The sequence below is a fragment of the Pyrus communis genome, chromosome 16 (genome assembly GCF_041283825.1).
Source record: "Pyrus communis isolate YQ-2024b chromosome 16, ASM4128382v1, whole genome shotgun sequence".
Lineage (NCBI taxonomy): Eukaryota > Viridiplantae > Streptophyta > Magnoliopsida > Rosales > Rosaceae > Pyrus > Pyrus communis.
In genome coordinates, this window is record NC_142580.1 from 18,321,361 (window position 1) to 18,393,449 (window position 72,089).

At 36.3% G+C, this 72,089-nt stretch overlaps 1 protein-coding gene across 6 annotated transcripts; it reads left to right on the forward strand.

Moving 5' to 3' along the window:
- The first annotated feature begins 31,011 nt into the window (after window positions 1-31,011).
- On the forward strand, window positions 31,012-45,605 carry LOC137731039 (protein TRANSPARENT TESTA 9-like). 6 transcript variants are annotated; one of them, XM_068470093.2, is made up of 22 exons: window positions 31,012-31,286; window positions 32,886-32,937; window positions 33,025-33,101; window positions 33,182-33,315; window positions 33,427-33,523; window positions 33,662-33,719; window positions 34,245-34,353; window positions 34,486-34,609; window positions 34,694-34,889; window positions 34,976-35,295; window positions 36,062-36,150; window positions 36,329-36,399; window positions 37,498-37,614; window positions 38,616-38,681; window positions 39,743-39,880; window positions 43,316-43,421; window positions 43,500-43,571; window positions 43,676-43,734; window positions 43,894-44,053; window positions 44,184-44,350; window positions 44,529-44,567; window positions 44,665-45,605. In XM_068470093.2, exons 1-22 carry the CDS (start codon window positions 31,234-31,236, stop codon window positions 44,989-44,991), a joined length of 2,631 nt encoding a protein of 876 aa, XP_068326194.2. In that variant the 5' UTR covers window positions 31,012-31,233; the 3' UTR covers window positions 44,992-45,605. The 6 variants fall into 6 exon arrangements, with proteins under 6 accessions (XP_068326194.2, XP_068326195.2, XP_068326196.2 ...); XM_068470094.2 differs by lacking the exon at window positions 44,529-44,567; XM_068470095.2 differs by lacking the exon at window positions 39,743-39,880.
- Window positions 45,606-72,089: the final 26,484 nt, after the last annotated feature.

Here is a 72,089-nt window from a genome sequence, read left to right on the forward strand (position 1 = left end):
CATTAATTACGATTTTCTTGTGTCAGTTTTTCCTGCTTCTTCCCAACACAGAAGACTAATTGATTGTCTATTTTTTCATTTTTCGTGTCTTTCTGTTTATTTCTGTAATCATGATTAATTTACGTTAATATTTTATATTACTATTTATTTTTATTTTAATATTTTTATAAAAAATAATATAAGATGTTAATGTGGCTTAATCGTGATCATACAAAATAAGAAAGTACGGGAAGGCAGACAATCCTTTTCCAATGTAATTACCATACTATAGCCTCTGGAAGGGTGGTCGCGGGTCCCCATTTTAAAAAAGAATGTAATTAGCATACTATAAATCTTAGCAAATTTTCTCTCAAAAAAAAAAAAAAAAATCTTAGCAAATTATGAAGTTGTCTCTTTTTGAATATGCGACTCAAACAGCACAACATATGTAGTTCATTCGTAATCTACTAAAAACGTGTTTATATGTGTTTTTAAAATAACTGAAAACATTTTTAATGAAAATATTTATTGAGACAATCTTTAGATAAAATGGTAACAAATCCTGGAAAAGTAATTAAAGTGTTTCTTGGAAGAAACACATATATGATGCTTCTCGTAAAAAGCACTTGAAGTGCTTTTGGAACTCAAAAAGGTTTTATCAAAAAGCACTTTTAATTATTTTAAAAGCATATCCAAACAAGCTCTAAGTATTATCGTATAAAAGAAGTTCCAATCATTTCTTATTTTGAGCTTTAAATTTTCTATACGTAGAAAGAAAAATATACTCGTGAGAAGTATAAAAAAAAATTTCCAAAAATAATACTTTGCTGTAAAAGTTAAACAATAGTCCTCATTTTTTTTTTTTTCAAAAAAGGGACAACTAATAGTAAGTCATGTTATTCACCTTTTTCTGAGCTTGGGAAGGCTATGAAGAATTTCATCCTGCTTGTGACCACACTCAAGATTGAGTATTTTTAACATTTTATAATAATAGTATAAATCTAATATGAAGAAAAGTAGGAGAATTTTAAACTGAAACCACGTGAGTTAATAGAAATGTCATAATCAAAACGACAATTCACCACTTGGGAGTATTTCTCAACTTTAATGAGATCTGAGTTGTTAATTACTTCAACCTTATATATGCATAGCATTTCCAATGGTTTGTAGTTGTCAAAAGTTGAAACTAATACATCCAAAAGAAAAAGAAAGCTGAAAATCACAAGAGTGTTAAACCAAGCAAGTGAGCTCATAGGGGTGGGCATAAAAACTGTCAAATTGCAAAACCACATAGAACCGTATAAAAAAAAATCGAAAAGAACCATGTTTATTGGAAAAGTCAACTTTAAGTAAAAAAACCGAACCGGAGTTTAATCAAAAGTTAAAGCACCTAAATCTAAAGTTGAAAAGGAATGAATGTTTAATCTAAAAATGTTTCAAATGAGGCATCTAATATCCAAATAGATAATAACCAAATTAATTGATGACTGAGAGACTTAATTATTAAGAATTTTCAATAGGATAATGTAAGGGTTAAATTCTTTCTCATTCTCTATTTTCTTCGTTAGAATTCAACTATGATTCAGGTGAAATTAATGTACCATATTTTTTAACAAAAACATTAAAATGTACCAACACTGACACACCCTGATCCGGAATGTCCATTAGGACTCCGAATCGAGTTGTGTTGGCCGATACCTAGAAGGTGATGAAGCCATAAAGTATGGTGATGTGGAAAATGTGATTAAATTTAAACCTAAAAGTGTCTAAGGACCAGAGTGTGCTGTGAGCGGGAATGAACCCCTTTCACACGCCACATCAAAGCAAAAGCAAAGTACAGTATTGTGGGTAAGGATCATACTCTCAGAGGTAGCCACCCATTTTGAGATTCACCAAGAATCCTTGTCGATACTAACTTTCAGTAACTAAAGCCTAGACGGGCGAAAAACAGAAAATGTGAGTGGGTAAAAACAAAGCTTTTTAGAACCATTTCTCTTTCCAAAAATAACCCCTCACTGTAAAACTCGTATAATTTCCCAGAAAATATAATACATACGTATATAAAAATCAGGCTTAAGAGTAATGAAAACCAAAGTGAGTGCCATATCAACTATCTTAGTAATAAATATGTAAGCCAGGTGATGCAAATCAATATAAAAAGATATATTTGCTAGAGTCACCTAACGTGACCTATACGGCTGAATCTATAGCTCATAAACAATTCCTACACAAGAGTCGGAACCATATAATGTGGTCTGTATGACAGGCTATGTGTAAATAAATACGCTCAAGTGCTACGATCACGTGAAGGTTGTGCGAAGTATCGCAAGTCACCTACGAGTCGGAACCACCTAATGTGGTCTGTAAGACAGACTAGCACCTGCCTTAGATCCAAAGTGAGCGTATGATGTGGGAGGTGAACGATCACATGAAGGCTAGGTCCTGACCTCGAGTGGAGCACTAACACCGGGATGCAGGATAATGTGCACTAAATGCATCCAGGCATAACCATATACATCACAACCACTAACATCATAATGTACTCACCTGTAGCTTACCTAGGCTCCGCAGCATCATGTAACAATATGCATGACTACACTAATGCATATACTAAAATAAACGCAAGTATGACATGGCCTTTCAATCACATTTCATTTAAAACAATTTCTGGGAAAAACGTAAAGTATACATATGTATATATAGAAAACCAAAAACCCATTCACCTGGAGTCCGCCCTACAACTCCCTAGCAAGAATATCGAGATGTCATGAACACTCGTTGCCTAGAACAATTATCAAATCACGTCTCATAATACTTATCAATAAAACACGTAACTACATATCCTATTTGGGAAGAACTGTACATCAGATTCCCGATCTGTAAGTTTGTAATATCGTCAAATATTACGTACGATAACATATCAAAGTTTGATGATGATCCAACGGTTAAATCGTCGATTGCTATAATAATCAAGTGGCAAACCTTAATGGAGTTAGGTTCAAACGATGGAAATTCATCAATCAGACCTCACAAATGGAATCAAGGTATTCAAATTTAACCTAGGAAGGTTAAGGGACGTCTCGGCACACGCGTCGCTGCCCCGACTTGCCGGAAAATTCAACTATTTCTAAAAATTCTCAAAGTTCACAAGAATGAACATCTCAGTGAGTAGAGCAACTTTCATACCTGTGACTAAGGCCAATTTGGCCAGGATAAGCCCTAATTTCACGAAAACCCATCGGCACCCTAGAAATGGGTGGTTCTTGATTCAACTCCAAACAAGCTCCGACATCTCAACCAATGATTGGGCATTATTCCTGAGCTCAAGGGAAGTATATTGGTGGTGGAGATGGATATGGTTAGTTTCAGATTTAGGTGATTCAAACCCAAAACCGCCGCACCCCACCGTGTAGGTTCTCCCATTTTCAAGGCCAAATCTTACCAAATTTGGGGTAGAATGGATAGAGGGAAGGTCGTGGAGTTGGTTCTAGGTGGTTAGGTGGTGTAGTTCACCAAAAGAATGGGTGAAAAGCCGTAAGAAACCATGGAAATTGCGGGTCGGGTTGCGGGTCTTCAAAAGGACCCGATTCCCTCATTTTCTCCTTCCTTCTTTCCCCTCTTTACTCTCATCTCCCATTGGCCGGTTCCATCCCTTTTTATCTCTCGCATTCTCCTTTTCTTTTCATCTCAGCTACACACGTGACTCCTTATCAAAGCTCCAACAAATCTGGAGCCTTCCAGAATAACAACCAATTTACCATTTTGTCCCTAACTTTAAACGTTAATAACTTTTTCATTATAACTCCAAATTGCGATCTGTTTACGCCCACACATCTGTAGCGATGAGTATTATGATGATACGCCAAGAAAATGAATCTTACATAACTCGACAAAGCGGTCAACAAAAGTGAACACTTTACCTTGAAGGCCATTTTCGTAAATTCACTTATTAAAATTATTAAGACTGTAACTTTTGGGGACGGGTCGTTACAATCTACCCCCTTAAGGAAATTTCATCCTCGAAATTTAAAATAACTTGTTGTATGTAAAATGCTTGAAATAGGGATATGGATATAAATGCATATACAAAGAAGAAATCGAGTTAGAGCAGCTGCATAGAAAAGAATGCCATTCCATCGTGATCGGATTGCAATTATTCCTCTTTCATGCCTCCAAGCTCATACCTTCTTCCTTCCTCAATAACATAGTAGTATAATACTTGTATAACCCATAAGGTTGAAAACAACATTTATTATGTAACAACATAAGAAAATACTTGTATTGAGTTTAAAAACAAGAGTGCAAATAGCTCATCCAAAATTTGTAATTGCAGAAATACCCATATAAATAGAATAACTAAGTAAGAAAATATTTGTACGAGAAAAATCAAAACCCAAAATGAAAATGGACCTCACCAAACATTCTTCGTGTCACGAACTTCGAGAATGAGTTCGAAACCATAGCTAACTAATAAGTGTTGCTGTAGATGAGCCGTCTTGCCCACTTGCTTAGTGAACCCAACAATTAAGCCATTGATATTACACCCCATTCTTGGTTCGCCCATTTCACACAGCCGACTGGTGACCACCCACTCACGACCTCTCATCCAAAATATCAGCGATTTAGCCCACAACCTCAACTGCGATGACTCTCATCATCCTTCGTCTGCGACAGCTCACGACATTTTGTCCTTCGTTGATCCGTCCTCCCTCCTTGGTATTTTCTCTATTTATTATCATATTTGAGATTAGGAATATGGTTGAGTTCCACTGTGTGACATCCCACATCGCCCAGGGGAGTGATCCTTATATGTATATTCCCATCCCTACCTAGCATGAGGCCTTTTGGGAGCTCACTGGCTTCGGGTTCCATTGGAATTCTGAAGTTAAGCGAGAAGGGGGCTTGAGCAATCCCATGATGGGTGACCCACTGGGAAGTTGCTCGTGAGTTCCCAAAAATAAAATCGTGAGGGAATAGTAAGCCCAAAGCAGACAATATTGTGCTACCGTGGTGGAGCGGGCCCGGGAAATGATCCGCCTCGGGTCGGGATGTGACAATTGGTATCAGAGCCTAACCCTGGTCGCGTATGTGCCGACGAGGACGTCGGGCCCCTAATGGGGGTGGATTGTGACATCCCACATCGCCCAGGGGAGTGATCCTTATATGTATATTCCCATCCCTACCTAGCACGAGGCCTTTTGGGAGCTCACTGCTTCGGGTTCCATTGGAATTCTGAAGTTAAGCGAGAAAGGGGCTAGAGCAATCCCATGATGGGTGACCCACTGGGAAGTTGCTCGTGAGCTCCCAAAAACAAAACCGTGAGGGCGTGGTTGGGGCCCAAAGTGGACAATATCGTGCTACGGTGGTGGAGCGGGCCTGGGAAGTGATCCACCCCGGGCCGGGATGTGACACACTGGTTGTTCATTCTCTTTTACTTGCACTGATTAACACTGTCTAATTGAGTTATTGACTCATGTCCTGCAGATGGGTTCTTTGTCGATGTCTAATTTAGAAACAGAGGAAACATAAGTTGTGCTTAGTTCATCACCCACTTGTATCCTCTGCACTAAATATACAAAATCTCTACACCTTTGGATTCACTCGCATGGTTTACTTGATGGACCACTAGATTGAGGTACCATAACTGTGAAAGTCTTTTTTTTTTTTTTTTTTTTGTTTTAATTCTCCTTGTTTTGTTACCATATGCTTCAATATGATTTCAGAACTAATTCATTTGTTCTTATATATTTGAAGATGTAATCAAATTACAATCTAGTGGAACTGTTTGAAAAAGATAACCATGATGCCGAAGTTAAAATAAATGGATGTCACAAGCATCTCCGGTTACCATTGCAGCAGTTCAAATTGAGCAAGAAAAGATTGCGATGCCTAAAATATTACAGAAAAATCCTTATTGACAGTGTCAATGCATATGCTAAAAATACTTGGTGAAATTGCAAGGATGTGCGTTTCTGGGTCATCTGTGCATATGCACTTTTGCATATATACATGTACATTTTATGTATACTATTCTAAAGCTGATTGCTCTTTTGGGTCATTAACTTCATTGAAACATATGTATTCTGCAATATAGTTACCTACATTAACTATGCAAAATGGTTGTTATCGTATATTATTGGAAAATGTCAAAGGCACATAAACATGTGGGAAGGTAAAACACTTCGCAACAAATGCTAGGTTTGGGACACCGCCAATTTGGTGTGCTCATTTAGACGATGAGACTGTCGCCTCCCGACCCTGGGCGGATCACTTCCCGGGCCCGCTCCACCACCATAGCACGATATTGTCCGCTTTGGGCTTACCATTCCCTCACGGTTTTGTTTTTGGGAACTCACGAGCAACTTCCTGGTGGATCACCCATCATGGGATTGCTCTAGCCCCTTTCTCGCTTAACTTTGGAGTTCCTACGGAACCCGAAGCTAGTGAGCTCCCAAAAGGCCTCGTGCTAAGTAGGGATGAGAATATACATATAAGGATTACTCCCCTGAGCGATATGGGATGTTACAGAGACAATCTTGAAAGATATAAAGTTTTATAAAGCACTTGAAACATGTATGAATATTTATTTTTCATTACTTTGTTTTTATTTTTTCTCTTGTTTTGTTACATGCTTACTTTCTTATTTTCTAATGAGTTCTTGATTTTTATATGTTCTAGAACAATGGAATGGTGGCACATCTAGCATTGGGGATTCATAAAGTATTCAGTCCTAACTTATCACCTTTTACTAGTGATGGTATGTATGTAACTTTAATTTTTTAGCACATTCCTTACTAATTTAAGTTGTAAGATATATAAGTTTGAATTCAACGAATAAGATATATAATTAACTGATACATGAAGGAGATCATATGGGATGGGATAGTTAAATTGTTCGAGTGAGAGGTTTTGGGGCATCCAGCTTGTAGCTTTGGAGAATAGGTTTAGCATTGGAGCTTAGCTGGGTTTTCTCCTTAATCCTTCACTTTTACATGATATGATTATAATGAAAGAGTGAATATATTTGTCAGCAGATTCTGTTTAATTGTTGTGTAATTAAATTTAAACTTGCAGTTTGCTTCTTCAAACTTTTAAAACTGGGGAAGCCCATGCTTCCTCTATGAAATAAGTTGTTTGATTCTGTTTGCTCTCTGAAATAAGTTGTTTGATTGCGTACAGAAGCTGCTGCTTGCTCTCTGAAATAAACCTGCAGTTTGCTTCTTTATTTTTTGTTTGTTGACTGACTGACCAATGCATATTTCTTTTAATTGTCTCTTTACTTGGTGCCACTACCAAAGACATTTGCATTAAAAAAGATGTGTTGTATGCAACTTTATATAATCAGTTTTAGAAGATGTATTTGAATGCATGATGATTTGGTGTTCAAATAATTTAGTATTCGGAACTGTAAACCAACAAAAACCGAATTGGAACCTATGTAGACTGAATAGTACGGTTCTGCTAATAAATTTAAGCGGAACCACATCGAACGAAATCGCTGATATTTTCTAGTTCCGGTTCTGGTTTAGGGGTGGAACCGCACCGAATCGCACCTTGCCCACCCCTAATCATCTCTAGTTTTTATTTGGTCGAACAAGATTACTTTTATTAAAAACTAGTACACGGCTAAAAAAAAGCCAGTTAAACAATGATAGATAAGGTACAAGGTCTAAGTAATAGGAGAGCAACAACCTGAGATATAATGGGAGGCGCACACAAACTTAGGCCTTAAGATAGCAAAAACAAACAACAGAAAAACCCTAATCTTAAGCAGCATAAACCAAACTGCCATCGTCATCACATCCATGGAGGAAGCCAAATTCTGAACCGAGGAAATAGGCATCGGATTCAAGTCCCCTTCACAAATTCTTGCAAATATATACAAACAAAGTACCTTATGGATAGGAAGTGGGCCTAAGGAATTATGTAAAATACCTTTTCTCTGGCGGAGGCCGCATAACACTTTGCCTCGATGGGGATTTGGCAATGCCGGTTGGGGGAAGGAAGTAAGGGAGGGAAGTGGATTCGATATCTAATTTTTAATCGGAGCTCGCAGATCCAAGCACATGATAGGGTGGAAATGGAATGTTATAGCTAAGGATGAGGGACGAATGAAAAGCAAATAACATAAAGCAATAAAAGGAGACCAAAAACACTACATAAGGGGCATGAAGCCCAAATCTGAGACAAGCTCAAGGGGTAATTGAGACCAAACTCAAGGAAAACTTAAATAAAACTGAGAGGAGAATCGAAAAAACAAAAAGACTGGAAAGGGGGAAAGGACAAAGCGATGTAGAGAAGAAAAGAGGGAAAGGGCAAAGGAAAAGGGAAAAAAGAGGAGGAAAAGGGGGAGGGAGTATACAACTACCTTTGACGTTGAGCAAGAGCAAAGGGCGACGACTGAACTTTGATCTAGGTTGGGTTTTTGCAGTAGCACAAAGAGAGTTTAGAGAGAGAGAAGAGTTGGTGGGCTCTTATCATCTCTAGTTATAAGTTACATTGTTTTAAATAATTTTTAAGAGAGTTAACTCTCCATTATATCCATTCCCAGTACAATGAAAATAGAAGATGATTTTTAACAACATTAGGTAAAGACAAAAAACGAATATACTAAAGGCTTGTTTGGGAAATGCTTTTCAATGATTAAAAATCGTTTTTCTAGAAAATGCTTTTGGGTTCCAAAAACATTTGATGTGCTTCCTGCAAAAAGCACAAGTTATGTGCTTATTGCACGAAGCACTTTAAGTGTTTTTCTCTTGTGTAAGTAAAACAAAGGGTTCATCATAAATGAGAATGACTCACATTCTCCACATTCTCATTTTCCTTATATAAGCAATGTTGGCGTTATATTTAATGTATAATTGTATGTTTTTATTATTATTAGGGATTCCCTCCTTGATTAGGGATCTCATGTACCTAGAAAATTGTATTAGGATACATATCAAAGCCTCCTAGAGAGAAGAATATACAACTATTCAAAATTTAATACTCTACAATAATTTTATCTTAGCATAAGAGCATGTTTTGGCCAATCTCTTCCCCGAAAAATAATCCTACCGTTGCCGACTATTCTCCATAGCCAACCTGATCTTTGCATGGTCTTGTTTCCTAACACCTGCATTAGAAAAAAAAACAAAAACTATTGTTCTTTGCTGTGTGGATAGTTCTTGGCAGCCGCCCTATTTTTTTCTTGTGTTTTAGATAACTACTTCTACCCATACACAATTAGATCCTAAGTCCACCACATCCATTCATTCCAATTATGGGAGAAGAACAAAAACCTGGCGCCTTGATTCCAGTCAATAATGTTATAAGCGATATTCAAGTATCAAAGCCGTGTTGTTCGGGTTCAAACTCTCTAGTACCAATTTCTCAATTTGGTCTCGGATGATGAAAGTCCATGCAACGTTTAGGAAAACTTGGCTATTTGAATAGAATATCACCTCAGCCGGATAAAACTGATCCTGAATTCTCAAAGCGGAGCTCGGGATCATGAACTTTATTAGGCCAAAGTAAGGTGGATCCAAAAATAAGTGCCTTATAAGTCTAGTCATGGACTCAATGACTAAGCCGCCTAAACAGACCAACAGTGCAACCACACTCTACTGGGCTCCATAATAGTATGCAAGTCCCACAGGGCCTGCTGAGATCGATCATGCTTGTTCCGCAAGACACGGAAGCCTAATGGGATCATATTGATTTCCTAAAATCATGAAGATTCCTACGGTTTAGGGATAGGCATGCGCCAAGTAATCACAATCCTGAAAGAAAGCAATATCTTATGCAAGATATCTTTTAGGATTCTTTCTATTTAATATGAATCTATATCATAAAAAGACTCTCTTGACTTGTATAAATACTCCTTTTTAGAGCATATCACTAGTAATGCATACTTGCCCTCTTGCCCATTAATTGAGTTTTAAGATTTATACTAACTTGACCCTCGGAGTGACTTTGGTCGATACCACATTGGTACACTAGGTTAATCACAGTTGTTTGTTCTTGTTTGTAGGCGGCCAATCTTGCACAACTTAACCATCTACGGTGGTGCATTATTTTGGTTTCAACAATTGGTGCTTTCTTTAAGAGCCAAATTCTTGTACTCACCATAATCTAGTGCTCACCGTGTTCATGAACGATAGCTTTGTCAATGCCGATACCCAAGGCGGAAGCAACCCAGCTTCAGCCAGAACCACGGGCCCTACTGAGGAAGATCAGTGCGACAATTTATGGTCTCTGACAGACTTCAAAGGCTTTTCAGGCACAGAACCATTAGAACTTTATTGATTTTGAGAGATGGTTGAAGGCCATTGGGAATGTTCGCGGAACCACTATGTAGGCTTAAGTTCTGGTCTTAGGATTTGGAAATCTAAGTACTTCAACTTCAGACGGACAACCAATTGAAACTCTCGTTCTGGTTTCAATGGAGATTCCTGATTCAAACCAGCATGAATAAAGGAACCTCAGCCATTCGAACACTACAATCAACAATATCCAAATCCTAGATAAGCCAGGTACCTCGACTTCGATGATCTAGATAAGCCTTGAACACTTCAATCAACAATATCCTCATAGCATCAAGGATAATCCTTATCTCAAAAGACCGAAGCCTCTTCCGGAACACCTAGCTAAGAAAAAACTGAACGACTATTGCACCTTCCACCAAAACACTAGGCACGCTATGCGGAATTGCCGCATGCTCCGTGAGAACATTGAAAAAACTGATCAGCCAAGGATATTGTTGATGAGTACGTGAAGGATAAAGCCAAGAAAGAAGAACCTGCTGACAACAAAGGTAAAAGCAAGTTCGAAAGAGCTCACTAACTAGGAATGTGGGACTATGATTATTCAGGGTTGGAGTAAGATGAATCAGATACTAATACCTCAGTAGTTTGATTATGAACTCGATACTTGCTATCGTGGGGCTAAACAAACAGATCACCAATGTCACCGTCATCTTGTTTTAGATAAGTGGATAAAGTTCATCAACTTCGCTGAGATAGATCATTCTTCTTCTGCAAGCTTTGAAAACTTGATTTGGTACGGAATTAGCCAGGCTTCCTATATTTTTGAAGATTCCTACAATCTAGGGATTTTGTGAAGACTCATATTTTTTAACTTACATAATTTTGTGCGTTGTGTGTGTGAGAAAATGTGTTGGGATTAATCAGTTAAGTTATTTGGCATATGTTGGTGACAACCAATAGGAATATTGAAATTAATTGTGAGTTGATAGGATTAAAGATGGAACTTGGATGAATATTGTAGGATAAACAAGTGTGGGGTAACTCATGTTTTTAGTATTAGGAGGTGGCATAAAGTGTTGTGGTGGCATGATGACTATGCTGCACTACTAAATTAAACAGTTTGCGCGACGAGGGATATTTTGTTGCGCAAAGCATTCTTAGGTCGCACAAAAATTATGGCGACCAAAAAATTGTCGCGCGTCTGAACAATTGCACGACGTTTTACTACTTGTCGCTCGAAAGTTATGCAGACAAAGGTTTTTTTCGTATGATATAAAAGGGTACAAGTGTTCTTTGGAATAGTTTGTGCAACAAAAAATGTAGGAGACGCACTTAATTTTGCACAATGACTGGTCGGCGTTGCGCAAGTTTAATTTTTAATAAAAAAATAAATAGAATAAAAAAAATTAATAGAATAAAAGGAAAATGAAAAAAAAAAAAGAAAAAGATTTCATACTAATGACAAAAAAAAAAAAAAAAGGCAAATTAATGAATAAAAAAATATTTTTTATTTATAATATAAATAAAAATGTACGTACAAATATAAACTTTTTAAAGAAAGGGGGAACAAAACTATGAAAAAAAGCGGAAAAATTTATAGGCATGCCGTTCGGAGGTGCTTGGTAATCTTGCTGCAGGTTAGGGACATGGTCGGAGGTCGACGAGCCTGATTACTGTGCTTACTCGGTGTGGAAAGGCTCTGAGTGTGATGGTGCAGAAAAACCGGGGAGACGTATTCTGGAGGAACTGAAGGCTTGTACAAGCATTGAGATTTGAGACTTGTACGATGCCAGCTCATTCTTCAAGCCAGCGACTTCCTGCGTCAAAGCCGTAACCTGGCCCTTTAACTGTAAGGATGACGAGGCTCTACTCTCCCGCTACCTGGCATTTCCCATCCCCCGACAATATGTCCCTGGCCTCTAACTGAAAGTCTGGTCTAACGTCTCTGTCAAGATGTGAAACCCTGCATCTTTAGGGGGATCCACAGACTCGATCAGCGTGTTCGAGGGAAGTTAGGAGGCAGACTCCTGGAGCACCGACTGACTTTGCTCCACCATAGTCGCCTGTGAAAAAAAACATGGATTATTAATAGAAAACAATTTGAAATAATTAGTATAAATGTTTAATGCATAAGAAATTACTTACATGAAGGGACTTAGTCAACTCATTCCCAGGTCGAACATAAACGTCAGCGAAGATGTCGAACTCCGAACATTTTGAACCCTCATGAAATTGAAAAAGATAAGGAAAATGATAGTACGAAAAAAAAAATTATTAGCAACATTTTAAAATTGGAAATGAAAGCTGTAATATATACCTTCCGTCACACCTTCATCCTATAGGAGAAAGGCCTCAAACCCGAATGGTGGAGAAGAGTCTTCTTCTCCCGATTGATCTTGTTCGTCTTCGCCTTCTTCTATTATACAAAAAATAAACGTATTAGTTGTAATACTTAAAGAAAATTAAAAATAATAATAATAAACATTAGTAAAAATTAAAAAAAAGAAAAAGTAAAATGAAAGAAGTCAAAATTAAAAACGCACCACATAGCCCGGCTCCTAAAAATGACCGCAAAGCCAAACCTAACTATCTTGTTGGTCCTCCAACTCCTTCAGAAAACCCTCTTCGAGAGCGACCTGCGGATCATTAAACTGCTAGAAACATTGGTGCAAGTCACTTTTCCACTGCTTGTAGCGTTCGGAGAAGAGCCGATTAAGGTACATGAACATGTCCTCATCTATGTCCTCCAAATTGTAGTTTGTCTCCAATTTAATAAATATTATGAAAGTATTAGTAATAAAAGACAGTAATAAATATAAATATATAAATTTTACATGAAAAACATTAAAAAAACGACGTTACTTACGTACAATTGATTGCTCACCATGTTCTTCGTTTCCACCGGCATTGTCTTCCAAGACTTCCACCGCATAGGGCAAAAGGTCTGCACGACTTGCCCAATGTCATGGGCCAATGCACTATGCTGCTCCGCCGTTGGTGCTACCCAATGTTGCTCATCATATCCGATTGGGATGCAACTGTTGGTCACTCGGGTGACCTTCGCCATCTTCAATTGCCCACAAGGTCCCCGGGTATTTTTCTTCTATGCAAAGATATGAAGAAAAAAAAATCATTAACCCAAAACTAATAACAAATCCTACTAAAATTTCGGCATAACCTCCCCTATAATTAAAACATTTCCCAAAACCCTGAAAATAACATAAACAATATATGTATCCAACACAATGGTCACAACAGTTTAATAAAAGGTTCGGAACGATGACTACTTTTTAATCCTTACATGACATAACTTATCAAATTGAACCTAAAATAACAAAACTCAATTAACGTGGGAATGAGGGAGTGAATTAGGATTGTATACCTGGCCCTGTAGCCAAGGCTTCGGTTATGGATCCCGATGGTAACATCTAGTCCGTACTGAGGGGGCGTCGGTGAGTACGTCGGGCGCTAACAAGTAACGCCACCGAAGAAGTCGACGATGCTTGCATATGTGGGATTGGAGGACCAATTGGGTCAACCAGATGAACCAGTCTATGGTCCATCTTTACCAAGCAGTGGCGGTAGTAGTAGGTGTAGTCGTTGGACTAGGTGTAGCTATCGGACTAGGTGTAGAAGCCATCGCCCTCCGAGTTCTAATGAGATGTGTCATCTACAAAATTGGAAATCAGTTTGCTTCATACACAAAGATTTAACTTACCGTACAGATGCTAATACTTTGAACTTAAATTTAAAACGAAATTTAAAACTCTAATTCTAAACCCAATTCAAGTTTGGCAGAAACAAAACTTAAAACTGATATACTATACACAAACTAATCAATTTAGATAGGATATAGACCTAGCAAATATAACTTATAAGAAGAAACTAGCATAAAGGACAACCTTACAAGTTTACTACCCAAAACCAAACAAATGTGAGGTGCCTTGGATAGCCTTACTACCTTATGTTTAAATAAAAACCTCGCAACAAACTAATAATGTGAGAGAAAGCATATCATTATTTACTAGTAAAATCTAGATTTGCTTATATCATGTGGGTTCCCATATCTTTGAATAATAATAATAATGGAGTTCACAAATAGATTTCACTTGATTTAATGTGCTATTGGTCTGTTATACCTAATCACCATGACATTGCCCTATCTGGTTGAAAAGATATTTTACATATAAATTTCCCTTTTTTTGTCCTTCTTGGTGAATTAAGTATAGCCAGACCTAGGAGAGAATCCATTCATGACATTCTAAAAATGTAACTTCAAAATTGGGAGGCCCACTTCAACAAGCAACACAACCGAGTCTATCATATTAATAAGGCAACAACAAAGGCTAATACCCCATTATATATCAAGAAATCGGGGCAGTCAACAATGCAAATCTCTAAAAACTTATTCCACAAATGTATAGTGTAATTCAATTTTTTCTTTCAAACCTACAATAGAGAACACATCCTACAATATCTTAAATTCCAACATAAAAACCACAAACATAAATATGTTTCATCTAATCGTAATAAAAGAGAATTAAAAAGGTGAATTATACGATATAAAGATAAATAAATAAAAGGATTGTTGCATATTGAAAAGTGTAAGTGCAATGTTGTGGATGATAGAACACAGGAAAACATTAACAAATCCCTAATTTAAGAACCTTGTACTTAAATTAAAAAACCCCTAATTCGAACCCTGTCCTTGAAATTAAAAAAAAAAAAAAAAAAAAAAACCCTAATTTAAGAACCCTAATCTAACCCCCAGTGAAGCACCCTAAATCTAACCCCTAATTTAAGCAAACCTAATCTAACCTCACTGCCCAAAATCGTTCCCCTAATTTAAGACCTAAATCTAACCCCAATTAAGAACCCTAAAAACTCTAATTTAAGAACCTAAATGTAACCTCCAATTTACGAACCCTAAATCTAACCCCACCGCCCCCAATTTGAAAAAATAAAAACCCTAATTCTAACCCCTAGTCAGTAAACAAAATTGAAACTAAAAACTGAAGAGGAAATTACCTCTTGGAGAAGAAGCAGTGACGGCCTGAGAAAGGGATGGAGAGACGAGGTGAGTGAAGGAGAGACGGATGGAGATAGAAAGGGAAGAATAAGAGGGTATCGCACGGGGAAAAATGGAAGAAGAGGGAAGTGAGGGAGGAACAAGATGCACGGGGTTAATAATAATCTTGCATGACTAAGGCTTTGTCTCGCAAGGCTAAACAATCGTCGCACAAGTTTTTTACAATTTCCACCGAAAAAAGTGCCTTATTTGAATTTTCAGACACTTGTGCGACGAATACATATATTTCGTCGCACAAATATACTTTGCGCAACGAAACATATGTATTCATCGTGTAAGTGTCTGAAAATTCAATAATCCTGCGTAAAATTAAAACGCTTGCGCGACCAAATTTTTTTTATGCATAGCACAATTATGTTTTAAATTGGTTTTTTTTTTTTTTTTTTTTTATTTTGTTTACAATTTATTATTAAAAAAAAAAATTTATTTGCAAAGTAATTCACATATAAAATGGGAATCATTCATACCATTTTTTTTCATCACTCTATATAATGCATTAACCATTTCATGTGTTTTACAAAAAAAGTTACAAATAAATTGCCTTAATCTTCATCCAAACTATAATAACTTTCACTTTTATTGCTATCATCATTTTTAGTGTCCCATTCTTCATCATCGATAGGTATGTCACCATCGTCGTTTGTGCGCACTGGACCATTGTATCATGGAAGATCACCGAGGTCAATTGTGATTGACTGAATTGGTATTTCGATTGAAGATACTCATTTTATCTGAAATGGTTCTTGGATAGGATTTATATCTCGGAGTGTTTCTGCACCACTTTCCATCGAAGATTTAAGATGTTGGTCATCAACATTATCAATGTCGTCGTCAATACGGTTATGTTCTGGTATAGCATACACGTTCCTATGATCCATCTTCTGAACAACTTTCCAACCTCTCTCGGCTTTAGGGTCATCTAGATACACAATTTGTTTTGCCATGGTTGCTAAGATGTAAGGGTCGTCATTGTACCATGTTTTGGTAGTGTTCACTAATAGTAATCCATGATCTCTTTTCACACTTCCCTGCCTATTAGGGTTTGTATCAAACCATCGACACTTAAATAGGATCACTTGGCACCGGTCTTTGTAAAGCAATTACATGACGCTTGTTAGTTTGCATACACAACTTGTCATCTCGTGCACTCGCTAAGAACTTGGCGCCGTTGACATGGCAACCCGAGTACAATTCAACGCGAATTGGTCTGAATGCCAAGTTATATAACTCTTCACTATATGCTGGGGAATTCGATGCTTTCAGTTGATTGACCTAATATTAGATAGACATTTAAATTTATTAGTTTGAGCAAATTAATTGGTACAATATATATGTCCAATACAAAACACTTTAAACTTACATACTCGAGAAACCACTGGGGAAACGAATCACGGTGTTTCTTGGCAAACAAATGTGAAGGATATGCCTGCTTCATCATATTTTCATGCTCGTCTAGGTATGACAGTGTCTCATCATAATTGTTGAGTATGAACCAATGTGCTACCTCCATGTCCTTCTTGGAAACGCCACAAATCGGATATCTGAATGGTCTAGCGATTTGGGCAAAAACTGAAAGTTTTTCCTTTCTCACACCCCCGTCATTGCGAAAATGACGATTGAAAGTTGTCTCAACATCCTTTAAATACATTTCACAAAATGTAAGCGCCTCATATGCCACCCAAGCTTGTATAATGGATCTTTCTGGCTTCGCTTTGTTTTGTACACTTTTCTTCAAGTCTCCGAGAAGCCTGCCAAATAAAATGATACTATACACATATTATTAATCATAATATATTTAATAGTGATTAATAAAAAAAGATGAATAATATATACCTTTCTATTGGATACATCCATCGAAAGTTGACTGGTCTAACAAGCAATGCCTCACTTGGTAAGTGAACCATCATGTGTATCATACTTATGAAGAAAGCGGGAGGAAATATCATCTCAAACTTGCATAGAACTTGCACAATGTCATGGCGCAACTGATTAACATCCGTTTTTCGCAACGTTCTTGACGATAATTGTGAAAAAAAATTGGACAACAACATGATTGGTTTCACTACATCGGATGGCAAGAGATGTCGAATACCCACAGGAAGTAGGCGTTCCAGAACCACATGGCAGTCATGACTCTTTAGGCCAGCTAATTTACCCCTGTCAACATTCATGCAACGCGCAATATTTAAAGCATCCCCATTAGGAAACTGTACAGACGATAAAAACTTTAAAAATTCTTTCTTGTCATTTGGTTTCATTGAAAGAAACGCAAGATCCCTTCTCGCTTTATCATTGTCCCTATTCATCCATAAACCCCGTCATATTCCCATTCGTTCTAAATCAAGACGAGCTTTAATCGTGTCCTTTGTCTTGCCCTCAATATCTAGAATTGTGTCAACCAATGTATCAAATACATTTATCTCAACATGCATAACATCGAGGTTGTGTCTCAATTTTAGTTTGGACTAATACGGGAGCTCAAAAAATATAGACTTGTGCGTCCAGTTCATATATGTAGAAGGCTGGTCTTACTAACATTGGTCTCGAAATGAGCAAAATTCAAACGGTTAAGTTGTTCCAATATCTGATCACCAGACCATTCTCTGGGTCTGAGGCGACATTTTTTCTCCCCGTCAAACTCTTTATCCTTTTTTCACCACTCGTGGTCCCAAGGCAGCCATCTCCGATGACCAAGGTAACAAACTTTTCCGGTGTGCCAACTAGATATTACATCTTCCTTGCATACAGGGCATGCCATATAACCCCTAGTGCTCTACCTGGAAACCATTACATATGCGGGGAAATCATTCAAAGTCCACACCACTGTAGCTCGCAAAGTGAACATATTGCCAGTACATTTATCATATGTGCGCACACTGTGTGTCCATAAATCTTTTAGCTCATCCACCAACGATTGTAAGTATACATCAATTGACCTACCATAATCCTCAGTTTCAATAGAGTCATCATCATGTATTCTTTTTTCATACATTTCCATGGTGGCAAATTATACAGAAATATGAAAATCGGCCAAGTATTGTGGTGATGGTTTAAAACCCCAAACGGATTAAATCCGTTAGTGGCAAGTCCCAATCTAACATTACGAGAATCAGCAGCAAAATCAGGGAATGTTTGATCGAACTTTTTCCATGCCTCTCCATCTGTAAGATGCCTCAGGACATCGTCATCAACCTGCTTTTCCTTATGTCATCTCATGTTCGTGGCAGTATGTGTTGACATATACAATTGCTGCAACCTAGGTTTCAGGGGTAGGTAACGCATGACTTTTTGTGGGATCTTAGTTGTTCTATTATGAGATGTCATTTTGAATCTCGACTCATTGCATATAAGGCATTTATCCAATGCTTTATTCTCTTTGTAAAATAAAATATAATTGTTTTTGCAAGCGAGAATTTTTTCATAACCCAATCCAAGACCATTCAACACCTTTTGCGCATGTCTATGGTCTTTCGACAAACAATTGTCCTTCGGAAGCATTATCTTGAAACCCCCCAAAAAGTAATCGAAACACTGGTTCGGCATACAATACTTTATTTTTCTGTGCATTAGTTCCACAATGGCCATGAGAACAGAAAAGCTCTCGCATCCCGAGTATAACTCTTGGTTGGCATTTTTTTAATAGTTCTTCATATTAGTCAAACTCTGCACTGTCCATTGGTGTAGGCACGCCATCTTCCCCTTCCTGAATGGTGTTTGCCGATGCAAATGGAAAAGCATCATTTATAATATCCATGACTTTTCATTCGGATCCACAATAGGTTTAACACTGTCCACTCTTATGGCGTTTGAAGACGAAGCATTGTCTAATTATTCGTCATGATGGTTCCAAGTATTATATGTCTCTATCATTCCATTCCTTACTAAATGAAATTGAACATTTTCAATTGTCTCCTTTAATGTGTTGTTACACCTTCTACAAGGACACTGGATTCTAGTTGCATCCGAGTTATGTGTACATGCAAAGTCAATAAAATCCTCGATTTCATCCAAGTATTCGTCCACGCATCTATTCGGGTTTTGTATCCACATCCTATTCATAATTCCTAGAACCACAATAAAAAAATGACAATCACAACAACTTCATTCAAAATGATAATGTCACCTTATGCCTCTGGTAAGGGCCCTATCCCATTCGGCTACATCATATTAGATTTCAATGTGGATGAATTTCGGCAGCATCTCGATACAGTTCTTCAGTTGTACGACCTAAAGAAGGTACAAAGATGACACCGAAATCTCCATTACCGAAACCTAATCGTTTAACCATAAACTACGCGTCATAACTGTGCATTCCCAAACTGTCCAAATAATGGGACAATTCAAGAAATAATTGGACCACAGTCATACTTTAGCATCCATGTACGAAATCCAACTAATCCTCGAACGGGAAACTAAGTTTTACTAAAAATAAAAAACAAGTACAAAGTTAATTTCAATTAACTTCGTACATTACAACACATATTTGTATGTCACATGCAAATTTAACAACATAATATAAATATAATTTCACAACACAATATAAACATACCAAACTAAGTTCAACATAATTTAATTAATTTTATATGTCCAATACAAAATGAAGAAAATACCTTCTCAATCGTTCTCCACCAATTGCTAATCACACACAATATCTCTATAGACAATGAAATTAATGACGTTAGTATGAATTTACATTAATACTTTTACCCTAACGACAAAAAAACGCTTACCAGACACACCGAGATAACTTGATCAACCTAGAGAAGAAGATGGAGGGAGTATTAGATGATGAGATTGAGAGAAAATGGAAATGACGGATTGAGCAAAATCGAAGGGATGAGTGTAGAGGCACAATCTGCAATTTTTTTTGCAGTTTGTCTCTGCACATGGTTGAATCCAGATTAAAAAGGACTACGATTTTGCACGACGAACAAGGTGTTCGTCACGCAAACACACATTGAGCGACTAAGATGATCTTTGTGATTTGCGCGATGAAAAAAGAAATCTCTGTCATGCAATTTTACCATTTTTTTTTAATTTTATTTTCTTTACTTTACAATTTATTCTTTTCAACACATTGCGCGACGAAAGATTGTAACGTCGCGCAATGCATATTTTTTATTATTTTTATGTTTTTCTTTTTTATTTATATGTATTGTAAATTTTTATTTTATTATAAATCAAAAACTCAAACCTAGTTAAACATTAAATTAATTAACAAAACTAATTTACTATCCCAAATAGCAATTATAATTAATAAAAATATTAACCCAAATAGAAATTATAATTAATACAAATATTAATACTCATCCACATAACATATATTTATTCATTAAATTAAATATAAAGTCCACAAAATCTTATTTTAAAAAAAAAAAGAAAAAAAACAAACCCTCATCAACTTTAATCCTCCCTCGCCCACAACATCAAACTTCCATTGCCAGAAACTTTGCTTGAAAAGCCCATCCACATAAATCTGTTGCTTCTCATATGTTTCATCAACATCCCAATGAACCTACATTAATGCCAATAACAATAAATTAGTAATTTAAAAAATATTACATTTAAAAAATAATAATTGTTCATTATTTAGCACAAACTTACCGATAACTCTCCCAGCAGGGACTTCTTTAATTCTTCAGGGACCTTTTTCCAAGACTCAAACTCGGCAGAACAATCCCTCCGCACCAAATTCCCAATGTCATACTTAAATTCGGCGTATGCCTCAGCCATATTTTTGTCTTCAAAGTATGACACTTGCTTTCGTTGATACCTCTCTAATCGCACTACAAGTTTCTTTTTGCCAGAACCTTCTCCAGAATTGGCCATTCTCTTTGAAACAAAATTTTTTTGAAAACTAGGGCTCTAAAACTGTGTTTATATAACGCTAGGACAACTTTGTGCGACAACAAATTCTTCGTGCAAAATGCGCAATAAATAGGAAGGTTTGACTATGCTTTGCACGACAAACAAACAGGTTCGTCGCATAAAGATGTCTTACGTGACGAAGGTTCCGTCGCTCAATATATTGTGCGACGAATAAAATAATTGTAATTATAAAATTTACATAAACATAGATATCTATGTTTATGTAAACTTTATAATTACAAACAAATATTCAGAAAATATTTAATACCTTCAATATTTATTCTAAAAATAATTAATACTTTAAAGATTTATTCTATAAATAATTAATACCTGAAATATTATTCTATAAATAATTAATACCTTAAATAATGATTATATATATAATTAATGCCTTAATCCATACAATTATTTTCAGCATAAGTACGATATTTATTGAAGATTGAAAACACATATAAACAGAGGATAAGGTGCTTACATTAGGTTTCAATAAAAAAAAAACCCAACAGGAATTGAAACCTAATTAAGTCCAAATACATAACTTATAAAAAAAACCTTAAATTTAAATATTGTCATATAAAACATAAATTTAAATCTACTATTTGGATGGTCTTCTACAAGACTTCATAACGCCATCAATTGTAACCTCCATCCAACGCATTATCCATCAACTTCATCAACTGCTTGTTCGTACCATCATCAAGAGTGTACTTACACTGTTGCACAAATATGCAAATAATTAATTCCAACATATAACTAAAAATTTCACAAACTTAATTATTAATCTATCAACAATATACTTACTAATAGTTCATCCATCACAGCTTTCTTCACATTCCCTGACACATGTTCCTAAGAACGCCACTTAGCAGTGGGACAATTATTCCCCATGGTTACAGCGATCGCATGTGCAAACTCAAAAAGTTCCCTTAAATCATGCGGGTTGGCGTCGCGTACATTCTCATCCTTGTTTTTATCCGCCATCCCAGCACAAACAGAATTTTGAAGAATAAGAAAAATAGAATTGTGAAGAATCAAGACAACAGAAGCGTATATTTATAGACAGATTAGGACCTTTGCGCGACGAAGCCTTTGTCGCGCAAACACCAGTATTAAATGCCGTATTAATTCCTCTGATTCACTTGCAATAAATGGTCAAAACTGACAGGAACTTGCGCAACGAACAATTGGTTGTGCAAATGCCACCTTTTCGCACCAAACAAAATTTCCCTGCGTTTTCTTGTGCGACGAATAATTTCGTCGTGCAATATTTTTTTCTTTCTCCTATCTTTTCTATTTTGCACTACAAAGTTTATATTTCGTTGTGCAGGTGCCTCTTGAGCGAGGAAAATCTCTTCGTCGTGCAAGCTGTTTTTTCTACTAGTGCTATATATTTTTAGCTTGGGTTTGGTGATAAGATTGGCGTTGTCAATAAGGTTACATGCAAGAAGGTTATATACGTGAGTCATGGCATCAGTTTTTGACACCAAGCAAACATGTATCCTAATTCATACTATAGATATTCTTGCCACCCAAATGCTCTAATTAGCGGAAAGGTGCTAGCTGTTGTTCTTCCTTTCTAAATAGTAGTTGATGTATTGTATTCATTACAAATTGAGATGGCATGCAAAAGATGCATTGGTCATGTAGAAAAAGGATTAAAAAAAGGGAGAAAGAAAGAAGAATAAGAAGGATTTTGGGTTTGATGTGTTGAGATTGTTAGCAAGCTTGTCTTACCATTGTATTAGCTATCGATTGAGGTGAGTGGTTTATATAATGTTTTCAAAATATTCTTACTTTCTGATAACTAAAAACCATGAGTTATCATGGGATTTTAATCTATTTTCAAATATTTATCTATTTCAAATCAAGGATGTTGGATTTGTTGAAAAGTTTTCGGAGTTATTATATATGGTGATAAGTGGATATTTGTGAAGGAAATATTTGTGAAAACTAGTTCATTTGAGCAACATCTATGCATGCAATTAACAATTAAAGGCGGAAACATGCTTATATGCACTCAAAAACAAAACTTAACCCATGAAATTTCTTTATACCTTTGAAGCACCTCCTTGCTTAGCAAAGGTTAATCACCCATGTGAGGGCTTTCTTCCTTTGTCACCTTGCTCATTGGCTCCAAGGAAGTGGATGGAGGAACTTTGCTTTTTGGTTCATGCCTTCTTGGATATGGATGGAAGAATTGGTTTCCCCAAAAGTCCCCAAAGTTGGAGACCTCTAAGTTTCGACACCAAGGATGGTTGAGGAAAAAGCTGAGTGACCATGGAAGAGTTAGATGCTAGTAAACTCTCCCATGGTGGCCGGATGTCCTAAATAGAAAAGAGAGAGAGAGTTGTTCTCACTTTTCATCCTTGGAAAACCCTAATGAGGATGGAGCAAAGATGGTCATTCTATGCTTTCAACTTTTGTGTGCATATTGGACCAAAAGGCCATTCCTCTCTTTATGGCCGGTTTTCCCAAGCATTTGGGCTGTTTTAGGCTTCTTGAATTTTGGTTGCTAAGTTGTCATACAATTGAAGCTAATGGGCTTGATGATTCAAAGCCCATTTGGGCTTTAAGGCCTAACATTAACTCAATGTTTAAAACGAACTTATTCGTTTGATTAATTAACATATTAATTAATCTTTGCCATATACAATTAAACCATTTAATTGTCCTTACTCATCTCCGTTATATCCTTTAATCCTTACCTTACACAGTATGCGATCAATTAGGTTCCTTTTAGCGAGGCAGTGGGCAATTAGAACTCTTCAAATCAATTGTGAATTGAAACTTACTTTCAATTCTCCCTTTAGCGATTATATACCTGTAGGGCTTCCACAAACCATAAGTGACACCTAGTAGTATATCATGGCTACCCAAGCTAATCAGAAAAGGTTGGAGAACCTATTCAGTTTAGGATTACAATGCAATACGGTCTTTCTCTAATACAATACTCTTGACCACATTATTTGGTTTGATAGTTTATTGATGTCTATTATCCAATTTGATTCTCTTACTTATATGATTACCTTGAATGTGATTTGGAATGACTTCCTAAATCTCATTCATACTCTGGCCAGAGATTCTTAATCATATCATAGAGTATTCACCCTCAAATGGTTTGAAGGTAAGAGATCCCTTGTTGCGCATTCACTTGTCTCCATGGCTAAATGGCTTAACCCCAACTATGCCGTGGACACCCTCTAATGGAGTGACTTTGACATAGTCAAAGATCAAGGACCTAAGCACAAGATAACTATGATGCCTCAGGTCAAAAGACTACTTTGCATTATCCTAACCTCTCATCTGACATAAGTATAAAAACTCCTTATTGATCGCGTTCAGTGGACTCATTCGCTATTGAGCACCTACATGCTTGTCTTGGTGTCAGTCACACCAATGATTTGAGACCAGTCACTCTCCCTAAGAGAAGACATAGCACGTACTGATCTTAATGGACCGTCAATGCCTAATTGGCAATCCTATAATCAGGAACGTTTAAGATATGCATATGAAAGAGAATGGTCTCATGAATCTAACTTATTTAGATCACATTCTTCCAAGTACATATTCCTTAGATTTATCATTTAAGCATATAACATTTATATGAGACGACTTAAAACAATAATCTTTGCCCTATATATTAAACTAGATTAGTTTAACATGTGAAATGTTCGTAAAGTATCATCATATGATTGGTTTTAGAGCACATTTCCAACAATTTGGAAATGTTCATGGAGCATGAGACTTTAGTGTTGCATTATTCCGAGGGATAAATAAACTATATAGCAAAAAGGTCATTAGAGATCACATGATGAGTTACACTTGATGAAGGATATAATGAACACATAAAGGGATAATGTGATTTGGAATTATGTGATAAATGCTTTTATATAAGTACTCTATTTTCTAGAGTGTAAAATGCACTTGACGAATATATTACATGACCGATATATTACATATCCTACTCACTGGGTGACGGTGGTTGTTTCTCACCTGTTATCCTTTCATTTTACAGATGAGTTATTTGGCAAGACAAGGGCTAGATGATCTGAGTTAGATAAGGGACTTTAAGGGTTTTATTTTATTTCCTGTAAATAGACTAGAGAAATTTGTTTTTCTTTTTTATTTTTTTACTCGCACACTAGGCTTGGGGTAAATTTTTTTTCACCGACCCCGAGTCAGGTACGTTATAGATTTGACGTGCATCGTAAGTAATCACTCTTCTAAGAGGATGTGATATTTACTCCTAGATATCCTCTGGGATTCTCATAGTTTAATATAGATTTGATATCTTAAAAGGACTCTTTCTCAACTGGTATAAATATACCATTTTGGGGTTCATCTCTTGTAACGTAATTATCGCATACTCTATTCTCTGGCCTATTACTTGAGTCTATATTGCTTACTAACTTAACCATCTTAGAGTTTTTAGGTATCACTCCACCGGTCCTAAGGTTGCCTACAATTTGTTTACTGTTTTAATGGTACTCAAGTTTTTTCATCTCTAACCCTAGCGGAGGTGCTTGAATTTGGTTCCAACTATTGGTGCTTTCATTAAGAGTGAACTTTTTTTCTTCCTGACCAAATCACTCTACCACATGTATGTCTATAGAAGAAAGCTCGATTAACGTTAAAATTAACACTGTGTAGGGAAACAACCCACTTCTCGATGCTTCTATCACTCAAGCATGAACAATCCACTTCTCGATGTCTTTACTACCTGGAGTGAGTAATCCCATTTTTGACATCATAGCCATTTTTGGAAACAACGATGCTTCAACTACTGGAATGCTGCTTACCATGGATTAAACATGAAAGACCTTACAGGAAATCAACACATCGGTTGGAGAGTTATGGAAGACTTTTATAGCTTTTCGAGCGTAGAACCATGTGAGCTTTGTGGACACCAAGAGGCGAATGAAGGCCTTGGAGAATTCAAGCAAGATTACCTTGCAAACCTAAATTCCTATATCCAATTATGGGAATTTAAGTACCATAACTCTGAAAGGACAACTGATCAAGCCAATCTTCGTTCCAACCCTAACAGAATTTGTTGATCTGAACACGAACGCCTCGCGTGATGGCTAAATCATTAATCATATCCCTGCAGGTGGGATCCGAGTCCAACATGACTGCTCATTTAGACACTAAATGAATGCTTAGCATGGAGCCTTGTCATTTGAACTTTGATGATACGAAGTCCTCAAAAGAACAAGAACGACGCTGACCACTGAATCAGGAATACCTTAGGGATGCGTTGAGAGACATTCAGCCTTGCATCCCTAACAAGATTGTTATTGAAGTCAGAAGTTTTTTTTCTTCCAAATTGAGTCCACATCTCCACTAGAGAAATCCTCTCAACCTAGGTTCAAGTACTTTTGTGACGATTCCGACCTGGATTACAACATCATGAACTACCGGAACGTAATAGGCCTATATAGTAACAACAAGACCTTAATATGCAAGATGTTCTCATCCACTTTGGAGGGACCCATCATAAATAGTTCTTAGAGTTGTTAGGCCGCTTCATCGTCTACTTTGAAAGCCTAGCTAACATCTTCACAAACACCTGTTCGGTGTATCGTGATGTTTGCAAACATCATGAGGCCAAGTTTAGCATGACTGCCCAAACAAAGGATGAAAGCCTCAGGGCCTACTTGAAACAGTTCTAAAGACGAAAGCCTCAAAGCCCACTTGAAATAGATTTGTGCATAATTGGATGAAGTTGAGAAGCCATATGACAAACTTGCCATCATGGCTTTCAATAAGGGACTCTATGCCCACTTATATCTTTCCCAAAAGCTTAACAAGGAAAAGATGACTATGCCACATGTGAAGTGTTTTGATGTTGCGGATGACCTTGCTTATTGGAATGATGACTTGAAAGAAGACCTTTGACCAGAATAGTGGCAGAAGATTTGATCAAAGACTAGACAATAGCGATACCCTGCCTCTATCCTTCATCATAATGACGGGAAATGCTCTAAGGATATGCAAGCTTTGTTTAAGCCAATATAGTATACAACCCTGAATACTAGCATTAATAACATCTTATTCAGCATCAAGGACAAGCCTTACCTTAAAAGCCCAAAGCTTCTTCCTGACTAGATGGCTAACAAGATGCCAAATAAATACTGATTCTTCCACTAATGCATTGATCACATTTCCCGAAGCTACTGTATATCGAGGGATCACATTGAAGAATTGCTTGATCTGGGGCATTGCTGAGAATTCGTCAAGAGCAAAACCAAGAAAGAGGAAACCACTTAGAAGAAGGACCAAGGCAAGTCTGATTGGCATGAACTCACTAACAATAATGAAGATGAGAGCGTGGCAAAGAAGCCTACCATCAGCATCAATTGTGTCCAAGGAGGACAAGAAATGCCTGATGACAAGAATTCGGCAGCCCCACACCTAGGAAGTCTGCTCTGATCACACTAAGGTGGAACATTCTCAAGCATCATCGACATCATTAATGACCATTTAGCGAAGTACACGTGGTTTGACTTTTCGATTATATAAGAAGATATGTGGGCAGTCCAATTTGGGTTCAACCTCAATTAATTATAGCTTCATCATCTATGCGTACATAAGTCAATAGAGAACTTATCTCCTTAACGCCTCACAATAGACTATTCGTCAAAGATGATCACCTATGTAAACATGTGTTGTATCGTATTTTACTAGAACTACACGAATGATTTGATTCTCTTTTCCGGAGATATATAAGCAGTCCAATTTGGGTTCAATCACACCCCCATCAAACCCTCATTATTTTATTAATAAGAATTTAAGTTTGATTATTTTGCAACTTTTGTGTGTTTGATTCGTTTTTTTTTTTTCTTTTGTTTTTTTGGGGTAAAGGGGATCCTCAATATCCTAAATAACACATAGCTTTGAAACTTCACATAATAACAAGTCTAAAAATTCATAGTGATAGTGTTAGAGGAGTATTATGTAGCCTATTCCTGGTGTTATAATTAACAACTTTTGAGGCTTAAGCCATATTAAGCGCGGTTGCTATAGGCGAACTACTGACATAGGTACTTGGCCCCCGATCTGGAAGTTCCAATGTACCATCTGACTTCTGAAAAGATTATACAACATAAGATTATGAGTTATAACATTCAAGCATGAGCTTTACACCATTCAGGGGAATAACCCAATGGGCAATCCGAAAATCATCGTAGCGGTGACTCTAAACTATGACCCCAAGTACGACTACTTCTATCTAGACCAGCATATTAAGCTAAGTACGTTATGTGGCATTATCTATCTAATGTAGATCTGAATGAGGCATCCATAGTATGATTGACTCTGGCACAATGTTCTTAATTAAAGGACCAAAGACCTGAGATGTGGCTTTTGATGCATCAGGATATTTGCAAATCTTTGTGGTAAGGTGGTTGATGGAGTTATTGAGTGTTTACCATCTGAAAAGGCATGGAAGTTTGCAGATGAAGAAGGTTAGAGAATCTTGGAAATTCAAAATTGTAGACAAAAGCCTAAGACAAAGAGTATTAAAGCTAGTTTAAGTACCCCTCCCCCACCTCCCCCCCCCCCCCCCCGGTGCGGGGAGAAACCCCAGGTACGTTCTTTATTTCGTTTTTGGGATTTTGAAAGCATGAAGAAGGAAGAGGAAATTTTTGGGTTTTATAGGCGAGTATGCGGAGAAGCTTTAGGGTTTTTAAGTTTCAAAACCAAGGCAATCTCGGGGCATACTTATCAATCACTGAGCTTTTTGAAAATTGAGGTGTTTTGGCCCGATTTTCACACTATCGAACTTGATATGAAGGTTGACGATTTGATTTTTGAAGTGAGTTAATCAACATGTGACGTTTTGATGTCTAAGTTGTCTAGGAAAATATGGTGCATGAACAACCGAATTTGGACACTCGCCGTTTGAACTCGACGGACAATACAAGTAATAAGTTTTTGTCAATCAAGGTAAGTTGGCATGTGTACTAGAATTGAGGCATTTATCGCAAGCTAGGAAGGCAGTTCAATAATATTTGCTTTGACAAAACCATATGGCTGGGTGTCTATGGCCAAGGATTTCAGAAGAGAAGGGGTAATGCTTAGGCCTGAAATATTGGATTTGGGCCATGAAAAGATGAGTCAAGTAGGAAGACTGTGACTCTTGACCCAATGGTGATCACTTGGGCTAGATGGTTTTCTCTGCCCAGAAAGGCATGATTTGACCGAGTCTTAGTGAAATTAGGATTACTAAGGGATCAGACTTAGACGTGGCTATGTCGAGTCCTAATTAATTGAAATTGTTAAGGATTGATGAGTTTTGATAAGATTCAAATTATCCAAGGAATCAAAACCTACAACTGTTTAGATAAAGATGAATTACGTGCATAAAGGGACTAGGTTCAAAATCCTAGTTCAAGTCAAAGAAGCCGAGACCAGATAGAGATTGAGTTTCAGTTAAAAAGAGGCTGAAGAGATAATGTCAACGATATCCATGTGGGTGCTGATGAGGCACATTCCTATTAACACTTAACCTCGACAAGCTCGATCGTCACAATATTCACCCTGATAAATAGAAGTGGCTATGTAACGTGAAAAACCTCTTCATCTCAACACATAAACTTAAGCACTCTACATGAAACCTCGCTATACTCGAAACCTTCTCACACTTGAAAAAAAAATACTAATTATCCTAACCCTTTGTCAATACACATTCAGTTTGGATTAACAGTACTGTGTTGACAATTGACACATTCAACTTTAATTAACATCATTGGAGCTGTAGAATCAGGTGATCAAGGAGCATTTTCAGTTTAGATTAACATCACTGCTTCTGTTTTGTTCAATTATTTATACAACTCTCAACCAGCAATAAGTCTTCGATTCATTTTGTCGAATAAGGTCACTTTATTAGCTTTCCAACGAAGCACTGTGTTCTACAAAAAGTTATTACCATGTGCACTTCAGGGTCGGCATTCAATGGTTGAACAAAATTCATAGTAAAGACACTCACCTCCTTTGAGTTTCGTCCATACAGCTTGATAATGATTCGACGCACTTACATTTTCACAAATATAGTCGAAGCTGCCGAAACTTGGTGTAGAAGATCCTGAACTTAGTAGTGAATTGAATAACCTTGTCTTCAGTTTTAGAAACCTAGGCCGACAATGTTACTTTCTTGGTCGTAGTTGCTCGGTGCAAAAGTCAGTACCGTGTTTGACACCATACCACCATATCTATTCTACTTGCCCGACCGAGCTCGGTTGCGAGTTGGCACACCCGCATTCACAAGGACGTAGTTAGCTTAGTAGTTGCTCGACCTACGTGCCACGTAAGTCTTATAATTTTTAGGGTCAACAATCCCTCTCTAATAATTAATTTTAACTATATAATAAATCTTTCATGTTAGTGATGAACAAGTCATTGTGTGCCTCACTAATAATTATTGAGAGTGTGTGTTAGCAATGGACAAAATGACTTTTTTACCCTTGAAAGTCTCTCATGCAGGCAGTGTTCTCAAAATTAGTCTAAGCAGTCGCCTAGGCGTTAGGCCCCTACTCATCGACCGACTAGCGCCTAACAGTTTTTAGAACCTTGTATACAGACAACGTATGATAAATATTACAAAATGTTAGATGAAAAATTTGAAAATCTAAAAGTACGTGAATGTAGAAGAATACAAATCACAAAATCCCCAAGTCCCAGCCCAAAATAAAGATTACAACCCGGCCGAACAAGGCCTGCCTGGAAAGAACCGAGCAAATGAACCAATGGGAAGGGCCTGAAAATTTTTAGACCCGGCCCAGAACCCGGCGACCCAGTATTGCCGCCAGCTCCGCAGGCATGCAAGGTGGCCTGCTTGCTTTTCTGGCAAAATTTCTGTTTCTTTCCTTCTCCTTCTCTGTCTCTCTCCCTCCCTCCCTCCTTTTCCGAAGCTGCTTTGCTCAACTCAATGCTCTATAAAACCCTTCCTTTTGTCTTCGATCTCCGAAATCCCTACCGCCATGAATTCCATCAGTGAGGGAGCTCTAATCTGATCAATTCCGAAGGGAAAAGCGAAGAAGAATTCAAATCATGTGGTTTTCGTTTTGGAAGTCCAGGGATCGCTTCTCCTTAGACGAGCTCAGGTTTTATTCATTTGAGCTCGGTTTATGGCTAATTTGAAAAAATTTATTTGTTATTTGGGCAATTTAGTTGGTGTTAATGGTTAATTAGGGTAATTACGGGTCTGCTGCGTGTTTGTTTTGATTAATTTGCTTGTATTGTGACTGAGAATTTTGAATTTTAGATTATAATTTGGATTATTAGAGTTAATATGGTGCAAAGTCGATTCCTTTTGTTTTGTTTTGTTTACTGTTCTGTTTGGTTTCTGAGAAAAATGGAGGGAAAATAGGGAAATAGAAAATTCTTAGTTTAGAATTTGTGTGGATAGAACCTTATATTACCAGTGTAAAATCGTTTTGGTTTATAGTTCAGTGAGTAGATTTTTAAGCGGTGATGTTCTTGGTTGAGGGAAACTTAGATACCAAATGTTTAAATTGAGAACGACGATCTGTTTCCAGCTCTACATTAGTGAAAGGAGTGTTATCTTCACACACACTTTGGAATTGAGGGATAGAAAAACATACCTTGATATGGGGGGTTTCAGTCAAGGTTGGAGATCATATTGTGTAGATGACGGGGATACTACACTTGCCTGAATGTTCTTTGGAAAACAAAGTTAAATTTTGGAACAGCAGGAAATTTTATGCCTCTGGGTCCTCTACTGGAGTTGTAAAGATAATGTGGCAAGCTAGTTAAATTCCAAGTCGTATAATATTCTACATTTCGTAAGTTCTAAAAAGCCACAATGAAGAATACGGCTTGCTCCACGACTAGCCTGGTGAGGTGAATCTTGATTTGGAAGGGGTTCATGACGATTTACGAGTGGCCTACAATTAACTTATGAGACCTTGAAATCAAATGCATAAAAAGTTGGAACTTAGTAAAGATTTAATCTTCTCATTTTGAAGTTTTACTTCTTCTAACTGTACGATGATTTTTGGTCAATGGCGTAGCGTCTCGATGATGAGGAGGGGTGCAGGCTCTCTCTATGTACACACACACACTAAGTATAGTTTCAGATGTTTACACGAATACTAAAGACGAGACCTCCTTAGGTTTTGCAATACATGACGTTGCCTTATAGTAATAACTTTTCTTATGCAGTAACTGGAGCCATCAGTGTACTCTTAAATGAGTATCTCAATGTTCCATGTTTGATCTATTTTGCCGAGAACCAAAGATCTCATTTAAGAATTCATTTGGTATAGTTATAGGTTTGAAACAAGCTACAGTTATGCCTGCCCTTGAAAAATTTGAATACGATTTAGTAGGATTATGCCCATAAGGGCCATAACTAAGTATTTGTTTTATACTTATTAACCTTTAGTTGTATTATCAAAGACTCTGTTTCATAATCTATAAGAATCCCTTTGTATGGTTTTGGTTCCTAATATCCTAAGATCTTATTTCTTTAGTCTTTCATCAAATAGATGCTTATTTTTATTTTTTCCCTTTGATGTGTTTCCAATCTTGATCCTCTGTTGATGCATAGTTTATTTCTGTGTCATTCAGAACCATTAGTCATCGGAGAACTATTGGTGTTTTGGGCCTTGATTTAAACGAATGTTATGTGATATTTTTGTGGTATATGTTTTTTTACATATATTTCGTTGATGAAGCAGGTATTTAACTGATCAGCTTATAAAACTTCAAACTGTGAATGAAGTAAACAAGGTAACTGGAGTCCATTTTCTTCCTCTTTCAGAATTCTCGTTTTTTGAATTGTTTTCCTCAATGTACCAACATCTAGTCTATTTCAAGGATTTCGTTGTTGAGGCGCTGAGATCCATTGCAGAGTTAATAACGTATGGAGACCAGCATGACTCTGCCTTTTTTGAGTAAGACTTCTCAATGCTTAGTGTTGCTGGATGTACATATCATACTGTTAACGTTTCATAATGTTCTGTCAATTTTGTAGATTTTTCATGGAGAAGCAAGTCATGGGAGAGTTTGTACGTATATTGAAGGTTAGCAGAACTGTGACTGTGTCACTTCAGTTGCTACAGACAATCAGCATTATGATCCAGAACCTAAAAAATGAACACGCTATATGTAAGTTGCTTTTGAAGAAGGAACCAGATAATTTTCAGTTTCTTTAGTTGCTCCAGTTGGTTATGGCATGCTGATGGATTTGGTGCCTTGACCAATCAACTTTCTTTGCAGACTACATGTTCAGTAATGAACATATGAACTACTTGATAACATATTCATTTGATTTCCAAAATGAAGAGCTACTGTCATACTATATATCCTTCTTAAGGTTTGTTTTTGGTCTCTTTGTTGTCCTTATATAATAACTTACTGCGTACCACTATCCTTACAACTGATCTTCAAACAGTACCTTTTATGACATGTTTGGTTGGTTATGTTGTTTGATTCCACTGTATGGTCCGTGAAGAGCAATAAGTGGGAAGCTAGACAGGAATACAATTTCTCTGCTTGTAAAAACTCAAAATGTAAGTAATGATTTTTTCTTTTTATTGTGTTTTTAGCACTAACTCGTCTTTCAAATGAAATTCACTTTATTTTAATTGTTTATTTATTTATATGAAGCAGGGCTTTGTTATTCATTATTACGAAGATACCTAATGACTTGAATGCACGATTCCTAATTCATTATTACCCAATATACCTAATGACTTGCCTATCAACCATATAAAGGTTTTCATTGTCTGACGTTACAAGTAACTGTAGGTAGTGAACTTCATTGCACATGATGAAAAACTATGCATTAAAATTGGATAGATCCTTTCGAGTAGCCTCAAGTTTTACAAAAAAAATACATTCATGTACAAGAGAGATGCAGTATCAGGAATTGAAGATTATTTACCCTTCATGCTCAAATTTTCATATTGCTTGCTTGTTGGCCACGGCCCATGACTTACAAAGTTTGTACGTAAAGTTTACATCCATTAGTTAATCTCTTTATTTTCTAATTTCATAAATGATAGCCATGCATGCATCTCTTTTTGTGCATCTAGGATGAAGTGGTTTCATTTCCACTCTATGATGAGGCAATACATTTTGCCTCTCATGAGGAGAGCATGGTCCGCACCGCCATACGGGCTTTGACGCTTAATGTTTATCATGGTGAGTTTCAGTTATTCCATCTCAAGCTTAGTAAGCTTCATTTCCCCCCTGCCCTCTCTCTCCCTCTCTCAGATCTAAAATTTGTTGTTTGCAACTTATTTTGATACATGAAAGTTTGATGTGATTTTTCAGTTGGAGATGAAAGTGTCAACAGATATGTCACCAGTGCCCCTCATGCAGATTATTTTTCAAACCTGGTTAAATTTTTCCGAAGGCAGTGCATCAATCTAAATGCATTGGTTTCTGACTCTACAAAGTAAGAGTCCTAGGTATATTCTGATTTTACTTTAGCAGAATACAATTATTTTCTCTAAAAAGTTTCATTGGAATGTTGAAACAGAAACCCAGGTGCAGAGTCTGCAGACACAACCACATTAATTTCTACTGCTGTTGATGAGATCGAGGACAATCTCTACTATTTTAGCGATGTTATTTCTGCAGGAATTCCTGATGTTGGGTGGTTAATTACAGATAACATCTTGCAGCTTTTGATATTCCCACTGCTTCTTCCTTCGCTTACCATAAAAGCTGTCGAAGTATGGATACATACCCATTTTGTTTCTTCTACAATTATAAAAATGCGACGTGCTCTTATTTAACCTTTGGTGGCTTGTAAATCCAGGGAATACAAATTGGTGCTGCCACGTCTTTGTACTTAGTTTGTTGCATCCTGCGCATAGTGAAAATCAAGGATTTGGCAAATACCATTTCTACTGCTCTTTTCTGTCCGTTAGATGCTTTCTCTCCAGAGTCTGGAGCTAAACCAAATGGCCATACATCTTTTTATGGTTTTGCACATGAAAGTCAACCGCCAGGCAGTAATACCAAGGAAGGTGTTGGAATCTTAAGAGTTGATGTGCCAAACGAGTCAAGCTCTCCCCATATTCACCCAGTGGATGTTACAAGAGAAAATGATTATTGTGATTCTCATTTGTCTTTGAGGTAACATAATAACATTGATTACAGCTAGTGGTGGATCCAGGATTTGAACCTTGGGGGGTTCCATTGTTAAATATATGTTTTTTATATAAGAACAGTGCACAAAGCGTGCAAAAAATTTTTAGTTTATTCACTAAGGCATTTTACTGAACATTTTGCGAGCTTCTTGTTGTCAGCCAAACCATGTTGTGCCTATGCTGAAGCAATCTAATGAGTGACAATGTTATTATTCTTTTGGTTTACTAATTTTGTTGAGAGATAGAGGCTGGTCAAGAGCTCTTGGTTCTTGACTCTCAATTATAGTTAGAACTTAGAACAAGGCTCTGTTCTTGTTGATAATTGTCCGAGGAAATCAACCCTTTGACTCTTTAGATCATCTATGGCTTCTTGCACATGTAATTCTGTAAAACAATCTCAGTAACATCACTCAATGAATTGGCCTAATCCTAGATCTTTTGGGTCTGCTACATGTAGGGCTGGGTTCGGTTTGAAATGGTTCGGTTTTTTGCCAAAACCCATGTAGCCTACATGCATACTTATTCATAGATTATTGGGATCTTCTCATGAATTTTATGTGACCGTTCATCCAACCTAGAGCTGTGTGATATCCTTTTTATACGCTTCTACTAGACTACCAGTGCCATTCTTGGGTTTCATATTTGAGCTTCTATGAGTAATGAGCAGAATTGCATTTTATGGCTAACTTTTTCACTTGTTTCCCTTGTACTGTCTTGTTTATTGTTCATCATGATGCTAATCATCTGTGTAGGGAGGCTTTGATTTATTATATTATGAGTGGGGATGATATACAAGTTGCTGGTTCGTTAAGTGTACTGGCTACTTTACTGCAGACAAAAGGTTATATTGCTTATATACAGATTTCATAGCAACTACGTTTTATCACTTTCTTACCAAAATGTACTTCTGTCAAATTAACACAACTGCTTCTTGTCACCGTTTCTTACTAAAATCTACGCCTTTCACATTCACACAAATGTTTCTTCTAACTGTTTCTTACCAAACATATACTTTGTAGAATTGGATGAATCAATGCTAGATGCTCTTGGAATTCTTCCTCAACGCAAACAGCATAAGAAACTCCTGCTGGTATGCCTTTGTAAAGTTACTTTGTGAGACTTTTCTGCTTTAAGATATAAGTAAAATTCCTAGGACCAAGAGAGTTACTAGAATGTTTGGTATCTCGGTCTCTTGATGACGTAGATGACATATTTAAGGAAAAGCAGATGTTTAGTGGGGGTTAGGTGACTGCTAATGGAGAGGGATTATTGTATGTAACTTGGTAGACCCATTAGTAGCATCATTCAAGTCAGCTTGATAATGTAGATAAGGAAATTTTTGAAAATCAAGACAGATTTCAATTTGGAATTTGAAACACCAAGTCAAACTTTACAAAAACCACAAATGTAGAACCAAACTGGCCACTTTGGTTTTGAATGGTTGGCTTCAGCAGTTGATTTGGTTTTCGTTACTATAATCCCAAAAGATAAAAAGGAGAGTTAGGTAGAACCCAATTAATGTCCCCAGATTACAATATGACTTGCTTGAGGTATCGGAAATTTTGTGCAGCCATGCTTATTGTGCGTGTTCTTTTTCTTTCCTTTTGCTTTGTACAGACTTCTTTTGCGACTAAGCTCCATTTGGCCACCTTCTTTATTAAGCAATGATTTTATTTTTGTTGTCCATAGATGCGACAGCACTGTCCCATTTCCAACCAAGGAATTCAAACAAGAATCCTAGATCTCATTATTCCTCTAGTTTTTTGAAATTAGGTCACTATCGAGGAGTAATTAATTTCCTCTTTTCAATTTACAATTCTTTTCATTTATGTTCCTACTAACTCACAAGAGTTGTAACCATGGGAAAAAAAATGATAGCTTGAAATGGATGTCCAAATGATTTGTATAATTGAGTGTATATAAAATTCACCAGATGGATTGGGTTAGCTGCATGTGTTGCTTTCTGAATTACTTGATATTGGCCTGAGTTTTTACCACCACTTTTTTAAAACTGCCCTGCCTCAATGTTTGGTTATTCTTCTGGGTCTCTTAATCTATGTATTCTCTTTTTGAGGTTTTGATGCTTTTACTTAAATCTAACTATCTAAATTATATGAATGAAAATGCTACTGTATTGATTAGTATGCAATAATTGCAATTTAATGCATTGCTTGTTTTATTATTGCAGCAAGCTTTGGTTGGTGAAGTCTCAGGAGAAGAGCAACTTTTTTCTTCAGAACGTAGCTCATCGAAAGATGGTACTGAATGTGGTAGTGAGCTTGATAGTTGTCTACAAAAGCTTAAGGTAGTCATGGTCTCTCTCTCCCTGTTTCTCGTGGGAACAAATGGAAAGTTTTAGACAACTCGGCCAACTGGGCCTAAATCACATCTTCCTTGTTTAATAAACTTTTAAGTTTTTGTTTTATTTCTGAGGAGAAAAGAAACCTTTTTTATTCGAACTCAGGTGCAAGGTGGTGGATACACTGCCCTTGCCAATTGGGCTGATTCACATCTTCCTTGTTTAGTAAGTTTTGTGTTATTTTTGAGGAAAAAAGAAACCCTTTTGTTTTCGTTATTAGTTTTTTGTTAGGAAGAGGGAAAATACAGTTTTTGGGGGGCGGCGCGGGGGGGTGTGGGTGGTTTGTGGGTGTGGTGGGGTGGGAAGCAAGGCGAAGAAGGTGGTGTGAGGGAAGGGAGGAGGGAAAAATAAAGGCGAAAGAATGAAGCCAAAACTTTTATCTTTTCAGTTTTTAATTTTCTGTAACACACCATATGTATTTCTTCCCCCACCCTTCATCTGTCCTTTTCTCGTATATTTCCTCTCTATATACAACAAAAAAAAAGTTTCAATACTAGTGATTTCGTCAGTGACTCAGTTGTATGTAAGTACAAGAATGTGTGTTCAATTGTTTCCAATTGTTCAGTGCAGTTTAAAGAACTTAGGTTTCAAGTTTTATTTGTAAAATAAAATTTTGTGCACTGTCATCAGCAGAGGTTTTACAAGTTCAAAAAGTGATGTTTTAGTTGTACGATATAGTTTATAAAGCTTAAGTTGCCTAGTTTTATGTAAAGGGTTCCAAAATTTCAAGGTGGGTAAATAAATTAATAACTGCGTTAATCATTATTTTGTAACACAGCTTTAAATTGTTATGGTTATTCATCAAGTTCGCAGCTTATAAAAGTTCTATGATTTCCAGTTCTAGAATGTTTCCTTTGTGGTTATTTGTTTGTTTACATTGTGAGTTGTTGCCTATCATGATAATTCCTTCATTGGTTGGTTCACTTTATCTTTTTTATAATCTACAGGAGCAGTTTGGACTGTTGTGTTCTTCTCTGGAAGTGAGGACTAGCCCTCGAGTACATAGATTTCAGGTAATTGGGGTAAAAAATTTGAATTTAATCGAATGTTGAATCTTCAGAACAGTTTCTGTCAAATGGTTGGCCTCGTTGAATCTTTTTGGTTAAAAAATAGGCCCAGTTAAAGTTAACTTTGGTGAACTAAATAAGATGAAGCACCAAAAATCCCTCAGTGCAAGCCAACGATGATTTTTAGACCATTTATAATTACTCTCACTCCTCTGTGACTTGTGGCAGTTTACATCTTTTAGAACTTTTAGGAAACTAACCTCAGGCAAGGATTTTTTATTTGAGTTTTACTTCCATTTCTTTTGGTTTGTTTTGCAACTTAATTCGCTATATTATAGTCTTGTGTTCTTTAACCATTGATAGGAGATTCTTTTAAGGTTATTAACACGTAGGCATAGTTACAAGGTAGAATAATAGTTAGTTGTCACCCTAATGACGAATGCTTTTGAGAAACAGTAGTCAACTGTCAAAATTATAAATGATCACAAGATTTTCCGAGTCTGCTGCTGGATCCTCCCAACTTTTCTTGAATTCCACAGGCATTAGTGATGTCGGAGAGGTCTACATGTGAGATATAGAGTTCAATCACTGCCTCCAATAGCTTAAGCTGTTAGGATTTGAGCCAACTACTACTATATATTCTAACACTTCATATCATGTGAAGGTCTATCTATACTACTAGAGAGTTAAAGATACTAAATTCGACATTGTGAGGCTGTATCTGCAGAGATTTAAACTCATGATTTCTTGTTTTGAAATTATATTAAATTGTTCTGGTTTAAAGTTATGATTTCTTACTTAGAGGTTACTTTAACTTTTTCTTGTTAACCACTGTTCCCACAAGTTTAGATGCTTGGATGTGAGCCAGCTGTTGTGTGCATAATTTCATTCCTTCTCTTTAATCCCTAAATTTATACAATAAATGTATATATTTGTGGATGCATTTATACAATAAGTGGCACACACAGATCTCCATTTTCCCCTTGTATTATTCAATTGAAATTGCAGTCTACTTTTACCTGTTTTGAAACTTGTAACCTCATTTTATTTCTGGGTGTGCTACCTAGGTTCTTGATGCATTGGTCAGTCTTTTTTGCCGTTCAAATATATCTGCACAGACATTATGGGATGGTGGTTGGCTTTTGCGCCAGTTACTTCCTTATAGCGAGTCAGAGTTTAATAGCCATCATCTCAAGGTGCTGAATGTAAGTTTTCATTTCTTATGATAGAAAATGATATAAGAACAACATTTTATCTTCTTTACTAAGTTTCATTTTGTATGACAGAATGATCTTCTTTTCTTCGTTTCCCAAAAGAGTAAAATATATAATTAGTCCCTGAACTTGGAGCCTAGTTTAGGATTGGTCCTTGAACTTAAACTCCGTTAATTTTAGCCCTTGAATTTGATAAAACGTGCAGAACTGGTCCTTTTAATTAACACTGGTAACAATTCCATCTAAAATCACCATGTGACATGCTCAAGCTTCGTTATAGGGTATTTGGGCTATCTTTAAGAAGAAAAGAGAACAATAGAGAGAGAACAAATTAGCGAGCTGTTATATTATCTTTCTTAATGGATTACAATAAGACAGAGTATCTGATTGAACTATTGTCTTTGATTTCTTGGTATGGTATCAAATGGTGTTGGTTCTTGATCTAAAATGGAAAGAGCCCAACCTCAGTATGGAGAGGGGTTTGGAGGAGGTGCAACATGAACCACGAATTACCCAGCACTCCCCTTGTAAGTGCGGCATGGAAAATGTCAGAAAAAAGAAACGGAAACCTCAAATCTGGAATCAAGAGTCTAATGGGAAAGGTTCCTTTTTCTTTGATTACCGCATGGGAATAGATGTGTGAGCGGATTTTAAGGTGGGAGATGACTCCCAAGCTTTGACCTGCAAGTCCTCCTCCGGACCCGAGCTAGGGCCACTTCTCTGGTCACCGGGCAACCCAATCCAATCCAAATGCACCCTGAATAATGTGCAAATTTTGAGCTGTGACCCGTTCTTTACCACATGGGACTCAACGGTGGAGATCTCACTTACAGCTCCACCACTCCACCTTGTGAAGCTCATGTGTGTCACATGGTGATTTTAGACGGAGTTGTTTATGATGTCAATCAAAAGAACTAGTTTTGCACGTTTTATGAAATTCAAGGATCAAAATTTAACGTTTTTTAGTTCATGGACCAATTCTAACCTAGGCTCCAAGTTCAAGACTAATTATAGATATTCCTCTTTCCCAAATTGTTTTAGCTTTTTGATGGTAATAATTAGTAGCTGCCTCTTAAGCTGTTGCGCCGGTGGCAGTTATGTAGGTCCACAAAGGGCCAGCCGTGTATTATGTGTTTGGTGCTTCTGTTGGTATATTTTTTGGTTGATTCAATCTTGAGTAGAAGTCCTTGGTGAGATGAATTTAAGTACTAGGACATTTTTACTCATTAGTCTTCACAGTTACACATGTTATAATTCTGACTTTCATATTGTTCTTTGATGTATTTGGCAATAGACTAAACTGAGCAAAATAGAGAATGAGAAACACACAAGATTTATACTTGTTCGACAGAACTTTTGCCTATGTCCAGTTATGGTTTTTTTGGGTAGAGAAACCACCTCTTCTTTGATTAATAGTAGCGTATACAATAATTTTGCAAACCTTAGAACTAATCTCTCTCCTCTCTCTCGGCTGTCTGTTTTCTCTGTGTTTTCAGCCTTGCCGCACCTTATATATAGATATAAGGTGTCTATAATCTGATTAAGTTTCCTATTCTATATGGGATAGGAAAGTACACTTTCTTTCCTGTTCCAATTAGGCTTCTAGGATTCCGAATCTAAATTGTTCAAGAAAACTTAATTCTTTCGTAGTCCTTTTAGGATAAGAATCCGTGCACCTTAGCTTTCCTAATACAATCCTAAACGAAATAGGACACTAATATCAATGCCTATTCCTAACAACACGTAGTTTGAATTGGGCTTAACATAACCATCTAGTGATGCCTTTGTTGTGGTACAAATCTTTTCTTATCATGTTCCTACATTGGTTTTTCTATTGTTGTGCAATACTTGTGAAGGTTATAAAAGTTTTGTTGTGACTATCACATTTAAGAATGGGAAAAGCAAGACAAACTTGGGAAATCGAAAACAAGTAATCAAGATAAACAAAGAATTTACGTGGTTTGGCTATGGTGCCTATGTCCACGAGGCAGCAACAACAAACTTCTACTATATTAATAATGAGTATAACGAATAATTGTGCCAAGCCTCTAGGATTACTTGATGAGAAACCTGAAAGAACAAGATCAAGAAATACCTCTTATCTCTTTTCGTTTATCTCACAGACACTTTACCCTTACAATATTCTCTCACTCTTAACTCCTTAAGTGGTATACAACTTATTGTAGTGCTCCACTTCAAAACTAGTGCAGTAGCCCCTGTATATAGGCATAGTATAGGTCATCTTCAATAAGGATTACTAATCATAATTGGAATCTAGTTATGAATCCTTCTCCAATTGAGAAACCAACTCAAACTGGGAAAACCACTCCAATTGGGAAAACAACTTAATCCGGCTATAATGTTCAATAGACTTAAGACAACTCATGGGCTGGAAAAACCCAACAATCTTCCACTCCAGGGAAGGTATACCAAAGTAGGATTGCTCGTCTTGATCAAACTCCGGTTGATCGAACTCATAACCAGCCCCCAAATCCTCTTAACCAAACTCCCATTGATCAAATATCTCATAACCAGGTGTTGAGAATGAGTCATCAAGATAAACAAGACAAACTCAGAAAATCGAAAACAAGTCATCAAGATAAACAACACCAACAATTTACGTGGTTCGGCAATGCATATCAAGGGGCAACAACAAACTTTCATTGTATCAACAATGAGTACAACAAATAATCTTGCCAAGCCTCTAGGATTAAGACTTGACGAAAAACCTAAAAGAACAACAAATACGCTCTTATCTCTTTTCTTTTTTCTCGCACACAGTTTTGTGCAATAGCCCCTTTATATAGACATGAGAAAGGTATTTTTCAATTAGGATTACTAATCCTTATTGGAATCTAGTTATGAATTCTTTTCCAATTGAGAAACCAACTCCAATTGGGAAAACCACTACAATTGGGAAAATAGCTTAATCCTCTAAGACTATAACTCCTAATCGACTTGGGACAACTCATCGTGGGCTGGAAATACCCAACAAGCTTATCCTGGTAGGACTTAATTGCTTTAATGGAATTGGGATGCTTTGGTCTCTTGTTTGTGTTTTTGTAATATCTGTCAGGCCTTGTAGGTTTAGGAGGCGCCAATAAAGGGTTGACATTTGTTTCTTGAAATTTTCAAATTTATTGATCTAACTTTTCGTCGTTTTAGATTATGTAGGAGAATGCTTCTCCCACTATGGAAATTTGACCTGGAATAGGATGTCAATCATAGACAAATTATTTTCACATCTCTCGTTCCATCCATGGAGGATAGATGTAGACTTCCACATAAATAGAACAACAATGCATAGACCCAAGTCCTGAGAAGAAAAAAATCTCCTATTCTTGTTCAATCCAAGTAGAATCCATGTAAAATTTCTTGGATGTAATAGACATGACCATGTTTACTTATACTGTTTTTCTTACACAGGATTCATATAAGAACTGTACCAGTGCTCTTCTCAAGGAGACTAGAGGAGTCTGGCCAGATCTTCTTGTAACAGTCCTTTGTGATGAATGGAAACTCTGCAAGAGAGGTAATTCATGTCATGTTTTGTAATGACTAATGAATTGGTTGTTTGAATGTTAACTGATGTTCTTTCGGAAATCTGTAGCAATAGAGGCCTCCTCCCCTCGGAAAGAGCCCAAGTGTATTCTGTTGTCATCTCAGAGGTTCTTGTCTGAAGGTAGAACTGAAGACCTGTTGTGGATTTTTGAATTGAAGGACTTTGAAACCTTCAAGGTTGTTTTGAGTAGGCTTTCAGTTAACGCGTCTGTTTTTTTCTGATAGATGGTATCACAAGTGATTCATCGTTTGCTGCTGGTGAAAGGATGTGTGAGTTGGTCAAGGTTTGTGTTGGGAGTTGATACTCTATTACAATTCTTAAATAAAGAAATAGAAAAAATAAATTATAGAGTTATATAACAAATACATTAAACACATCATACATTCGTATTTTGTGGTGGTACCTGAAATGTTGTTCTGGTTCTAACCTTATCATACTTCAGGTGTTTGTACTCCTACATCAACTTCAAATTTTCTCACTTGGTAGAACTTTTCCTGAGAAACCTCCTATTAACCCTCCTGCTGATGTTTTTGAAAATTGCCGTGCACGAAGCGCTGGCCTAGATGCTGCAGGTCCAAAGCTTGGCACTGAGCTAACGCTTGGTGAGTTCTCTATCCTGTATATTTTTATACCTATATAAATATGTATCTTTCTAACTTTTAGCACAACTTCATACAATTATTTTATTTCTAGAACTTGTATTTCTTGATTAATTCTTGTTGCCATATGCAGTTGATGCTGTGCCTTGTAGAATTGCGTTTGAGAGGGGTAAAGAACGTTATTTTTCCTTTCTAGCAATCTCTTTGGGTACATCTGGGTGGGTTGTTTTAGCTGAAGAATTACCCCTAAAGGAGCCTTATGGAGTTGTTCGTATGGTTGCACCTTTGGCTGGTTCCAGTGTAAGTTGCGGCTTTAGTGCTTTCCATGTCCTTTTTTCTACTTTGGTTTAACAAATTTGTGAATCATTTATAGCATCAGTACTTCCTTTAGATTCTATTCCTATTTTATGTAATAGTTTTTATTAAATGTATGCCATCTTCAATATGTATATTACTCCTAAGCCACTCCTCTTTACAGTTCATATTGGTAAGCAGTACCCGATTCTTTCTGTTGAAGGTTTGTAATTATGATTTCGTTTACTTTTACATTTCAAACTTTTCGAGGATGCTGTTGTTTCACATTTATCTAATGTCTTCTTTGTTATTTCCTTCAGCCAAAACCTGATGATAAGCATTCAAGATGGTTACACTTGCGAATCCGTCCATCCACTTTACCGTTTGTGGAGCCTGCCAAATATGGTGCCTACGGGAAATCGAAGACAAAAGCCTTGGTTGATGGAAGATGGACCCTAGCATTCAGGGACGAAGAATCTTGCAACACTGCTTTGTCTATGGTTTTGGAGGAGATAAACCTACAAAGCAATGAGGTAGAGAGAAGATTAAAACCTGTACTTGACCTCAAAAGCTTAGTAGAATCTTCAAACTCTGCTCAAGGTCCTCGAACTTCCTCTTTTCATTCAACACTTTCTAATTCTTTTTAGGCCTCGAACTTGCTTTAGTTTCCCAATAATAGGTCGCTAACTCGCTCTAAGATCCTTTTTCAAACCTCCATCCTGAGTCAAATAGATAAGTAAATACACATCCGGTTGCATTGATTTCGCGTGTTGGTAGTAAGGGGGTTGAAGACCAAGAAGTGAGTTATTCGCGGGGTGGGAACATATTATTTTCTTAGTCACCCTTTGTATATTGTTGAAACAACCTTAGGTATATACCGTGAAATGTAGATTAGTACCCTCATTTTTGTACCATTCTTTGTATATTAGCTTTCCTTGTCCTGATTTTCAAATTTACGAGTTTTTTCCCCTCGTTCTTTAGCAGATCTGACCCTAGGTTTTTACTTCCATAATTAGCTGTCCCGGTAACAACATTGTACAAATGAGGTGATTCCAGAGCAAGGCTTTTTGTGTATCTGTTTTCGTATGAGATTCAAGATCTTGTGTGCTTGTGTACGCACGTTTACGTACAATTCTCTTAAGCCGGTTCAAGTTGTAAAATTTGCAGATTTTAACGATAGAACTCCGTCTCTCAGGTGATTGAAAATAATCCGACGCTTTAAAGTTCATGTCTTCTTCCAATAATTTGTTTTGTGATCTTATACGAGCATCTCTAATCACTATCAACCTCATTCACCAAATAGTTATCAATCACCTTAACACCGCTCGAGGCTTGAGAGTTGAGCCCAAAACAAGAAAACACTGAACACCGAAGTTTAAGACTTTTCTTTTTTCTCTAAAGTTTTAACTTTATTTTTTATTTTTTGGATGAATGATATGATAGTATTAACTTTAAAAACTACCAAGCCTACGTGGTGCGTAGGCCGAATAGCTAATGAGCTAGCTACATCATTCGGTTGAAAGTGAGGTGTGCAAACTCGAAGACCGAGCTCAATCAGTAAGTGAATGAATATGGTGGTGGTGTCAAACGCAATGGTTACTTTTCTATCTTGCGATTGCGGCCAAGAAAGAATCTGTCTTGGCTTATGGGTTCTAGAGCCTTAAGACAAGGCTCTTCACCATGAAGTTCATAAATACTCAAAGGAGATTAGTATCTTGATCATAAATGTGGTTTGGCCGTTGGAATGTTGACTCTGAAATATATTTGTAAATAGCCAATCATAAAATAGGTTCGGCTTTCAATATGCCGAACAACGTAACTTGGTAACACTTGACTTCACTAAAAAAGCTAATGAAGTGACATCTTCCAACAAGGACTCAAAGAACCCTTGTTGATGGAGACTTGGATGGGTAATCGATTGAACTTAGAGTAGTGCTATCTAATACAAAATGTAAGATGCTCGACGTTTGCTTGACTCTACAGCTTAAGCGCTGTTAAGTAGAAACTCTAAGATGTCGGTTGTCAACCACAGTGTTAACCAATACAAACTGTAAGATGTGCTTGATGAAATTAGGAAAGTTAGGGTTTTTCTCAAAGATGAGAGGGTTTCACGTAGAGCGAGAAATTGCACAGCACATATTTGTGTGTTGTGTTGAGTTGAAGAGGCTTTGAATGTTGCAAACCCTCTTCTATTTATATGAGTGATTTTAACAGGAGAAGAAGTAAAGTCCGCTCGAATTGTATTTCCTCAGCACTTGCTGGCCCAAAATATCAGATAAACCTGATTCGGCGACTCCCACTAGACATAGGACTTTGAACCTAGTCCTTTCTTTGTAATTAATTCATTCCTTATTCTAATCAAATTTGCACCCAGATCCTTAAAATATTACGACTCTTAATAATGATGTCTTGATCTTCGAAGACTCCTAATTGAATCAAGATTCAGCCGAATTTAATCTTGATCCTCAAAGAATCCAACATTGACTCGAATTTGGTAAACCCACCTTGGGTTGGGCTTCCATCCCAAAAGATTTGGGAATTAAGAGTTTATCCAACTCTAAGCCAAGCTCATAATCATACTCGGCCCAAATCTATTATTTTGGGTCCAAAGCTAGTTACTAAGATTTTTACAATGCAATGACAATGAAATTGCAGTGAGCTACCCACTCCTAAATAGTGAACTAATCAGAAATACATAGCGTCATTGTTATTTATGTGCGTTGAATCTGAAACCTCATCCAAATGGAGGCAAAAACCATTTAGATCAAAATTGGTTGGTCGTTAGACCATGTCCAACGCATAGGGCCTAAAGCCTATACTTTAGGCCATAAATTTTTATGATTTAGACCTAAAATAGTTTTAATTGTCTCATTCTCTTTTGCCATTGGCATTGCCATCAATGAGAAATTTTTCTAAGTGTATTCGATTAAGTACTCTACATGTTATAAAATAAGTGGAGAGATACGAAAAAATATATCATTTTCTCATTTTTCTAAGTGTATTCGAGTAGCTACTCTACATGTTATAAAATAAGTGGAGAGATACGAAAAAATATATCATTTTCTCCATTATATTATGACATGTGGTGTGTCATTTGAATACACAAGACTTGGAAAAATTTCTCAATCATAATAGCTAGGTAACCTTGTTGACGGATGATCATTTGCCCCTTTTCTTTTGATGTACCCGCTAAGACAAATCTATTGAAGAATGCAGTACAAGTTTAATGCATAATTAACCACATTTTTGCTTTCAAACAATTAATCCATCGAAAACCGCTTTTGGAAACAATTATTGAGCAAAAGTGCGCGGGTCCTTGATGGTGAAGAACGGCCTACCATGGAGGAAAATGGGGCTCGTCATCATTAGTAAACCCAACTAGTGATTAGATACATGCTTCTTTAGAAATTCTAGTAATCATTTCGACACTTTTATGGAAACGGTGAAAGGTACATTGGCAAATAGCAAGAAGAATGTGACACTTGCAAAGCATTAAAATTGAATCAATTAATTAAACCATTTGTACCATTCATCGTTGAGATATATGATCTATAGCCTAGTAATACGATTAGTAAATGTAATAGACGTAACATTACTCAAAGTAAGCGATCTTCTACTATTGGAAGAAATTCTGAATTCTCATTTTACCTTTTGGATGTTAAAAAAAAAAAAAAATTAAGTGAATATCAACGTAATAAAAAATAGAATTAATAAATATGATACACATAACATTACTCAAATTGAATAAAGGTAATGACAATGTTTTGTTTTGTTTTGTTGTGGTGACTTCCTCCCCAACTTAGTAAAGGGTCATTATGCATTTTTGGCAATACTCTATAATGTTTCCTATTATTTTATTTATTTGGGCTGAAAATGTAGTCAATTTGTTTGTTGGTACAAACCCTAACCCTCGTAGGCTTTTCTCCCTTATTTTGTTCCACTAAATTGTACGGGCCTTATGAGTGAGTGTTATTTATTTATTTTTCAAAAGGAAAATTAATAAAAATGATTTGAAAACTTGGAGTTTTAATGATAACGATAAAATAAAGGATAAAATAAATAGTACTAGTATTGATTTTTTAGTGTAAAAATATGATTTTTTGTTAAAGTAAACAATACCGAGAACTTTTTGTTAAAGTTCAATTTTTTTTTTCGGTAACAAGAGTGAGTGTTATTATCATCCACTAATTGTATGGAAGAATATATGTTCATCATTCCCCTATAATAGACCACTCTTTTTTGCTTAATTGAGACAACTTTACTAAAGAAGGGCAAGCATTCATAATTTCATAACTTCACAAAGATGAAAGCTATGATCATATATGTTCAATCGTACGCAGACAGACCCCACGTCTCCGCCGTTCGATACAATCATACGGTTTGGTATTATGAACCCTTTTAGGTCAAAGTAATCATCTTATCTTATCTTATATGTATATAGAATGCCAAAGGAAAAACGCACAGTGAAAAACAGTGCACATGAGGACGAAAACTTTGGTGTCATCGGCTTCAACAAAAATAATTGGATGAAAATACCCCTCGGCCAAAAAAATTTCAAAGCATGAAATATGACTGCATAAAATAATTCAAGGGTAATTTGGTAAATTTATTTTTAAATAATTTTGTCATAACCAGGATGAACAGTGCACATGCAGCCAAAATTTTGGGGTCACGCATGGTTGGACCAAAATGCCCCTTAGCCACGAAAAATACAACAGCAAAATTGAATGTAGAAAGGGTAATTTGGTAATTAGGCTATCATAAAATATAATATAAATATAAGTGAGAAGAGAGAAAAGAATAAAAAAATGAAAGGGAAGAGAGAAAAGAATAAACAAATGACAAAAACATTTAAAATGTATAAATCACAGGTAGCGCGCTGTGATTAAAAAAATGCATTTTGCACGCGATTGTTTATTAAATATTATTTCTCAATTTTTAATTAAGAGGTGCATAGTGTCGGTTATAAAAAAAGTTTCTCGCACACGTATAATAATATGATTCAATTAGTTGTCAAATGATCATTTTTTACTTTATAAAAAAAGTCTTTCGCACGTAAATAATAATGTGATTAAATTAATTGTCAAATGATTTTTTTTAACAAATAATATTATTTATACTAAGGGGGAGGGAGTGCGCTTAGCCTCACAATGGACTAACAATAATATAATTCAATCAATTGTTTATTAAATATTATTTTCTCTATTCCTAATGTAAATTTTATACAAACTGATTTTATTATGTTAATTCAGCGATTTTAATTGGTTTATAACGGGTTTTTTCTAGCATGATCGAAAATTATTCATTTACTTCAAATATTTAATTTTCCTTTTGTCAATTTATATATATAAATACATTTAAAACGTGTAAGTCGCACATGGCACGCTGTGATTCAAAAAATGCCTTCTGCACTTGCATGAGTGCTTGCGTGAAGGTTAGTAATATACTATTGCAAAGGAAAAAGTAAAAAAATTGAAGCATAAAGTGCAATTGGCTTGTAGTGGAGACCAATCTTTGTTGTTTTGTGAAAAAGAAGAAGAAGAAGAAATTGAATGAATATGTATGAATGATTACTCATTTTTTTCATGGCATAATGATCGAGATATTAAGGGTTGGTTTGACATAGCTGAAATTATTATAAAAGCAGTTTTTTAACAAGTTGGGGTTAAAATTGTGTTTGGTATATAAAAAATAGGGAAAATTTGAAATAGGTCCAGTATTATAGGCCACCTTTTGAAATATGTTCAATTTTTAGTGACTTTTGACTTTTGACTTTTGAAATAGGTCCAATTTTTAGTTATTTTTTGTCAAAATCATGGGTCCAAAACAGTAGAAAGCAAAAACAACTCTATCTCTACTTCTACAAACAACGCTTTTTCCCCAGCACAATCCCAAACTAACCCTAAGAGGCATTGATTGTGGTCACAAGAATGCACATAATTACAAGGAAAAAGCTTACCGTTGGTTCCATTATGATTGATAATTGGTGGAGTTAGTCTGGAGTTCATCTAACTCTTGTATGCAAGTTATTTTGGCTGATTTGATGGCTTCTTTTCCTTGCTCCTCTAGGAAGGATTTAGTGCAATGGTTACCTATGGCTTATGGAAATTTTACTACTGCCTCTGCTTGGGATCAACTTCGACCTTCGGGTCCTAAGGTGGCCTGCTCTAGTTTGGTTTGGCCCGGTTGTAATCCTAGAGCTAGCTTCATTTGTGGCTAGCTATTAAGCGCAAATCATCTACGCTTGGTTGGAATAAAGCTTTTGCTCTTCATGTCAATCCTTCTTGTTTTTTCTGTGGGAGTGGGTTTGGATCCCATGCCCATCTTTTTTTTTGAGTGCCCTTTTAGTATGCAGTTTTGACGCTCCATTTTGCTTGCTTGTGACATGCTTTGGTTGAATCGTACATGACCCTTGTTCTTAGATTGTGCTAAATTATATCTCACCACTGTGAGGCTTTGCTCTCTGGTGGCAAAGCCTACTGTTGAGAATCTAAATATTCTTCATAAATGGAACTTGGACCATGTTAGATGATTGTTGTTGGTTTCTCTTGCACTTACGATGGTTGTAGGTGTTTTGTTTGCTCTCTGAGCTGCTCTTTTTCCCCTGTTGGCTTGTTGTATTGGCCTTAGTCCCTTCTTCCTTTTCTAAGATAGTCGTTATTCATAAAAAATAAAAATTTGAAGGAAAAAGAAAGTGGTGAATTTCATTATTAGTTAAAGTTTTTTTCTTCAATTCACAGCACTCTAGGTTCAATAAATTTTATTTATTAGTATTTACAACCAATATTTGTTATAAGAAGTAAATATCTACTGGTTTGAAGAGCTCTGGTTCAAAATTCTTCATCTAGTGATATTTGAAAATTCTATTGGTATATGTAACAATAGATATTACTGAATCATAAGAATTGTTATTCTTCAGTTCTGGTTAGAATTGTTAAAAAGTAATTTCTATTTAGTAATACGTATTGGGCTTTACTCTTTTTTATTTTTTGGTTTAATTTAAAATAATAATATCGCTTGTAAAAATAGAAAGAACCAAGGCGATATAACTTGTCAATATCAAATGTCATAAATAAATTGATCTACCTATTGGTCCTTTTGATTCTTAATAATGTGAATAGTCTGTGTTTTAGTTCTTCATTGCAAAATATTACGGACAACCAATACAGTTGGGCAAACATTAAAATTAGAGTGATTTTTGTTTTAAAGAATGATCTTTAATGGAAGGCTCAGAAGCTAAACGTTCAAATCGTTAAAATACATAGCAAAAATTGGACCTACAAGAGGATCCGATCCCTAGCTCAACTCCACTTATGAGGAAGTTAATAGAATTTTGATGCTTTTAGCTGCTGTGGTCAGTAATTGATTTTTGCTCACTTTAAAAGCTGAAAGATAATAAAAATATTAATTATTTAGAAAAGGTCATATTTAGCAAAAGAAAAGTTTGGTGGTGACTGGTGAGTGGAAGTGGAACTCACCTCCCAAGGCTAGGAAATCTTCCACTTTTGATAATATTTGATAATATAGTTTAACTTAATCTTTTTTCCAACCAAATATTGAAATTGTTGATGTCTCGAAAAGTAATCATTGCTTGGGCACTCTTTTCCCTTCCTTTTCCGTTATAGATTCTTTGTAATTAATTTAGTATTACGATGATGTGATGATGAACAAGATATAGTAATTAATTTTATCTTGCAAAGGAGAGCAATAGTAGTTAGTAGTATTATAAAAGTGTGAAGTTTGTTAATCTCCATTTAAAGTTGTAATTGGGGGAGTAAGCAAAGTAAGCTAAGTAAATTTATAGTAATTAAATATATATATATATTTTTATAATATCACAAGAATCAAATCTCTATTTTTTTTGTATTTTTGGTGAACGAATCAAATTTCTGTTAGAACATGGCAAGGAATTGAACTGCGGATTCGATAGACTAGGCTAGATATGATACATAAGATAACATTTTGTAAAGGAAAGATTTGCAATATATATATATTTATTTAAGGACTGCACTCCCTCAAAAGCCACATGACTGCTCCAGTGTGGGGAGCCCGATGGACAGTGGAGGCCCGAGCACCAGGTCTGTGAGGAATTGCCAGCTCGCGAGCCCGAAATGGATCTGACGCAAGGCTGACGTCATCTAGGCGTCAGCCCAAGTTTTTATTTTTTTTCTGTTAGGCGCGTCACCTGACATAGTTTCAGCGCCTGGAGCCCGCGGCGCAGTTTCAAAAAATTACTGTTGGGAAGCCACGTGGCTTCCCATGGTCCATTGGATCTTAACAGCTATATAATACCTTCCGATTTGCAATGGTAAAAAAAATAAAAAAATATTATTTAATATTAACCGTTGGATTTGAGATCAACGGTTGATATTATTCTTCTTTACAAATTTAAAAAAAAATAGATAAAATAGTTTTAAAATTTAGAACTGTTACCGTTGTGCCACGTGGCACAATCTGGAGTGTTGGAATTCATTTTTTTTTTTAAATCCAAAGGCAGAGATTAATTAGTTGAATAAAAAAATTTTAAAAATTGTAAAAAATGAATAAAAATCAGGAAAAAAATTTGAAATTTTTTTAAAAAAATTGTTTTTACTTTTCTATAAATACCTTCTCATTATTATCTACCTTACACCACAATTTCATATTTTCTCAACTACTTTCAACCACATTCCTATCTTTCTCTCAAAGTTTCAATCCAATTTTTTTTCAACAAAATGACTACTGATGCAGGTACGAATTGGACGCTTCTTGAAGATATTGCGTTGTGTACTAGTTGGGTTGAAGTTACTCATAATTCGCTTACGGATCATGAGATGCAGTTACGAGAAATGTGGAGTCTTATTCATACCAATTATATTAAGAAAATGGGTGGGAAAAGAACCAAAGAATCGATGCCCAGTCGTTGGAAATTACTTAGCCAATCGTTTAGTACGTGGAGAGACGCCTTGGCACAAGCCAGTAATAATATTCGAAGTGGGGAAAATTACGCGGATCATATAACAATATATTATTTATTTGTTTGTACTATACCTAAATTTACATTATAATTATTTTTTTTGTATTATTTATTTGTTACCTACTTTCATTATAATTATTTGTTTGTATTATTTATTTGTTACCTACTTTCATTATAATTATTTCTTATCCCGCATTGTGTAGCAACTTCAAGCACAAGCTTGGTATGGTGCCAAAACCAAAACCAAAAATAAATCATTCAATCGGTGGGAATGTTGGAATATAGTCAAAGATTGTCAGTTGTGCATGTCGGTCCAGAAGTTTTCATGAATAGCACCCCTCTACACTCTACACTTGATCAAAAAAAAAAAACACACCAAAAAAAAAAAAAAAAAAAAAAAAAAAACACACTAAATGAACTTAAGTATCTTAAAATTCCCACTGGTGCTCTATCAAATCAATTTGCCGGGCATTGTGCATATATGGCCTTTGAATTGCAGTATATCGTTGAATGATCAATTCATTGTAACGTCCATCCTTTTCTAATAGCTCATGTTGCATGGGTTCTTCGGTGGCGTCATGAGCACAATATATACGTGTTCTTGAATTGTTTATCATGTTTGGCTCATATTCATCAACGGCATCATAATCATACTCATCTTCCACAATCATGTGGTGAAGAATGATGCATGTTATCATGATGGATCGAAGCGATCTACATCAAACAATTTGGCAGCACCCCTGATGATCGCCCAACGAGCTTGGAGGGTACCAAAACAACGCTTCACATCCTTCCGACACTCCTCTTGACAGCTTGCAAAGTGTTTTTCCTTTGCACTTCGCGGACGTGGCACTATTTTGACAAATGTTGACCACCTTGGGTAAATGCTGTCTGCTAGGTAGTATGGCCCGTCGTACACACGTCCGTTGACGCAGTACGTGACTTTTGGTGCCTTTCTTTGCAGGACATCGTTGAACATTGGCGATTGGGCAAGGACGTTGAGGTCATTTTGAACTCTCGAAACCCCGAAAAAGGTGTGCCAAATCCATGTATCAAAAGATGCCACTGCCTCCAAAATGATACTTTTTGCTCATTTTCTATCCTCATAAGCGCCTTGCCATGCACTTGGATAATTTTTCCACATCCAGTGCATACAATCGATGCTTCCAATCATCCCAGGAAAACCTCACATCTCGCCCTTCTTCATAAGCCTTTGCAAGTCCATGTCAGTAGGTTTTCGGAGGTACCCTGTGGTGTAGATAGATTAGTTTGCTCCGCAATACCTCATCAGGGACTCAAGAATAGTTGATTTCCCCATCCTCGTTATCTCATCCACTTGGTCTATATATGCTCCATATGCAAGCATCCGCAAGGCAACACTAATTTTTTGCTGTGGAAGAAGACCCATAACACCAAAAGCATTATTCTTTTGCACAAAGTAAGAATCATTGTTGCAAACAGCAATCATGATTTTGTTGAACAAATGTCGTTCCATTTTAAAACGATGTCTAAAGTACGTATCAGGGAATGCACTATTACGGACAACATAATCGTCCAAGAGTTCCGTACCTCGTTGTTGCCTGCTTCTATCAAGGTTTCCGGAACGGCTGGGCCTGCAGATCTGACCCATAGCTTGGATGACTCCACGGGAATGTGAGGTTTTTTCCATTCTTGCTTCGTCATCTCTCCTTCTATGCTCATCATCCTCTTCCCTCTCATTTTGGGCCACTTGGAGATTGAACATTCCTTCTAATTGGTTAAACAATTCTTCCTTTTGCTGATCGAGTTCCTACATCATCCTTGAGGAAGAAGAAGACATTGTAAGAAAGAAGCAGAAACTATGAATAATGATAGAGATTTTGGTGAAGAAGGAAGCAGAAACTATGAATAATGATAGAGATCTTGAGAAAATTGGTGTGAGATTTGTGAGGATGGATGGTGGATTATATGGAGGATTCAGAAAGGATTAGGTTGTAGATAATGCCATGTGGCATGCCGTCATTCGTTAAAAATCTGATGGAAATATGTCCTCAAAGATTGTAAACAGATTATGACACATGGCACGACGTGATTGGTTAATAATCTTATCGAAAATCCATCACCAATAATTTTATTTTCAGATAATGGCATGTGGCGTAACGAATACGATTAAAAATCTTATCTGAAATCCATCACTAATAATTGTCTTTTCGGATTTTATGACAAGTGACACAATGAGAACGATTAAAAATCTTATTCGAAATTACACCACCATTATTTTGTATTATTTTATAACTTTTTGGATAATGACACATGGCGCAACGAGAACGATTAAAAATCTTATCCGAAATTACAAATAAAATTATTTTGTATTATTTTATAAATAAAAAAAATACTAACATTTTATTGGCTATTACCAGGGCTATTAAAGTGTAACGGTGGAGATGCAAAAGGCAATTACTGTTCATTAAGGTTAGTTACTGTTCACTAGGTGGATAGCATAGTGTATTGCCTAGAGGGAGGGTTCCCTATTGCTCTAAAGTCTTAATTTTGGGACAGTCTCATACATCCGTTAAGTTTTCCGTTAGAACTTCTGTTAATTGATGATGTGGCGCCCACGTGGACAAATAATGGGTGCCACGTGTCAATATAGGCCCACTTTAATATTTAAAAAATAATTAAATAATTAAAAAAAAACAAAGAAAAAAAACAGCGGTCTCCTCCCTCATCCACACAGACCCAGAACCCTTTCGTCTTCCCTCGCCCTCCACCCCTCCATCCCCTCCACCCCCTTCTTGACCTTGTGCTTATATGGGATCTGGCTTTTTCGGTTGTCTGTGGCCGACGGAGACGTCTGCAGATGCTTAACAAGCGCCGGAACTGCTCCACAGTTCACCACAATGTCAACAAGCTCCTATGCATACAAATTACCAAAAAAAAACCCTAAGCCCCAAACAATCTCACAAGATTTCTCTCAGATTAAAGATGAACAAACAGTTAACTCCAAGAACACCGGCCAAAATGAAAGACAACAACGAGCACGCTACCTTCTTTGGTGGTGAGAGCGAGGCCATGGGCGGTTAGGTTGCGCGGATGAGAATATGGACTCCAGAATCCGAACCTGCTCGTGAACCCGCTGATGAGATCTGGGTGATCGTTTTGCGGTTCAACAACAGCTGGGACTTTTCGGTCCGGTTCGTCCTCTATCATTTCATCTCTGAAGTCTTCTTCGAGCTTCCACTTCAACCCTCTTCTGGTAGTGACGATTCACGCCTGAGAGCATTCCATAAAGGACGAGATAAATGGTAAATTTAGAGAGGGTGGGGGAAGACGAAGGGAAGGGCGTTGGCAAAGTCGAAGACGTTCATGTTGGTGCGCTTAGCCATGGTGGGGTAGGAGGCGGAGGCGGAGGCTACGGCGCCGATGTACTTGACGGTGATGTGGGTTAGGGTTTTGAGGGGTCGGGTTTTGGATTGGAGGTGCTGGGCTTTGGCTATGGTGAATTGGAACTCTAGTAGGGTTGGGTTTTGGATTGGAAGTGCTGGGCTTTGTTCGAGTTTTGTGGTTTTGCATCGTGATTTGGATTTTTGGGACATGGTGGTGGTGGGGTTGGTGGATTGGAAGAAGAATTGATGTTGCAGAGAAGGAATGAGAAAGTGGTTTTGAATTTTGAAATTTTGAGTTTTTTTTTTTAATTTTTAATTTCCATGTGGACCCCTTAATGACACGTGGCGCCCATTCATTGTCCACATGGGCACCATGTCACAGTTAACGAGAGACATAACAGTTTGGCTAATGGATGTATGAGACTGGTCCAAAATTTACACTTTAGGTATGAATCTGGGATGAAAAAAACTTGATGTACTAAATCTTGAAAACCACGAAACATGAGCGTAGTAAACAGTCTTTTGCCCTATTTTTTCATAAACCCTATGGAGAAAAACCTTGCATGAACATTTATACTACAACTATCTTGCTTCTTTTTCAAGTATTTTAGGTGTTTTTATCCCTTCTTTCACAGATGGTAACAATCCTATCATGAGTTTCCCGTAACCCACTAAGGGCTCACATAACTTTCAGATTCCATTTAGAAGGATGTGGAATTTTCCAAAAACAGTGGGTGGTATTATTTGTTTTAAAGACCTAATTAGGTAGTTTTAAAATCAACAATCTAATATGATTTCTGTTATTGTTATGTATTTAACAACATGCCTAAAATTACACCTACAATTATACTTAACAAAAGGAGCCTTAGAGGCCAATGTTTCCTTGCTTGGTACCATCACATTGAGAATGTCTCAATGGTGAATGACATAGCATATGTGCTCAAGCAATCCCTTCCTATTATACCTCTTATGAAACTAGCTTCAAATGAGGAGTGTAAAAGTTACATTGGACACTAAGAGGATGACTCACAGACCAAATGCTTAACCCTTACTTCATTTAGTGAGGAGTTTAAGAAGCTACATCAGAATATGGACACTTCTTTTGCCATGGTTAAAAATTTGCATAAGATGCATGACATTAGACAAGTAATGTACGTTTCTCAAATGTTTTAGTCTATTAAATGCCAAAATGGCAAAAAGGACATAGGTTCAATCATACCGACTAAAGATGGATACGATCTTAAGAGTTTAGGAACTCTCATTGATGGAAAAATGGCCAAGACTTTTTCCTTGCATTTATCTTGGATGATTTCACTAAGTTTATAGTAAACTATAAAGCGAATAGATTCAATCATTATCTTTCAGAGTTGATTGACATGTGCTGTGAGTTTGAAAAAAGTTTCAAAAAAGACAGTGGGAGGGAGAATGCAATCATAAGGAAAATGTTGCATAAGAAAAAGGCAAGAAAATTCAAGGGAATATGCTTTCATTTTGGAAATGAACGTTGGACGAAGAAATACCGGGTGTGTATTATGAGCCTTATGACAAGAACTTCTGAATGGATTATTTCTTTGACAGAGAGTGCTTTTACAGTGAGCACTAATTCTTGGATATTTGATTCAGGTGCTAGTTAACATATCTGCAATTTGTTGCAGGATTAATGAGCAAAACACTGCGCAATGGAAGATGATTGTGCAAGTTAGGGATGTCACTAAGATCTCTGCAAAAGAAATAGGCATCTATATACTTAAACTACCCTCTAGGGAAGTCTTGGAATTCAAACATTGTTCACATTTTTCACCATGTATAAAGAACTTGATATTTATCTCTATGATTTTACGAGATGGACACTCGATATTGTTTTGATAAGATGAGTTATAGTTTATATTGATCGTGTTAACTCTTATGGTAATATGATCGATGGAATTTTTATTTTTTTTTCACCTGGAGGCTATTAGCGGTTTGCACTGTATTGACAACGAGAATACTTCAAAAGCCAAAAGGGCCAAAGGAGAAGTTAACTGAGTTAAGCTTTGATATCTTTACTTGGACATGTAAACTAGGATAAAGATCTCAAGATGTTGAAAGACGGATATTTCAGCCCATTAGGTATGACCAAATGAGCACTTGTAAGTCTTGTTTACTAAGGAAGATGTCTATGACCAAATGAGCACTTGTGAGTCTTGTTTACCAAGGAAGATGTCTAAATCTCCATTCATTGGGAAGGGAGACCGAGCCAAAGAAATACTAGGGTTAGTCCACACGAACGTATGTTGACCTATGTCCACTGCAACACAATGAGGCTTCTCCTATTTTTCACATTCACAGATGATCACTCTTGATTCGGTTATGTGTATCTTATGAAGTACAATTCAGATTCTTTTGAAAAGTTCAAAGAATTCAAGAATAAAGTAGCGAAGCAAACTAGGAAACATATAAAGACCCTAAGATCAGATTGAGGGGGTCAGTATTTGAGTAATGAATTCCTAGATTACCTCAAGGAGTGGAATAGTATCATAGTAGACTCCACCAAAAACTTCTCAGCATAACAAAGTTTTTGCAAGGAGAAATCAAACCTTCATGAACATGGTTCATTCTATGAGTTCCACTAGTATTTTTTTTTTTTTTTGGGGATATGCACTACATACAATAGCTGATTTGCTTAAAAGAATGTCGTCCAAGTTAGTTCCATAAGAGCCCTATAAGACATGGCATGGCAAAAGAACAAATGTTAACCATATTAGGATTTGGGCTTGTCTAGCTTACATTAAGAAGCATAAGGCTGACAAGGTTAAAGCAAGGTCAGTTAATACTACTTTGTGGGGTATTCCAAATAGACTTTGGGATACGAATTCTATCACCCTGAAGACTAGTAAGTCTTTGTTGGCAAAAATGCTATGTTCTTTGATGAAGAATTTGTTCTCAAGGAAACTGGCAAAAGAACGATAGGAATTAAAGAAATTCTAATAAACCACAAACAAGCAATCAACAAATAGACAACCATTTTCTTAAACCCTAACTCTACATATATCTAAAAGGGTTAGTAGGCCACCTCAGAGGTATGGTATGGATATTGACTTTGGGGAATTGTACCTGCTCAGGGACAATGAAAGAATATGACCCTAGAGACTATATTGAAGTAATGTCTAACATTGGAAAAAAAAAAAGAAAAAGGCAAGAGGCCATAAAATCCGAGATGGATTCCATGTATCAAAATCAAGTCTAGACTCTTGTAGGCCCTCCAAAAGGTATAATGTTTGTTGAAAACAAATGAGGAGCTGATGGGAACGTAGAGAATCTCAACATTCAACTAACTTTAAATAATAAATAAATATGTCAATATTCAACAAACTTTAAACTTCAAATAATCTCAATATTTGAACTTGAAAATTAGGATTATTCTGGTAAGCGAGAGAGGGAAAAGGCTAGGGGAGAGAGAGATGGACGAGAAAGATGATGCGAGAGAAAGAGGACAGAGAGATGAGTGAGAGAGATAGGATAAAATATGGGTGAGAAAGAGAGAGGACAAAGGACTAGGCGAGAGGAAGATGACAAAGAAAGAAAGCAGAGACAACGACGCGAGGAAAAGGAGAAGAAGGTTCTTGCCCTGATATAAAATATCAAACCTTTGTGCGACGACATGTTGTACATTTGATCGGGCAAACTAATGTAGTTTGTTGGGCAAAGATTGCGTAGAAAACCCGCCCAGTTAAATTTTGGAAGAAGAAGTGGTAGGAATAAACATGTGCTTGACAAAATGTACAACATGTTGTCAGGCAAACCCTTAAATCCAGAGGAAAATTTGAGTTTTTGGGAAAATAATGGGGGATTTAAGGCTTGGCCAATGAAATAATCACTATTGCATAACGAATTTAGGTCCATTAGCCTAAAGAAATATGTAAATTTCGTCGGACAAACACTCATAAAATTTTCACTATTTTATTTATTTATTTTCAAATGGTTAAAAGATTATTCAATTTGACGATCAGATCTATTCAATGTTTGGTTTTACCCTCGATTAGCGTCCTTGCACAAATAATTAAAATCAAAAGTGATATAGTCGTTAAGTCGTGATGATATGTTTGCAGCTGTTGAAGGATTTTGTCTCATTACCTAATCCTTGAAATTTTGTTTTTGGTGATTTTGGGTGTATGCAATCCTATACTATATTTAAACAATTTTGACGGTTGGATCAGTGAAATTAGTTTTGTGGACTATGTATTCTATTAAAACAATAGATTCAACAAACACTTACAGTTTCTTCTATACTTCCATTAAGTAGAACGTCAGATTTTGTGGTGACCACTAATGTATTTTAAATTGATGATTAGGTTTGTTCATTTTATTCGTCCAGGGTCGAGGAGCGTGAAGGAATAATTTGTGAAAACAAGTTCATTTGAGCAACATTTGTGCATGCAATTAACAATTAAAGGCGAAATCATGCTTGTATGCACTCAAAAACATAACTTTTCCTATGAAATTCAAGGCCTAGTAGTTGTGGTGAACCAATTCTCCCTCACACTCTCTATGGCTGGCCATGTGGGTTCATTGGGCTTTCATGCCCTTTGTGTTTTCAAGTTGTCATACAACTTGAGTTAATGGACTTGACATTCGAAGCCTATTGGGCCTTGAGGCCCAAAACTAACCCGAGGTCTAAAACGAACTTATTCGTTTGATTAATTAACATATTAATTAATCCTAGCCATAAATAATTAAACCATTTAATTATCCTTACTCATCTCCATTGTTTCTTCAATCTCTACCTTACAGGGTGTACGATCCATTAGGTTCCTTTTAGCAAGGTAGTGGGTGATTAGAACTCTTCAAATCGATTGTGAATTGAAACTTACTTTTCAATTCTCTCTTTAGTGATTATACACCTTTAGGGCTTCGACAAACCATGAGTGACTTGAATGTGATTCTTTTACTTATATGATTACCTTGAATGTGATCTGGAATGAATTCCTAAATCTCATTCATACTCTGGCCAAAGATTCTTACTCATATCATAGAGTATTCTCCCTCAAACGGTTTGATGGTTAGAGATCCCTTGTTGTTCATTCACTTGCCTCCATGGCTAAGTGGCTTAACCTCAACTATGTCATGGACACCCTTTGACGGAGTGACTTTGACATAGTCAAAGATCAAAGACCTAACTATAAGACAACTATGATGCCTCAGGTCAAAGGACTACTTTGCATTATCCCAACCATGAGTTTTCATATGACATGAGTATGAGAACTCTTTGTTGATCACGTTCAGAGGACTCATTCTCTATTAATCACCTACATGCTTGTCTCGGTGTTAGTCACACCAATAACTCGAGACCAATCACTCTCTCTAAGAGAAGACATAACACGTACTGATCTTAACGGATTGTCAATGCCTAATTGGCAATCCTATGATCAGGAACATTTAGGATATGTATACGAAAGAGAATGGTATCATGAATCTAACTTCTTTAGATCACATTCTCTTAATTACATATTCCTTGGACTTATCGTTTAAGCATATAACATTTATATGAGATGGCTTTAAACAATAATCTTTGCCCTTTATATTAAACTACATTAGTTTAACATGTGAAATGTCAGTAAAGTATCATCATATGATTGGCTTTAGGAACATTTCCAACAATCTCCCATTTGCATTAGAGCCAATCAGCTTGGCCATCAGTGATGATACCTCTTCTGAATTCATTTCAAAAATGGCTAAGCAGTAGGCCTAGACAATGGATATCTATATGTTATCCATAGAAGCAACCTTGAGAATAACGACGTCACCATTATACATGATTCTCAATCATGTGGTTCAGTCTCTCATTTGAGTTCGGATCTTGATGAGACCTTGATTCCTTGGCTTGAGCTATCGCCCCATTAGTGTCGTAGTGTGGGTACACTAGAGACACTTTCTGGTCGGAACTGAATGGAGAGTTCATAAATGAAATTTCCCATCCAAACAACATTGTTGTAAGCTTCTATATGGCGATATATTTTGCATGCATGATGAAACACACTAAAGTCATTACTTATAATGTTTCCACCCAAATATCTCTTTAGTCATAATAAAGAGATATCCAATTATCTCTTCATTCATAATGAAGAGACATTCGATGATGGATACAATATTTGATTCATAATGTAATATATTTACGATTCCATTCCGTTACTCTAATTCTTCCTTATTCTTGAGGAATCTATCCTTTAGTATTTCTTAAATACTTAAGGACTCACTTGGCAGTTGCCATGGTTTTGATCCTGGGCTTGCATTGATATCGTCTTGTACCGATCTTGGTACAACCCATATCAACATTTTTCATATAATATGAAATACGTAAATCACCTTTTTGCGTATGCATAAAGGATTCTATTTACGTATTATGCTTATTTTGGAGTCAAAAGGGTACATTCCTTTTTAGAAGTGCAATTGCCCAGTTTGATTGGAATTGTCCTTTCATTTGAAGTTTATCATTTGAGAAACTTCCTACATCTATCATCTATCAATAGGGATTGAGATAATGCAATTATATCTTGAAATCTATCATTATAGATTTCCATCCCATGTATATAGACTATGTCTCCCATATACATTATATCATTATAGAGCGTTTAAAGTCATAACTTTAACGAAGAAGAATTCCTTTCATTTCCAAAATTAATATATCATATATATGTTCAAATTTAAGAATATGATTAACTCCCACTCATCTTTTGTAAACGTAGTAAACAAAAGATTCATTTACATCTTGTTGAGAAATCAAACGATTTGATCTTTCTCTCATAAGATGCTTATAGCTCCCACTAGCTTGCTAAGATTCATGATGGATGGATCTCTACAACTTACACATCTTGTGATTCCTAGTTTTAGACGTAGATTATCAAGACTATCTTGATAATGGTTTCGGAAACCCATATTATGTCCAAACATTGAATCACAGTTTAATTGTAGCTAGCAATCTTTGAATTAACAAAAACCAAGACTACATCAAAGATGGTTTCTTCCAAGTCAACTAATCTCGTTGATTGTAGTCACCTTAAACTACCAATTAACTTTAAAGGTTTCACTATTTTGGGTCAAATGGTACTATACTATTTCCTTGAGTGTATGTCATATATACTCTCAATGTAGTCATAAGGATTTTCTTTCTTATTTCTTTCGAATTAAGAGGTGTAACTCTATGACATAGTCATAAAGTTCAAACCATTCAACTGAGACAGTTTATAGATCCTTCTCGACTACCTTGGAGCTACTAGTGTAGGAACTAGGCTGTTATATTTGTTGATTATCATCTTGTCTCTCAAAGAACCCATTCTTTGAGTTCAATCTCTCATTCATTTGCTCTATCTTAGGCAAATCCTATTGTAGGATTACAATGAACTACCCAACAAATAACATTTGTTAGTTGGTTTATAGAAGTGATATCCAAAGGTTAATTTAAGGATATCCCACATGATTGTTCTCAGACAATACTGCTTATTAGCGCACAACCCCAAATCTTAACAGGATTAAGACTTGTCCTTCTTTCCAACTACATCCTATGGCGTCATGAAAATTTAGGAAGATCTTCTAATTGACAATCATATTGTCTTAGAAGTATATATTCTATATATGGGTAATTGATAACATCCAATGAACTACATCTTATTCGAGTTCGTTCTTCTCCCAATGGAGGAATCCATTATCTTATAATGCTACTTTCCTTGATATTTTTCAAGGAAACTCTTCTAAAGTGTTATTTTTTCCTTGGATCAAATCTAAGGAGGTAAATACTTTAGACGTCTTACTCATCAACTTACATTCTTGAATTATTTGAAACCATTTGCAAAGTATTCGGACTCATGTTTATTCAAAATAAACGATAGTCCAACCGAGAGCGATCTTCGGTGAATGTCATACAACATGAGTAGTATTATGCGGTGGACAAGTGCCACTAACATCTAAATGAATTAACCTCAACAACTTTGTGATTCTTTCTTCTTTTCAAAAGAATAAAGATTCGAACATTTTGCCTCTACACAATTTTAACAAGAAGGCATTGGATCCAGATCTAACGATCCAAAGCATCCATCCATGACCAACTTGTAATTTATGTTTTAGAGGTGTCACAACTCAGTGGGATTAACTACCTTGCAACCTTTTGGGTTTTAAGCATCGTTATATTCTAAACAGTTAACACTACCACATCAACTCTACTATAGAGACAATCAATCAGATTACAATAATTCAATCATTCATTAATAAAGAACAATGTTTTGTCAAACAAAATATTCATCCATCTCTTAAAATTATAGTGACAGAATTAAGTTCCTTATTCAAATTGGAATGTAAAGACTATCTTTGTTTTTCCAATTTCTTCGGTAGTTCATATGAGGAAGTAAGTACTATCTGCTTTCGCAAATGTCTATATTTTATTCACGTTCCGAATGTAAAGTACTTTCTCTTCTTTCATTAATCTTCTAAGTCTTATTAGCCACACTTTTACAATGATTATAAAACATAGTTACTAATACGGAATCAAGCAGTCAAGTAGAAGAACCAATTATTTTGAATTATTCAAGAACAATTTACAACACCTTCAAAAGGTGTGTTCTTGACACTTGCAAGACATTTCTTGCAAATACCCCTTCCAATGTCCATCCTTTCATAAAGAAAGTTTGTTCCCTTTGAGTTATTTCGCCTTCTTCATTTGACTTCTCCATTGACTACAATAGTTATGGTCCCTTAAACTGTCACGATCTCTCTTGAAACTTATTTTAATTGTGTTATACACATCAAATGATTTGGAGAGCGTGCGGTTATTGTTAACTATATAGTTTACAATAAACTTAGTGAACCATTTGGATAGGGACTCAAAGGTGAAGTCCTTGCCTAGTTTCCGTCTCCTGAAGTGGTTTAACACTTCAACACTCAATGATTCAAAATCATCATAAGTCCTTGTTGATGGACTATTTTTGTCAATCAACCATTATGTTCTAAACATGATTACAAACTTTCAAGAGTTGTTCAAGGCAACTCTCATTTCTTCATACAACAATTTGTAAGTGAAGAATCATGGCACATAAAGTGCCGATGCCCTTGTGCTTACTTTTAAAATTCCTTGTTCATTTAACTAAGGGTTGTTCAAAGCAACTCTTATTTCTTCATACAATGATTTGTAATGGAAGAATTATGACACAAAAAGTGTCCATGTCTTTGTGCTAATCTTCTCAAGTTCCTTTGTTCATACAACAAAGGAATAAGCATTTGTTGTTTGTGTTGCCCTTTCTATGATAGACTCATCTAACATGTTCTTCCATTGATACATTTTCAATAGGAAGATTGTGAGGATGAGACTACTTAGGTACATATACAATCCATTCAAGACAATCTATGGGATTGTGGTACCAAGTCCGGAAACTAAAGCCTTCGGCTTTTTTTTGTCAAGTTTTGGATAGCGTTTGCAAATAGATCGGTAAGCAAACACATAACGAATATAAATTGATTGATTTTAAGCTATTTGATTTGGGTCTTTAAATCAAATAGCACCATCCACTATTTTTTGGCAAATTCCATATCCCTCATTGGAATTGGAGAGTTTTGGAGGAAACTCTTAGTAGGGTATCGGAGGCTCACTATTACCAAGCCCACCTCACAATGATATGATGTTGGCTAGCATCAATAATAATGTGAGAGTATGCTTACTCATTTACATCTCATGTAAGTACCCATCTTATTTTGCCTCTAGAGAATGATGCCTCACAATGATATGATGTTGGCTCCATTGCACTTAGTTAAGTTATTCCCACCAAGCAAGTTTGGGTAGGGGTTCAAGAACAACCTCACAATGATATGATGTTGATCATTCTTGTTGCCTACCTTCACAATATCATGTATGCGTATAGAACTCCTCCTGAGTGTAAGCACATACTTTGTACTCCCCCATGATAGGTGAAGTCAGTGTATAAGTCACAAACGATCAGAGCCTACCACGGTGGAAGGCCACGAAAGAGTGTTCAAAGCACTCTCATGCTTGTCAACTTAATAACGATTTAGTTTAGGGTTTTTAGGTCTCATCACATATAAGCATGCATTTTAATCTCATTAAAACAATTTGGTCCTATTACAACTATTGGTCCATGTGATTGATTTAGTAGTATATGATAGTCCCACTATGATTGTAAAATGATTTTTAAAGTAAGAGTATATGGTACTACTAACATAAGCTTTGCATTTATTGATGGACTATATAGTTGCCTTAGGGTCTTAGGATGGCAATGAACCTTTGATTCGATCCAACACGAGCCTAGTGTTTGATCTCGGTTTAGGGATGGTGACTGATTTTACTTACGTGTTTAATCACATTAAGACGTGTTTTCTTATTGGGCGTTGGACCCAACTACTCCAATTTCATGCATATCGAATAAAACAAGAGACGAGTACTTCAAAGTAAAGAAGAGCTTATGCTCTTTTACAACATTTTAATCAAAATACTTTAAAGTAGAGAAAAGCTTATGCTCTTTTACAACATTTGATCATAACAAATTACAACCAAAAACTAATCTACACATTCCCATGGTTCAAACAAATTTGAGAGACGACCTTTCACATAGCTCAATTATCGTAGGCTTAGGTTCATAATCACCCTTTCTTTAATTAATTAACGCTTTAACTAATTAAACTTGAATGCAACATTATCATTTGGTTTTTGTATGCATAGAATAGATTTAAATGGAGCTAAATGAAATGAAAATCCAATTCTCATTTAAAGAGACAGAACTATTTGGTTCTCAACTAATTTGGGCTAAAATGCAATAACCTCAACTTTTGGGGTATATTGCAAAATACAAACATTTTGAGGTCACTTTGTAAAAACACAAAAGTTCACTATTTTATGTAATTACAACTGGAACCCAAAAAATTTCAACAAATACAAAAACTTCATTAAAGGAGCAAAACAATTTGTCCTTTAGTGATTTTGGGCCTTTACGTAAAACATAAACTTTCGGGTCAAAGTGCAAATACACAAAAATATCAAAACTTTATGTAATTTTATAAAAGCCCTAATAGTACCCCCATTATAGGGATGGCCGGTCATGTGAGTAGTGATGGTGTGTGTGAGTTGATTTGTATGTTTGAAAGGTGATTGAAAATTGTAAGTGATTGGTATGGTGTGAATAGTAAAAAGGTATGGATGTTGTTTAAAAAATCATACCATCCATCACTAAAAAACAAACAAACAAACAACCAAACACCTTTTGGAAGCAAAACAACAAACTTTTTTTTCTTGGTATGAACAACAAGAACAAAGCAAGAATATTGAAGAACATCCATGAAAACCCATAAGAGCTCCATGAATGCTTTCACTCAATAAAGCTCAAATTTACACTACTCAAAAGAGGGTTAAAATCCTAGGGTACTTAGGGGTTCCTAATGTCACTTTAAAACACTTTTAACAAGACAAACAAGAACCCAAAAATCCACCCCTTGGATTTGGCCGAATTTCCCCAAAAACATGGTACCAAATTTTAGCTCCAAAATTCATGCTTAAATGAACTACATCTACAACTTTTGAGACGGCAAATTTTCTAACAAAATTTACATTCCAAGAAGTAAGAATAAAGCTTGTAACAATTACAACATTCAAATCATAAACAATAAAAATACAAAACCCAAAAGGATTCACCAACTACTAGACCTAGGCTCTGATACCACTTGAAGGAATAATTTGTGAAAACAAGTTCATTTGAGCAACATCTATGCACTCAAAAACAAAACTTTACCCATGAAATTCAAGGTCTAGTAGTTGTGGTGAACCAAGACTCAACTCAAATCTTAAAGAAAAGAGTTGAGAAATTTTTATACCCTTGAAGCACCTCTTTGCTTAGCAAAGGATATTCATCCATGTGAGGGCCTTCTTTCCTTAGTCTCCTTGCTCCTTGGCTCCATGGATGTGGGTGGAGGAACTTTGCTTCTTGGTTCCATGACTTCTTGGATATGGATGAAGGAATGGATTCTCCAAGTTCCCAAGAAAGGGAACCTCTAAGTTTCCACACCAAGGAGAGCATAGAGGAAGGGATGAGTGACCTAGGAAGAGATGGATGCTAGTCCATTCTTCCTAGGGTGGCCGGCCTCCTAAGAGAAGATAGAGCTTTTGTGTTTTTCTCTTTTCTCTCTAGAAAACCCCTTATGAGGGAATGAGTTATAATGTCCCTTCTATAGCCACTTACATTGAGTGGCATAATTGAAATTAAAACCAATTCTCCCTCACACTCTTTATGGCCGGCATGTGGGTTCATTGGGCTTTCATGCCCTTTGTGTTTTCAAGTTGTCATACAACTTGAGTTATTGGACTTGATATTCGAAGCCCATTGGGCCTTGAGCCCAAAACTAACTCGAGGTCTAAAACAAACTTATTCATTTAATTAATTAACATATTAATTAATTAGCCATAAATAATTGAACCATTTAATTATGCTTACTCATCACCATTGTTTCTTCAATCTCTACCTTACACGGTGTATGATCCATTAGGTTCCTTTTAGTGAGGTAGTGGGTGATTAGAACTCTTCAAATCAATTGTGAACTGAAACTTGCTTTTCAATTCTCCCTTTAGTGATTATACACCTTTAGGGCTTCCACAAACCATGAGTGACACCTAGCAGTATGTCTACCCAAGCTAATCAGAAGAGGTGGAGAACCTATTCAGTTTGAGATTACAATGCAATATGGTCTTTCTCTAATACAATACTCTTGACCACATTGTTTAATTTGATAGTTTATTCATGTTTACTATCCAATGTGATTCTTTTACTTATATGATTACCTTGAATGTGATTTGGAACGAATTCCTAAATCTCATTCATACTCTGGCCATAGATTCTTAATCATATCATAGAGTATTCTCCCTCAAACGGTTTGAAGGTTAGAGATCCTTTGTTGTGTATTCACTTGCCTCCATGGCTAAGTGGCTTAACCCCAACTATGTTGTGGACACCCTTTGACGGAGTGACTTTGGCATAGTCAAAGATCAAGGACCTAACCATAAGACAACTATGATGCCTCAGGTCAAAGGAGTCACTTTGCATTCTCCTAACCATGAGTTTTCATGTGACATGATTACGAAAACTCCTTATTAATTGCGTTCAGTGGACTCATTCTCTATTAAGCATCTACATGCTTGTCTTGGTGTCAGTCACACTAATGACTCGAGACCAGTCACCCTCTTTAAGAGAAGACATAACAACTATTGATCTTAACGGGCTGTCAATGCCCAATTGGCAATCCTATGATCAAGAACATTTAGGATATGTATACAAAAGAGAATGGTCTCATGAATCTACGTTCTTTAGATCACATGCTCCCAATTACATATTCCTTGGACTTATCGTTTAAGCATATAATATTCATACAAGACAACTTTAAACAATAATCTTTGCCCTTTATATTAAACTAGATTAGTTTAACATGTGAAATTTTCGTAAAGTATCATCATATGATTTGCTTTAGGGCCCTATCCAGTTACAACTACATGCAATACGGTCATTCTCTAATACAATACTCTTAATCACATTGTTTAAGTGACAATTTGTTTCATATCTATTATCCAATGTTATAATTCTCTATATGATTCAATTGAATAATGTTTTGGAACATTCTTCCTAAGTCATATTGGTATGCTTTGGCCAAAGACTTCCGAATCTTATCTTAGAGTATTCTCCTTCCACTATGGAAGGTTAGAGATCCCTTATTTTGCATTCACATGCCTACATAACTAGATAGCTTGACCCCAACAATGTCATAGACACTCTCAATAGAATGCCCTTGACATTGTCAAAGACCAAAGACCTACTTATTAGACGACTATGATGCCTCATGTCAAATAACTACTTTGCATATTGCAACTTACATGACATATATGTTTGACCTCTCTTTTAATCGTTGTTCAGTGTATTCAATTGCCCTTTTAAGAACCTATGTGTTTGTCTTAGTTTCCAACACTAAATGACTTGAGACTAGTCATACTCACTCTTGAGTTAGCATAACATATACTAGCCTTAGTGGGTTGTCAAAGCCCAATTGGCAATCCTATGGCTAGGAACATTTTAGGAATGTACATAAGAGAAATGTCTCGTTAATCTAACTTACTTAAATCACTTCTCTCTTAGAACAAATACATTCCTCGGATCCCCTACTGCTTAACCATACGATACAATAAATAGTGATTAACAATAAGCTTTGCCCTCCATTAAACAAATAATAGTTTAACATAATGAGTATTCCAAAAGCTATTACATCAAATGAGTGGCTTTGTAGGCATACTCCAACAATCTCCCACCTGCACTCAAAGCCACCTTCCCATGTATCTAATATCTACCTTTTCTAGCGGTTAAGTTGGATTTGAGATATTGGCTTTGCCAATGGATTTTCTATGTTATCGGCTGAGGCAACCTTAAGGATGTTGACTTTCCTTCGACGGCATATTGTCTAATGATATTGAAGTGTCTATCAAAATTTTGTTCTTTTGATGAGCCTTGGGTTCATTGGCTTGAGATATCACCCCACCATTATCATAGTACAAAGTTACTAGTTATGTAATGGTTGTAACCACTCCAAGTTTAGTGATGAACTTCTTCATCCAGAATGCTTCTTTGCCGGCTTCAGTTGCAGCGACATATTCTGCCTCCGTCGTGGAATCAGTAATTACATCTTGTTTCTTGCTTTTCCAGCTAATAACCCCACCATTCAGAGTGAATACATATCTAGAGTTGGAACTTCTATCATCGACGTCAGATTGAAAATTTGAGTAGTATAGCCCTTCCCTCGCAACTCTGATGCTCCTCCATAAACGAGGAACATGTCCTTAGTTCTTCTTAAGTGCTTAAGGATTGTCTTGATAGTTGTCCAGTGTTCTAATCTTGGGTGAGATTGATATCGACTAGTAATGTTCACATCGTAAGCAATATCAGGCCTTGTGCATATCATGGCATACATGAGACTTCCTATCATAGAAGCATAAGGAATCCTACTCATTTGCCATATCTCTTCAGGAGTTTTCAATCCCATTGACTTAAAAAGGTGAGTTCCATGTTTCACAAGAAGAAAACATTTCTTAGATTGTTTAATCCGGAAGCTATTTAGCACCTTATTTATGTATATAGATTGGGATAATCCAATTAACTTTATGGATCTATCACGATAAAGCTTTATCCTTAATACATAGGATGCATCTCCCAAAACTTTCATATGGAAGGTTTTGGACAACCCTACTTTTACAGAAGAAAACACTACAGTGTCATTCCCGAATAGTAATATGTCATCTATATATAACACTAGGAATACAACTACATCCCCAACAACCTTTTGGTAAACACAATTGTTGTCCTCATTTTGAGAAAAAACCAAACGATTTGATTTCAGTATCAAAACGGATGTTCTAGCTCCTCAA

Coding starts and splice junctions, on each gene's coding strand:
- LOC137731039 (XM_088687575.1), top strand. CDS start 31,234: ATGTGGTTTTCGTTTTGGAAGTCCAGGGATCGCTTCTCCTTAGACGAG. Junction 34,610..34,693: donor TTGGTTTCTGACTCTACAAA/GTAAGAGTCCTA, acceptor ATGTTGAAACAG/AAACCCAGGTGCAGAGTCTG. Junction 36,151..36,328: donor TACTTTACTGCAGACAAAAG/GTTATATTGCTT, acceptor TATACTTTGTAG/AATTGGATGAATCAATGCTA.